Source organism: Calypte anna, chromosome 1, assembly GCF_003957555.1.
Source record: "Calypte anna isolate BGI_N300 chromosome 1, bCalAnn1_v1.p, whole genome shotgun sequence".
Classification (NCBI taxonomy): Eukaryota; Metazoa; Chordata; class Aves; order Apodiformes; family Trochilidae; genus Calypte; species Calypte anna.
This window is the reverse complement of record NC_044244.1, coordinates 4205451-4264105: the sequence shown is the minus strand read 5'-3', so window position 1 is coordinate 4264105 and position 58655 is coordinate 4205451. Positions and strand designations below refer to the sequence as shown.

Sequence of the window (58655 nt, the reverse complement as noted above, 5' to 3'; positions counted from 1 at the left end):
CCCATGAGGAACTGGCCATAAAAGATTCAAAAAAGATCCACTCCCTCCCCTTCCCAGCATTAGGATCTTGCAAAAATCTTAAGCACACGAAGGCATTTCAATAATGAAGCAGTTTTAATCCTAATATTTATTGTATTCCTTATAAAACAGTAAAAAGCATCAGATCCACTGAGACCATCTTCCTAATTCAGGACATTTAAATACATATTGGAAACCAACTCCTGTGAGTAGTGTGCATATAAAAGTGTCACAGTTCAGGTAGTACAGGGTAATTTTTTTTTTTAATTTATTGTTTTCTATTTAAAAAAAAAAATGACCAGACAGAAGAGAGTCTTTTGATTTCAGTCTCTAGCCCTGACAAAAAAGTTACATCCAGCTGGCCAGCCAGGGGAAGTACAAATCCATATCCATAGTCCTAACCTCACTGTGCCTGCAAGTGTACAGGTTAGGGGCAGACAGGCAGAGCAGATACTGCTCACACCTGAACAAGGATGCATGGACACCATCCCAAAGAAACTACTGCAGAAGGATAGGTCCAGATGGGGTAGGCAAAAGGATCTCTGCAGACCCATAGGGATCAACTTGCATACCCCCCCCCCTGCCCTTCTTTGGCCAGCTCCAGGATCACAGTGCTGCTTCTCCTCTTCCACACCTCCTTTCCATCAGGGTTGTCAGATGACCACTTGATAGCTGGGCTGCTTCATCTTCTGGTTCATACCCTGGAGTCCTGAAACATCCTGGTCGCTTTCAGACTGATCCAAATCAATGTCTGGAGAAAGTAATACCTGGAAAGGAGAACAGACAGATGCTGAGGGAGTGAAAGGTCTTGGCTCTTGATCACAAAATCATCTGGGCTGGAAAGGACCTCTGAGATCATCAAGTCCAACCCTGGATCCACTGCTACCATGGTTCCCAGACCAGGGCACTGAGTGCCACATTCAGTCTCTTAAAAACCTCCAGGGATAGAGAATCCACCACCTCCCTGGGCAGCCCATTCCAATGCCTGATCACCCTCTCTGTAAAGAATTTTTCCCTAATATCCAACCTAAACCTCCCCTGGCAGAGCTTAAGCCCATGCCCTCTTGTCCTACTGATATCTGCCTGGAAGCAGAGCCTGATCCCCCCTGGCTCCAACCTCCTTTCAGGGAGTTGTAGAGAGTGATGAGGTCTCCCCTGAGCCTCCTCTTCTCCAGCCTGAACACCCCCAGCTCCCTCAGCCCTTTCTCACAGGACTTGTGCTGGGTCCCTTCACAGCCTCCTTGCTCTTCTCTGGACCTGCTCCAGCACCTCAATCTCCTTCCTGAACTGAGGGGCCCAGAACTGGACACAGTGCCAGAACTGGACACTTGGTGCTGCTTGCTGAAGGAGCCAAGAGGGGTCTGGAAGGTCCAGTCCTGTCTGGCAGATGGTAAAGGTCTTGAGGTCTCCTTGACCATCTCTCTAACACCAGTAAGACAGATGCAGGTGCAGACACTGTCACGATCTCTTGTCCTAACCCTTCTTTCCACTCAAAAGCAGAACAGGCTGCTGAAAGCTCTTTTCACCATGGGACAGGACTTGCACACAGACACATGTATTCAGGCCAGGCTGCAGCCTCAGTGGAGATGTACAAAATCTAGGCCATATATTTTGTAAACAGCTGTACCAAATGGAGACCTTTTTACCAGGCTCCCAGCTGCTTGCTGTCTCCAGAGCTCAGCCAGGAGAGCAAGCAGAGCTACAGAGTCAGCTCCAGCCAAGGCCAGTAAGCTCAGGAGTAGTGTCCTAGCCTGGCTGCATCTTATTTCTACCTGGAATAGCAGTTCCTGGCTCAGTCTTAATTGTGAGAGCCAAAAGAGAGCACTGAGACCTCCCACTGGTACCTCTCCAGATAAGAAAATCCACAGATTGCTGCCCATTGCCTCCAGGAATGCTCTCAGTAGCCAGCCTCAGACTTGAAGCTACCCACAGGTGGTTCTGAGCTAAATGGCTGCTTCCAGCCTGGAGTGTTGGCACGACACAGACTGAGCCATGCATCCTCCAGCCTCATTATCTGGAAGAGGAAAAAGGGTGGATTTTACTTGGGCTGTGGAAGAGCTGAAATCCCAAGCCAGCCAGCAGGATGGATGGATGGATGAGCAGTTTGCTCAGGCCCTGACAGATTGTTTGCTGAACCCCATTCTACCCCTTCTTATCTCAAAAGCCCAACTTTGGGCAACACAAGCCCTACAGTCAATACCCCCAACAGCAGCTACCCCCAGGCACAGCTGAAGTGCAGTCAACCCTCACACTACAGCTTGTGTCATGCCCAGCAGGACTTTGCAGCTCAGGCAGTCATGGGATTTCTGCTGAACACTGGTCACCCACACCAGAAGCCTAGCCAGGTCACTGACACCTCAATGTCCTACCCTACAGAGAGGCACAAACCTAAGAGCACAGTCAAGGGCCTCCAGTTTTATTTCCATGCAGCATTTATTTTATGCCAGCACTCCCTTCCTACTCCTCCCCTTGCCAATGGCTGAACTCCAACAGCATCATCCATCCATGGGTGATGCAGGGCCAGGTCCCACAACAACTCTCACAAAAATAACTTCCAGCAGCACGGCAGCACAGACCTCTACCCAGCCCTCATCTCCATCTCACCCCATTTTGCTCCAAAGACAGAACCTGACCCACAGCAGCCTTCCAGCTCAAAGCCATAAATCAAGGGATGGTACCTGGGCTTTCAGACACCCACCCCTAGAATGTCCCCAACAGCTCAGCCAGTCCTGAAGCTTAAGCAAAACCAGGACCACGGTGGAATTAGTCTTATCTGTGGCTCTCTCTGGGCAGAGCTGTGAATTAACATGCCTGCCACTTGTTAGCACCATGGGGCCAATCACCCCAGCAACAGAACAACCAAACAGGAAACCCAAACAGCAATGAGTCAATCACTTCAAAGGAGCAGAAAAGCCCCAGGGGAACATTTCCTCCCCACCCTCACACACACACACCAGCCCCTCCATCTGATGTTATCTTCACAGCAGCACTTCAGATGCCCACAGGATAGCAGCAGATCAGATTAAGCTCTCTTGTGTTCCCCCCACTGGTCTCAAGGAATTTTTTTTTATGGTTCAAGACACACACACTGGAAGGTTTCCATCTCCTCAACGTCAAGACTTCCTCTGTTTATCATATTAGTATTGGGATGCTGCTGAACCTGAAAACATGGGTGGGTGATCAGTCACATGCAGCTTTATAAACTTACTGAGCAGGCTGCAACAGGCTGGCTTTGGGGTCCAATGAACTCATCATTTCAGTGGGTTTCATCTGGAAACTCAAATCCCCTTATAGCTGAGCATGGATGACAGAGCAGGCATGGAGTGTTGCCCATCCACATCCAGTCACGCTGCCACCTGCCCATCACACATCTGGGATGAAGCTGCTCGAGCCAACAGTGCCCCAGGTAACCTTTCCACAGTTCCCCAGGGAATTTCATCAGCAGACAGCACCTCATCACCCTGACACTCACGGGACACACATTCCCTCAGAGATGTTTTTCAAACCCAACTCTAGGTTGGGAGTTCAAGGCACTTCCCCTGCAGATGTATCCAGGTCAGGACCACAGTGGATCAGTAGCACAGCTGGGAATAAGCCACAATTCCTCAGCCCCAGGACAACGTGCTACTGTCTCAGCAGTCATCAAAGACCTCACTGCATCCCTCCCTGAACCAGGAGGCCAGCAGCTTGCAAAACAATGTGGGTCATGCTACCAAAATGGGGCTGGCTGGGTGCTCTGCCAGCTTCTCATGTCTGGAAGAAGCAGCTGCCTGCTGGATTGGTGCTCCAGCCACTTTCAGATAACCAAACCACTGCAGAGGAAGAGATTGAACTGACAGAGGAACTGTGACCCAAGGCTGTAAAATAGAGCAGCTCAGGGGCCATTTCCCCACTAGCCATGGAAACCTGTTCACCTAAAGCTCCACCAGCCTGGTGTAGAGATGGGAACCATTCCAGCATCCTCCTGCATCCTCCTGCCACAACTCAGTAGGACTAAAAGCTGGGACTGTTTCCTTCCAGAGACACCTCTGTGCTCCCCTTCATTTAGCTTTCCCATAGGGTAAAGTCCTCAGGAGCCTGATCCTTGAGCTTGACCTATTTTAAAATAAGCTCAGCTAAGCAACAAGCAAATCAAACTAGCTCTAGGAGTTTTCTTTGATACTTAGCAAGCAGCACAGGTATTGGCATTCACCAGAATCTTCAGTGTAGTGAGCGCCAAAAGTCACAGCTCCTATAAAGGGAATTAGGATAGGTGCTGAACTCCATGCTGACCAAAGGCTGTATCCCCATGCACTGTATTTGCTCTCCTCCCAACCTTAAATTAGTCTTGAGATTCAGCCTAATGATTCTGGGAAGTTCCACTGAATTTAGCTTTAAGGACAGGACGGGAGCAGAAGCTCATCCACCCACATCTCTTTGTGGGGGGGAAGGAGAACCAAAAACAACAGAAAGAAAAACAAGCTTAAAAAATATCAAAACATTATTAAAACTGACTTGTTTTCCTGAGTGGAGGAAACAAAGAAATCACTGATAAGATCTAAAGTTTATATGCACTTGGGCAAGGGAAAGGAGACTCAGGTCAAGGGCAGAACACATACAAAGCAGAAGTTAGGGCCATGCAGATGAACAAACTTCCCCAGCCTGAACAGCACTGGATTGACACTGGCAATGTTGAGAGATCTCTTTCCACCCCATGAAGAAGAGAAAAAAACCCAAACCTTTACATTTACCTAGGCAGAGCACAAGCCTGGAACAACAAAAAGCTTTAGGGCTGACTTGGGGCAAGTGGTGAAATTCTTCCAGCTGTAACAGGGAGTTTGCCCAGAGCCCACCACTACATCTGTGGCTCACCAGAAGAGCCTTCAAGCCCAAAAAAAGACCACCAGTTCCTGCAGCCATGCAGTCAGTGACACCAGTGGCAGGATTACTGGGTTTCCTCTTGCTTCCCAACTGTTCTAACAAGCCAAAGCCAAAGCTGTATTTTCCTGCTATCCCTACAGAAAATATTGATTGTGGATTTTGATAACAGGTTAACCTTGGCCTCCTCCCTTCATTCTCCTTCCTCTCCCCCCGTCCCTTACCAAGCAGAAGCTGCTAGTTCAAGTGAAAATAATGACACTTCTCTGCTGGCAAGATAGGCAGAGGGTTGAAATTCCAGAAGGCAGCACGATGGGGAAATGTTGGCGCCTGCTGCTAGACAGCCCTGATGGACCCTGATAAACTGCAGGACCCATTAACCTCAGCCAGCTCTGCCTGCTTCTCAGCTCCTCTTCTCCTTCCTCCTCTCTTGGGCAGCAGGGAAGAAAGAAATTCCCCCACTTGCACAGGTTTTTAACAGCAGCAAGCCCAGCAAACCCTAATTTTCTGCTTTTGAGCCTAAATTCCAGCCAGTGGACAGGATCTTTAATTTATAGCCTAAAAAGCTGACTTATGAAGCAGAAGCCTATGGCTGTACCTTAAGGCCCTGTGCCAATAAAATCTGGAGAAGCAGGTCACCCAATTCTGTATTTCTTCATTATCTTCTCTGCCCAAATTATTTGTTGGCCAAAGGCAAAGGAACATGTCTGAGAAGAAAGGAGGAAGCAGTCCCCATAGGATGTTCCAGGTACAAATCAGTCCCCTTGGTAGCTCCACTGCAGTGATGGATCAGAGGGTTTCAAGAGGGACAGATGACCTGCAGGTTGAAGGTCTCATCAGAAAAAAAGAATTGGCAGAGAGTCAAGTACCTGAAAGATGGAAGGAGGCTTTGACAACACGAGACAGACTGTGGGAATCCAGTTTACACCATGTGAAACAACCTGTCCAGTTGAGCTACCAGAAACACCTTCCCTATCTTCTGGAGATTATTTTCCCTTCAGATTACCCAAAACTGAGCTAGAGGCCAGAAAACACTTGGCCCATCCTAAGTGGAATAAGGCAGAGGGGACCAGCTCCATTTCCATGGAAAACCATTAGCTGCAAAACCATCTGTGTGTTCACAGCAACAAACCATCTTGGCTGAGATGCTCCAAGTTTAGGTTTGAAAGGCTAGACAGGAGACTAGAGACTACTAGAGACTACTAGTTGTAGAGACTACAACTAGAGACATCACCTCCTTACTTTTGTTTCTGAGCTGGTATAATAATTTTAAAAATAATTTTATAATAACCTTCAGGAACACACTAGCATATCCAGTCAGCAAGACAAATCTTGACCACCACTTTTACATTTGGAGCAGACCTCCACAAGGAAAGTAACACTCTTGAATATCAGTCAGTGCCTATAAAATAGGACTGTGCCATAACCAAGAAGATGTTCACATCCAGCGTTAATCCACCTCCACATCCTAGGAATGAGTTCTTGCCTTCAAGGCACAACCATCCAGGCACACTGACACTGCCCAGCTCAGGCCTCTCTTCCCTTCTCCCTCCAAACCAAGCCAAAATGTCTTGAGGATGCCCTCACCACCCACACCACTGAGGAAATTCCCTGGGGCACAGTACACATTTCTAGTAACCTCACCATGCTACAAGTGTTTATCTGGAGGCAGAGCCAGGAGGACTCACTTGTCCTGTGACTCACTTGTCTCCACAGCTGCTCACAGCTGCCTGCCCTTGCTGCCAGAGGAAGGATGCCTCCAACACCACATCCCCACTGCACTCTTGAGCCATGGAAGCCACCACTGCTATGAAAACTGCCAAGAGCTGTCACCAGTAGATGGACAACACCCTTCCACCAAAGAGCAGAGTTACTCTTTCTAAAAGTGCTCTCAGAAAGCAAGGGCTATTTCTGTTCCTCCTAAAGCCCTCAGCAGAAGCCACTCCAGAAGCCAAGCCTGCAACTGTCAGAAGCTTTCTTATCTCAGCAAGCTGAGCTGTAGGATGTCAGCAGCCACACACAGAACACTTTGAAATGGGGTCTGGGAGCCAAGGGAGAGGAAGGGAATTCAACCCAGTGATTCAGGTTGGGTTCTCTGCCCAAAAGCTGATGAGAAGCACTGACCCCACCTGCTCAGCAAACCCTGAGTCATAAACAAGAATCAAGTCAGCTGGGACTGCAGCTCTTCTACCCCCCATAAATCTGAAGTGTCAAGCTCAGACTGCACAAAATACAGCTTCCTGCACCTAAGGAACCATCATCTGGCTGAAAAAATACCCAACACTGGCAAAAATAGGATTCCCAGCATCCTCTAACAAGGATGCTGTCAATTACAGTAAGGAAAGAAAGTTCTTTTCAAGGCAAGATTATCATGATTTTAAAATGGAAAGTTGAAAGAGACAGTGCAGAGGTACCCACCAGCTTCAGCCTGCCACTCCAACAAGCCCACCCAGGTTGGTGCAAAAGCCATCTCATCCCTCACAAGATCCTGTCATCATTGAGGGTGGTATTTCAGCAACACTTTGTGGCTGTAATGTTCCCCTTTGTTAGACAGGGCCAAATCATCCCAGAAAACATCCCTCTGTTGTCCTCAGCTACAAGTACAGAAAGTCAGTTTGACTTAGGAGGGTCATGGCATGTCCTTAGGGTATGTCCTGGTGTGCTCCATGGCTGTGGTGAAGCACAGAGACCATGTCACAAACTTGCAGTTTGGTCTCAAACAGAGGAAATCCTTGCTCTTACCTGAGATTCCTCTGTCCTCCGAGCCCAAGGAGATTCTATGGATCCACTGATGTCCAGGGAATCCTTCTGCTTATATTTCTTCATTATCAAGCTGTCCACAACCCAGAACATAATGGCCTCAAGGGAGAAAGAAGTTGTATGAATAGATTGCAAAGACCAAAATACAGAGTCATCCAACCACAGCTATTTCTTCTCCTTCTGGTTTCTTCAGATGTCCAGCCTTGATCAACCTAATTTAATGTTTAAATTAACCCTGTATCAAACGTGGTTGAATAACTCAGACTCCTGAGATCCCTTCTTACATACATCTTCCTGGTTCCATAGTTCCTGAAGAACCAGGGAAGAAAGTCTCCACCATGAAGTAACAGCTGAACCAGGTTCCACCCAGACTGATGCTCTGCCTGCATCAGTCACTGGTCAGTTCTTTAGGAACCAGAGTTTGCTTTAAAATCTGGATGTGCAGTGTGAGGTTGGGTGAGATGCTGGTACCAGGGGCAGGTAAACCCAACCCTGCCAATGCTGCATTCATTGCACTGCTCATGGTATGAAGTGGAAAGAGTTCTACTCACTCCTTGCCCAGGGGGGTGTGAATATTAACCCTTTGTTCTCATTTCTCATCTTTGCAGGAAGGTCAAGGTTACCCAGAATTAGAGGAACCAGGATGAAGCTGAGCTTTCAAGAGCTTTTACCAAGCCAGTTTTGTGGAGATCACTGGTTCTGAGTAGCCTGGCCTTGCTGTAACACAATATGAAATCAAGCCAAAGGTCCAGATCTGCAGGCTGCCAAAAGTCACCACTGATGGGCCTTCCCATAAGAATGGGAAGTGCTTTGGGGCATTCCCATGACTGCTGAGCCCTGGCTTTCTTCAAGGAGTCAGACACCCAGCAGCTTGGGCAAGGGAGCAGGAATCAGAAACAGAAACCAGGGCAGTTCTGACATATCTGTGTACCCATGACAACAAATATATTTGTTTCCACCCTCTCCCAGCCACTTCAATTACTCAAGATTGCCCCAAGCCAGTTCCTGCACATGCTCCCATTAAGGGGGGGGACCCCATAACACCCAAACCACCCTACCCAGTGTTTGCAGAGGCATCACTTACATTGACTATAAAAGGCACAACAAGCATGACCAGGATGAGCTCCAGCTGGGGGCTTGGGATGTAACCCAGGAGGATCTGCTGAAGCTGCAGAGGAGAAAACATTTAGAAAAATTATTTGAACAGTTTGTTGTGAGATCTTTACTGCAAACTTGGTTGCCTTCTTAGAGCAGCAGCCTCCTAGCTAGGTCTCTTAGGTGTCATGGGCTGTTCCTTTAGCCAAGCTGCCAAACACAGGATTTTGTACAGATCTAGAAAAGTTCTGATGGTCTTCCAGTTTTAACTACCCATGATAACTGGTGGGACTTCCCTTGGCTTCTGGGAGCCTAGCTGCAAAATGAGGACAGCAGCCACGTGTGGGGAGGAATCCAGCAGCATCTCTGGCTCTGGCAATGTGTGTGACTGAGTGTGTTCATGTCCAAGTCAGAACTGTGGGTTCTGGGTTAGAAGGACAGGCTCTTAACAAGAGCAGATAAGTGCTCTCAGACTGCTGTAATAACTCCTCATCCAAATCAAGCTTGTGAAGCACTGGGCACTGAATGTAAATGCACTCAGTACTAGAGGTACCCATCAACACCCAGAGTGGGGTTTTATATCCATCACACCTACCTGCCACCAAGTGTGTGGCTACAGCTGCCACAGGATTATTAATTTTATATTTTAAAAGAGAAAATCACAACACAATTACCACTGCACAAGCTACCATACAGAAGCAGCTGGGGGGGAGGACAGCATCCTACTGGGATAGTGCTTTCCAAATTAACTCTGAAAGTCCACCTAGTTCAGGCACAGGATCATGAAACACCAACATGAAGTGACTTAAGATAATTCAGGAGTTCTCTGGCAGAACTGAAGCAGCTCAGCTGCCAGCCCAGCCCATTTTATCCTTCCAAGGATGAAAAAAAAAATAAATTACAGCAGGATCTTATTTCACTAGCTTTTGACTAGCAAGAGAATGTACCAAAAGCCAAACTATTATGAAAGCCATGTTTCCCCAAACTTAAGTAAGAGTTTATGGTTACAGAGAGATGTCAGCAAGCTGTAAGGATTGAAGACCTATGATGATGGGAACCACTAATAAAGAAAAACTTCCCACAGCCACAGCAGTGGCTTAAAAAATACAGCTTGGGAACTTACCTTTGTCCAACCAGGGATAAGCAGGACAAGGCTAATCACAGTCTTCTCAAAAACCATTATCAGCAAATAGAGGATACATTGGCCAATCCAAGCAGCAGCTTGTGGAGGGTCACCTGGGAAAACAGCATATTAAATCTGAGACAGGACAGGAGGAGGAAGCCTTGCAGAAAAATTGCCTCATGGTTGATATCTGAGCTGATCAGGGAGACAGGGAAGTGTTTCCATATTGCAAGTTTTGCAATGAGTCAAATACTCAATATGAAACAAAATTAGTGGAGATATTGTCTGCCTGTAGTAGTAGGTAGTAGTAGTAGTCTGGAGTAGTAGGGTGTGGTGTCCCTGCTGGGTCTACAGTCTGTTGAAGATTAACACATAAGATCTAAGCTTAACTCTTTTAGGTTTTTTTTTGTTTGCTTGGGTTTTTTGTTTTGTTTTGTTTTTTAGTTTTTTTTTTAAGTATGACTTGTATGGCATTAGAGAAAATTTAGCAGACTTGCATCCCTTCATAGTTGGAGCTCACTTTACAAACTGGTGGATATAAATTATCATCAAAAGGCAAAACTCCACCACCCCCCCCCTTCCATTTGTGCTTCCCATGCATCAGGGCAGCTCTTTGTCCTTCATGCTGCACTTGTGCTTTTGAATTAAGCTTGGCTATAAAGGAAGAGATCTCTCCCTCATGAAACACCACATACACCACTACCACCCCTGGCCTTTTGTTCTAGAACTGATTTTCTTTTTCTATCCCTTAGGGCTGATTCTGAAGTGGAAATGGCAATCAACCAGAGCTTTGGTTAATCTGAAGGACAAACAAGTAACAAAGGAATTTCAGACATGACTCAAAAAGCCCTCCCTGCCTCACAGATGCTCACACTACCTCTGTTTATCTACCTCCTGTTGTCCTCTCCATCACGCCAACCTTCCTCTCAGATCCACCAAGAGGAGAAAACCATCACCAAAACCCTCTCACCTTATATCTTCCCCTTTGCCTGTCCTTCCTAGATCAACTGGTTGGTTGGAGCCAAAGCCCTACAAGTGTCCTACAGGGCAGGCAGACACATTCTACAAAAAGGGAGAGACACAGCCCTGGCTCTGCCTGGAGATCTGCTATTCCCTATGTTTATCCAGCAAATCCTGCACTTGCAGACACTCTGGGGCTCCCAAGTGCCACAGCTCAGCAATGGAAATGCTGTTCCTGGAAACTCAAAGGAGACTGGATCAACTTTTATGAATCTTGCTTTGGGTAACAATTATGTTTTTCTTTACCTTAAGGAAGTAAAGGATGCACAGAGCCTTGGAGATTAATTTTTTCCTCTCCTTTAGCCACTGAAAGCATTGCCAGGATCTCCCCCATGGTGCTGAGCTACTTTGAGCTGGGTGCATGCAGGGGCTTGAGAAGGGGAAGCCCCACTTGTAAAAGAAGAAGGTGCCAGTATCCCCTCTCCTCAAAATCACAGGCCAGGAAAACCCTATACGTAGGGCAAGCCTGAAAGCTCAGGAATCTCAGCATCCTGCTCAAACAGTTCCTTACTTTGTAATCATCAGTTGATTTGTTCAGCCCTTGTCTGGTGGCCTTTAGTCACGATACCAGAGATTTCATTTTCCTTCATCTAAGCACACCCAGAAAAGCCCAGAGGGACAGATTTCCCCTGCTTCCAGTGGGTAAAAGTCTCATAGAAGCAGCTCACAAAATCTTGCCCTTTTTTGACCAGAATGTCAGGCTGATAATCCTTCTGGAATTTAAACAAATCCCAAGAGCAATCCCCAAGACCAAACACTGCTGGACTGACCCTCCTCCACACAAGCACCAGTTACTATCCTGCACATTCCTCTATTAAAAAATAAATCACCTGCCATTTGCTCTCTGCCAAGCCTCACCCACCCCGTTGCCAGCAGCAGTCTGAAACTTTTCAGGTCACTGTTTCCAGTACAAGCAGCATTAAATTTGCAGTCCTAAACAGAATTAATTTTCTTGCTGATGAAGTGAGGGGCTGGTTACATGATACTCAGTGTCTGAGCAAGAGACAGGGGCTCCACTCCTCCAGGCTCACTCCAAAAGAATCAATGCTAATTAAATATGAATGTTTCCAGTGGGGTACTTACCAAGTAATAAGTAAAAGCATATTTGTACTGTTAACAATGATAATGGAGCTGTATCTATTACATGTGCTTGCTTCAGGCCCCTGTAAGCACTGCCTGCTGGTTATCACCTTCCCAGCCTCATCAGAAAATCTCAGCTCTGCAAAACTGAGCAACAGTATCTGGTTTAAGAAAAGCTGCAGCATTTCCTCTTATCACTCCAATATAAAGATAACCCCCTGGCAACACTTGTTTCCAGTATAATCTGGCCAGAATTTGGGATTGTATCCGTGTAAAAGAAGCCAACCCAGGGTGAGATGCTGAGGCTGGATGTGCTGTCAGATGGCAGCAGCCTGGGAGCTCTGCATCACTTTTCTCAGCCCAGCACTGCTGGGATGTGGCATGGAAAGACAAAGACCAGCAGTCTGCAAAAGCACTTTTATCCAGAGCACTCTGCAAAACCTCCAGCCAAAGACCAGCAGCACATACCAGGATTTAGTGAGCACTGGTATCCAACTGAGACCAGCTCCAAGGGGGATCCTGCTTCCCAGCAAGGGCAAAACAGGTTTGCGTGTGTTATTTGTCCTTATTCTGTCATTTGGTAGCAACATAGCAAAACATTTGCCTCGTTACTTCTTAACTGTGGCTTTGCAGAGGCATCCAGCAAGTGTCTCCATGCCAGAAACCTCAGAGCAATCACCTCAAAGCATCCCAGCTTTTTAATTGCTTGAGCCTGGAGGGAGAAAGGAGAAGAGGGGAGGAAGGAGGACCAGGAGGGCAGAGAGGCTGCTGAGCTGGGAGGAAACAAGCAGAAAGCATCAGTCCAACTGCACAGAGAGGGGGAAGGAAGAAGGAGCTGGAGAGGTTACATGTGAGTGCAACCAGAACCCCCAGAGGATTGGGGAAAGCACAGGGCTCTGCTCCCTGGCAGGCAACAGCTTCATGGGTGGGCTGAGATGCTGGAAGCAGCTGGGAATTAAACATGGTGTGAGAGAAGCTTTGATCCTCCCCCAGCAGGGACAGCCCCTCCTGATAGGGTTGGGTGCTGAGCTGTCTTTGGCACAGGTTAGGTACAGCTTTTTTTTGCCCCATAGCCCAAAACTGACCACTCCTCCTCTAAAGCCCGAGGTTACCATCACCCATCAGAGCTCAAAGTACAAACAAACTGGGAAAACAAACACATTCATCATTTCCTTCCTGCACTTGAACTCTTTCCCTTTTGCTCTGTGTTGTCAGCTGTGTTCCATCCCCTGGGGGGGTGACAGGACCAGCAGCCACAGCACCCTTTGCAAGTCAGTTTTGTGATGGCACTCGAGGAACACTCCCAGCTCAGCATGGCCCAGAAGCAGCAGCACCTTGGAGATGTCACCCAAATACCTGCCCCTTCACACCATCTTCGGGATAGGAGGTGACTACCACTCATCATCACAAACAGCTTGGATTCCTGGTTTTGTACACCATGCACCTGACAGCATTAACCCTCAAACAAACCATTTTTACAGACAGGGTTTGGCTAACCAGGCTGGGACACAGTCACCAGAAGAGACAACTTGCTTTATAACCCATCCTGGGCATGGGTTTGCCCATGTGTCCAAGGTTAACAGCTCCTCATCCACTAATCTTTCCATTTACTTTCAATTAGCCAGAAAGCCAAATTTCTCTTGAGTTTTGACAACTTTTGGAGAATGAAAACCTTTTCTCCCTTCCTTAGAGAACAATTTTTACTGTCCAAGAGCAAAATTCCATGTAGGGAATCCCAATTTTCCAAGGCCAGCACATGCAAAGTGGTACACCCCTTGTAAAGGTGTCTCCATCACAACGTGGAGCTTCAAATATCTGTATTTCTCACTCTGGTCTTTTCTACATCACCCACAGAATATGTTGAGGATCTCCTCCACACTTAGAGGAAGATCTGCACTTCTTACATGTCCAGGGTAGACAGTGGAAAGGTTTGGAAAGAGACCCACAGAGCTCTGAGACCCAAAGGCCAGATCTGACCATCTCCCCCATTAGCTTAAGCAGCTCAAAAATTGGTGCTGTTTTGCAACCTCTTCCCTCTTCTTCATTCTGAGCTTTGTTTCCAGACTATGGGATGATATGTTTCTGCACAGAAATCCATCCTGGAGCAGAGAATTTGACAGGACTTCATTTCCATCCCCTGACAGAAGGATCGGAGAGTTTCTCTACAATTCCTTTTGACTGCACCTTTGTCTCTGAGTGACAAGAGGCTGCTCAGGACCAAAACAACTTGGGACAAAGCTGAAAATGAAACAGCAGCAGAGCCCACAGGGCTGCAAGGATTGCCTTCAGCTATCAATACAGTGGCTTGTTTCTTCTTCAGCAAGAAGTTCAGCTGGCTGCTCTATACCTCAGTAGGTTTGAAGTCACCCCCAGGACACCCATCTACCTCAGAGTGGCCATTAGCCAACTCTAATCACCTCTAATTCATCCAACCCTATCACCAGTAACACACTGGTCACCATCAACCTGCATCTTTAGGGAAGAGGAAGCCTTGGAGTGGTCCCTGGGCAAGCCCTTGGCCATATCATCTCTTCCTTCCAGAGTTGGGAAGCAAGGCTGGAAACCTTGATCCCAGCAAACCATAGACCTTATCTAGGGGATGGTTTTCTACAGCAAGGTTGTTAGAGGCATCCTCAGATGGAGCAGAAAGTTTTTAATGCACGAAGTGCTGTCCAGAGGGGCCCTGTCCATGGATGCAAAGGGATTCTTTTTATATTAAGTGTTTCCATGTAGGCAAATGCCTACAAGAGACTATTTTTTGTTGGCTGCCAATTTACTCCCTGGAAGCTAAACCCAAGTAGGTGCCCTCATCTTTGCTGTATCCAATGCTTCACTTTCCTTTTAAAAGGAGGGAAAAAAAATAAATAAATCACATCTGTTAGGTGACAACACGTATCATGCTCCCTTTGAACACTGCCATTTTCTTGTCCCCATGACTACTGAGAAGGTGACACAGAGCATCAGCCTCTTCTTTTAGCTTAATGAGCCACCTTTCCTCAAAAAATCCCATAGCCATCTCCCACCCTGACAGCAGTAAATCTCCTCCATCACCTCAAAGGATGCACACTCTGAATTTAGATCCTTCTCCAGCAGCACTGCTGGTGCTTCCCACCCCCCCATCAGCAGAACTTCCTTGGATCAGACCCAGGACCACTGCTTCCTGCAGCATCCTCACCTCTCACATATTCCACTTGTGCATGCATCCACATTTTGCTGGCAGAGCAAAAGCAGCACTGCTTGAGGTATTTGAGTTGTTACCACACAACAGGATTAGTTTTAATCCAGGCTGTCAAATGTACCAAGCTGTCAGCAGAGCCCCCATGTTAATGCCAGGCAGCTTTATTTATGGTCTTCTGTGTGCACTGAGCAGGTAGGAAAAAGCTTAACCACAGCCAAAGTGGAGAATTCAGGAAATTCAGAAATTAGGAGGAATTCAGGAATTTGAGGAAGAGCAAATATTTGAAGGCACTGAAAGTTGTACTGGGTGACATGGAGGAGATAGAAATAAAAGAATCAAATAAAAAAATAAAATAAAAACCTCTTAAGATATCCTTAACTACCCCTCCAAATCCAAGGGATCTAATTAGCAGTGCCAATTAGAGAGGAGGGTAAGAAATAGCAGGAAAGCATCTGAACAGGACAGAAGTGGGCACTTTGTGGGTAAGAAGAGGATTTCAGAAACTGAGACCTGAACAGCAATTGCACCAGTTATGGGCAGGACAGGTTGGCATCAGAGCAGCCTTCAAGTACCTGGATTGGCTATAAAAAAGCTGGAGAGGGACTTTTTTTCAAGGGCATGGAGTGATAGGAGAGAAGGTAATGGCTTTAAACTGGAAGAGGGTAGGTTAAAGATTAGGGAAAAAATCTTCACTGTGAGGGGGGTGAGACACTGGAAGAGGTTGCCCAGAGGACCTGTGGATGCCCCGTTTCTGGAAGCATTCAAGGCCAGGTTGGATGGGGCTTGGAGCAATCTGAGCTGGTGGTGGGAGGTGTCCCTGCCCATGCAGAGGGGTTGGAACTGGATGAGCTTTAAGGTCCCTTCCAACCCAACCCATTCTGTTACTCTATGAAGGCACCCCAGACCCTCTCTGGCATGCTCTCCATCTGAACTACAACTGTGCAGCTGGACTCAATCCTCAGTTTGCAGTGTTATGTCACTGCTCTGGGTCTGTGGTTGCTGGAGATTCTGCTGCTATCAGCCCAACCCAGGAGGGTTCAAAGGCTCAGAGATGGGGATATGACCCCATACTTCATTATTTGAGGATGCTCCTTGATCCTCTCCTCGCTTTCCATCCCCTGGTCCTAGTGTGGAAAGGCCAGCCATGCTGAGGAGAGGACAGCCCCTCAGGTTAAAGCTATTTTCAGCAGTATTTCCCCAAGCATCAGCAGCCCCAGCTCCCTTGGCTGCTTCAGGACGTGGGAATATCCGTTATGGAAATTTTGGACAACATCACAACCACTGGGCCAAACACAGCCTACACAGATCCTCAGTTCAACTCAGCAGCTGGCACAGAGAATATTCTTCTACAACTAGATCTGAGCAACAGAGTTCAACAGACCACTGAACAGACTTTAGAGGCCTCCAAGCAACATCCTTCCCATTTCCAGGGAATGAGCACAAGGCATCAAGCTTAGAGCAGTCAGTGACTGCATCCAGATGGGCACCCAGAGGCATTCCCAAGCAATAAAGCCCTCTTTCTCCCCATCATTTCCTGATGTTTCCCTTCAGCATTTTAGTTGCACATTGCAGAAACCATCTCGTGATGCAGGTTCAGGGCATTTGCTTACTCGAAAGAAAAAAATACTCCAGTATTTCTCAAGTGATACTTCAGAATTATTAGACACATCTCCAATGCCAAGCACACTGCAGCCAGCCAGAGAGATTCCCTCTAGGGAGCTGCTTATTGGGAATGAGGGTGGGAGAGAGGGCTGGAAAAGTTTGGAGGTGGAGCACAAAGCTGCTCTGACTCCAGTCAGCATCTCCCCTGCTCAGCCTGTACAGACCCAGCAGCAACTCCAAGACCTTGAGTATGCACATCCTGAGTCCTCTGCAGCTTAAACTTGGTTTTGTTTTCCTCCCTGAAGAAGTCCCCTGTAGGGAAAGCACCTACAGCCATGGATAGAACATTCATGGATTTTGTTGGCTTTGAGCATTTGTAAGACTGACAGTCTCAAACTCTGCCTCTGAAACACAACCAGTGCAGTAAAAAGCAAACCATTACACCTTGGGGGAAAACTCTGGCTACTACAGTGCTAGGAGGTACCAACAGCAAAGTAGGATGTGCAAGGTCCTATTTAAGGATTTGCTCATGGTTTTCCCCAAATCTTGCTGCTCACACTCACAGCATGGGACAATACTGGAAAACCATCCCCATGACCCAAGAGTGAGTCAGCACACTCAAAAATTATCATGGAAATAGCCAACAAGCCTCAATCACCATGAATTCACTACACATCCTTGTAAAAAGCGCAAGAAAAAAAAAAGTTAACAAAAAAAATATTACAAGAAAGATGGAGAGGGACTTTTCACAAGGGAACATAGTGGTAGGGCAAGGGAAAATAGCTTTAAACTAGAAAAATTGAGATTTAGATTAGATATGAGGAAGAAATTCTTTACTGTGAGGGTGGTGAGAAACTGGGACAGGTTGCCCAGAGAAGTTGTGGCTGCCCCATCCCTGGCAGTGTCTCAGGCCAGGTTGGATGGGGCTTGGAGCAGCCTGGGCTGGTGGGAGGTGTCCCTGCCCATGCAGGGGTGTTAGAGCTTGAGGATCTCCAAGGTCCCTTCCAACCCAAACCATCCTATGATTCTATGAACCAAGATGAAGAATAAACCTCTCCTACCTCTCACCTTAGGAGCCAAGCACCTTCAGAAGAGACAGCAGCATTTTGAAATGCAGTTCCCTGTGGTTAGGTGCTGTCCAAAGAGTAATAAAGAGCTGATGGGCAAAGATGAAGGAACCCAAGCATACAGGAGCCTCTACCAGCCAAACCCCAGGGCATTCCTGGCTGCAGCACCCTTTAGCTAAGAGCTCAGGTACAAAAGGTTGATCTTCCTTCTCACCATTCCTTGGTGTTTTGTTTTTATTTTTTGTTTGTTTGTTTTTGGTTTGTGGTTTTTTTTTTTTTTTGGTTGGTTAGGTTTTTTTGGGGGGTGCTGTTGGTTTTTGTTTGTTTTTTGGCTTTTAAATAGAGAAGTAATTTTTTTTCTACACAGTTCTGGGCATCTGGATGCTTACAACAGCAGCCCAGACTTAGGTACTTTCCCTTCCTTTTTCTTTGCTTCTCCATGGATGTAGCCACCCATGGGGCTGTGGGGACAGGCACAGCACCAGCAGAGCAGAAGGGACTGACGGAGCCCAAAACAGAGGAAAAATCGCAGCAGTTTGCATCAGTTGCAACCAAGAGTCAGAAGGTCAGAAAGAAAAGCAGCTGGAAGAGATCTAAGGTTTTATTGCCCCTAAAAAAGTCCATGTCCTTCCTCCTCTGCAGGACTGCAAGAGACACTTCTGCTCCTCAGGAGAATTGAGGGAAGCAACACAGAGTCTGGTACAGCAATTAGAGACAAAAATTAATCATCTTTCTGGAGCCTGTTTCAAACTGTATGAAGTTTACAAGCATCTTCCAAACTGTTTTGGAAGCTGCTTAACATCTGACAGGAGGGTTCTGCTTCCCCAGCCCTGCAGCAGGATGCCACTGAGCACACCACTCCATTCCTGGTTTTTCCATCGTGGTCACTCTGCACCTCAGAGGATGAGATATTTAATCCCTGGTTCAAGAGCTAAATTCAAGCAACAGCATAATATTTTTTTTTTTTTTTTAATTAATGAAAGCAACATTTCCTTGGAGGAGTGAACAGATTCTGGAAACTAAGCCAACCTTGATGAAGGGACAGCTTCAGCTCAACAGACCTTCATTATTGCTCTGCAAGGTTAAAGCCAGCTGCCAAAACACTCCAACATTTCCTTGCTGCTGCTCAACTGCAAACGTGGCACTGAAGCTGTGCCCTGGGATGCCTCTGGTCTGGTTTCAAGTCCTTGTTGCTCAAGAGGGGGAAAAATGCCAGTCCCTGAACCAAGAATAACTGGAGTCCTCTGCTGCCTCATCTGAATTACTTTAGCACTCTGTACTTGGCTCCTCAGCCATTAGGAGGGGAAAAAAAAAAAAAAAAAAGGTAGTCCCTACCACCAAAGTCAGGATGCTGAACCTGCTCTGGAAACCACTGCAGCCTTTAAAGTCCCTCTCAGGTGTGACAAGAGATTGCTGCTCATCATTTCAACTCATTTGTGGTCACCTCATTCCCAGTCTGTAGCTGCTTCTCCTGTCCCAAAAAAACCAACCAGCCCTTCCAGCCTGGGCCAGGACCCATCTACAGGTGCTGAATGCAAACCTGAGGAAGAGCACAAAATTCAGGGAGGTCTCCACACTGATCCCACTTTGGTCCAACTTTCACCAGCTCATTTATCAGACCAGCAACTAAATATACAAAGGAAGGAGATGGCCTTCACAATAAATTTAATGATTAAGGTCTTAAAGATGGAGCTGTGATTGCTATGAATAGGGTGTATTTGCTAAAGTAAGACTTAATTTGTCTCTATATTTATTTTTCAATTTTTTTTTTATATTTATATTCAATAGAATGTAAAACAGGCAAAGGGTTAATTAATATTTCCCTTCCCTGCAGCCAGGAGCAAGCACAGCTCTCTGGAAGCTGTTTCTGCTCTTTCTGAAGAGAGGTGCTACCCTCTAGTGGGACTGGCTCAGAAAGGCTCCTCTGAAACCTTATTCCTCATCTCAAGGCAGGAATGGAAAAGCAAGAATGGAAGCAGAGAGAGGCCAAACTCGGGAATAATTGAAACTTTTTTTTTTTTAAATATCAGCTGGCCAAAAAAACCCAAGCAAGCAAACCCACAAGTCATTTGAGAACTCAGTTTTGGGGTGAGGCTGCATCCTGCTGATGCCTACTGTAGCTCAAGGCAAATGCAAGAACATCTCTGTGCTCTGAACTGAGAGATTCAGAAAAAAACTTCAAAAGAACTCAAAAAAAAAAAAAAAAAAATCACCAATACCAGACCCAAACACTGCAATTTATCATGTGTATGTCCTGGGGTATGTTACCCACCCAAGAAAATGTCACAGAGCTTGAACTGTGAGCTCCCTGGAGAAGGGATAATAAAAGCAGGCTGGTTGCATGTTTTATATCCAAACTACAGTTTGTGTCATTTTCTTCTCTCCATTCATATCTGGGAGCAACCAAGCCACCTTCATGCAGAGGAGTTGCCACCTACCATATTCTCCAAAGACCAGGTACGTGTACTTCTTATGCTGTACAATCCAGGAGACAACTCTCACACCAAGCCAGATCAGCAGCATTCCCAGTGTGGCATCAAGGATGAAATTGATAAGGTACCTAAAGGACAAAATTCAGGTTTCAGGGCTGTTCTTGACCCTTATTTTAAAAAAATCATTTTATTCCAGTATAGGAATCCATAAAAACTACTCAAGATTTATAAAAAAAAACCCACTTCACATTCCAAGTTCACTTCCTTTCTTTTTTAATGGATTTTCCTGTAGTAATTTCTTATTTTTAAATCCTGTTCTGCAGAGAACAGAACAGTCTCCACCTGGCATTGCTCATTTATTCAGATAGCATCACATACTTCCTGGGGTAGCCTTGCTTAAGGGTTACCCCAAAAGAGAAGGCTTTCCATTTGCAGTACCTTGTGTTCTTAGCAGGATGAAATATTGAGCTCTGGGGAAACAGAAGCCAACATTCCTTTAATTTCATACAAGAAAATGGAAGTTTCTTGGACACCACAGCTGCTCTGCAAATCGTGCAGCAGATGAGGTAAAAAAAAAAAAAAATCCACTTTACTGAGCAGCTGGAAAAGGCTCCCAGGAGCAGAGACACAAAGAGGTTTTGGGAGAGGGGACCCTGGCTCGACACCAGGCATCCTGGAGTCCCTAAAACTCTCCAGTGCAGGGTCTCCACTCCAGATCCAGGAGCTGAACCCATCCCTCCCAGGAGATGTGGGCTCACACCAGGTTTGCTTGGCAGGTTTGGATGTTCAACCTCCACGGACAAAGCACCAGAGGCTTTGCTGGGATCTCCTGGGGATCCCAAGTTCCAATCCAGGGTTTGGTATTTTAATCAACTCCAGAGGAAAAAAAAAAATAAAAAAAAATCACTCAGACTGATGTTTTCTGGACAGCTTTCCATTACTGGAATTTTTTCTGTGAGATCAGCCCAGATTTCTACAGCATGAAGAAAATGCCAAGCACAGATCTGCAGGAATGAACATTTCTTTGACACTGCCTTTACTCACAGACACTGAAAACAACAATCTGCTTTTGGAATCTACTTTGAAAACATGACACAAAGTTTTTCTACATCCTAAGGCTCAGACCAACTCAGTTTCCAGCTGCTGAAATCAAAGGACTCCAACATGAACATTGGTTTATACTGGGTTTATACTGGGCAGGACACACAGCACCCAGGGGCAGGGCTGTAGAAGTTGAAGCTGCCTGGTTCAGGATGAAAAAACTCAGGCAACACAGGGAAATATTAAGAAAAAAAGAAACAACCCATAAACCTGCAGGACACAGCATGAAAGGGTTTATTTTAAACCAGTGTCTGTTTAAAAAAAAAAAAAGAGGAATCATCTTAGGGGTTGTATCCCCAAACTCGTGGCTGTTTAAAGAACCACATCAAGGTGCAGCACTTCAGATATAAAAAAGGAGATGGGCCAGATGTTTCTAAGCAGCATTCTGAAGCCCAGATGAGGTTTTTGAGACAACTTAACATTGACAGTAAACTTTTGGTTGTGAAATGGCTGGTCTGATATAAAGGCAGCACTTGTACAGGAAGCCCAAAGCCTTAGAAAGGTCTCAAATGGAACTACATGAATACATCTGGGAGGAGCAACTGGAGTTCTAAAAACATCCTCATGTTAGAGAAAAGCCTTTCCCCACACAGTTAGGAAACCATTCTCAACACTCTTCTGAGCCCAGACAAGTTGCAAAGTCTGGTGTGCAAACAAACAGCTGTGATTGCACAGGGCAGCATTGCACAATGTGCTTTTTGCCAGGAAACTCCAGGGTACTTAAAAGGAAAAAAAGACAAAGAAAGGAAAAAAAAAAGACAAAGAAAGGAAAAAAAAAAAAGACAAAGAAAGGAAAAAAAAAAAGACAAAGAAAGGAAAAAAAAAAAGACAAAGAAAGGAAAAAAAAAAGAAAGGAAAAAAAAAAAAGATAAAGAAAGGAAAAAAAAAAGACAAAGAAAGGAAAAAAAAAAAGACAAAGAAAGGAAAAAAAAAAGACAAAGAAAGGAAAAAAAAAAGACAAAGAAAGGAAAAAAAAAAAGACAAGAAAGGAAAAAAAAAAAGACAAAGAAAGGAAAAAAAAAAGACAAAGAAAGGAAAAAAAAAAGACAAAGAAGGAAAAAAAAAAGACAAAGAAAGGAAAAAAAAAAGACAAAGAAAGGAAAAAAAAAAGACAAAGAAAGGAAAAAAAAAGACAAAGAAAGGAAAAAAAAGACAAAGAAAGGAAAAAAAGACAAAGAAAGGAAAAAAAAGACAAAGAAAGGAAAAAAAAAAGACAAAGAAAGGAAAAAAAAAGACAAAGAAAGGAAAAAAAAGACAAAGAAAGGAAAAAAAAGACAAAGAAAGGAAAAAAAGACAAAGAAAGGAAAAAAAAGACAAAGAAAGGAAAAAAAAGACAAAGAAAGGAAAAAAAAAGGCAAAGAAAGAAAAAAAAAGGAGAAAGGGAAAAAAAAAGGAGAAAGGGAAAAAAAAAGGAGAAAGGGAAAAAAAAGGAGAAAGGGAAAAAAAAAGGAGAAAGGGAAAAAAAAAGGAGAAAGGGAAAAAAAAAAAGCAAGAATGGTTGCACTGCCTCATCTCTTCCATCAGGAAGGAGACAACTCAGACCCTGAAACTCAGCTCAGCATGGTTTATCTCCACCTGGTGTTTTAAATGGATCAGTTTCTACCATAGTATGATGCCTCCTCCTCTTCCAGGTGTAGGACAGGAGTGCAAACACCTTGTGTACTTACAGAGAGCAAGGGTCCTCTTCAGTGAGGTCTGACAGAAAAACATTGGCAAAGTGGATGAAAAGGGCACCTATTGCTTGCTTGGAGGTATCATAAAACCTGGGGAGAAAGAAGGCAAAAAAAGGATCTGTGCCCTGGAGCACCAGCAGCAAAGCAGCCACCCAAGGGAAGGCTCCGCATGGATCTGCTGTCCTCCAAGATGCATTCCTCAGGCTCAAGAATTTGTACATGGTGAAAAGGGGCTGTTTGGCAAACTCCAAGTATTGTTAAAAAGTTACTGCTTCAGCACATGGCAGATTTGCTTCCAGCCTGCAGCAGAGGGGAGGTCACTCTCAAGTGCTCAGCCTCAGTTTCCCCAACCAGCAGTAGGTGCAAGGAAGGTGTTCAGCTATTTATGATTTTTGCACCCAAATTATTGCAGCTGAAGAACCCAACTGACAGGCTTTCCATCCCTAACCTTGGCTGGTAGCTCCAAGCCAGCCCAGCCATATGCTGGGTCCACCCATACACCCACCTCTCAGCAGCCCATAAATCCTACAATACAGGAGATTTTGGGAGTGATGTCCAGAGCTGACAGCAATACCCAGCTACCTGATATCAACACACAGCCAAAGGTGTTGCCTGGTCAAAGTGATTGCCTGGGGACACCAAAGTGATTAATTGATTTTAACAGCAAAACTTGACCCATGTGCAGGTCTGCCAGCAGGCTGGAGGAGAGCATAACCTCTTGTCCTGGTTTGGGCCAGGATAAAGGGGATTTTCTGTCTTGTACTTCTGCTTTCAGCTCAGTCTCTTGTCAGGAGCTGCACTTGCTGAAATTCACAGCAAGTTTCTCAGGCAGTGTCTGCTGCTGGGACTGATCCCACTCCATGGTTAGAGTTACTGCTGGAGAATGGGCTGCAGAGCCAAGGACACTGCTCAGCTCTGAGGAACATTTTACACTCTGGAAGGAGTAAAGGGGTCCCACCTGCAGCCCTCCTTTGGGGAGGAACGGACAAAATAGATGCCAGAATTGACCAAACAGAGTATTCCATCCCATACACCTCATACTCAGCATAAATTTGAGGGATCACGAGGGTCAAGCCAGCTTCCATTTTCCAGCTTCCTGCCTTTCTTGCTTCCCTTCCTTCACCCATTCCCTGTTTGCATCAGCATCCTGGGAGGATTCCATCCCTTCCTCTGCCTCTGCTCCTGATCGATCCCAGTCTGAATCTGTGTTCCTGCCTCCAGCTCCCAACTGCTCCTGACCCCAGGATTCCAGCCTGGACTTTCCCAGGGCTGCCCTGCAGCCTCAGTGGGGATGTGAGAGTTATTGGGGGAAAGGGGAAGGAACGTGGTATCAATTTTCCTGTACATTTGTATATATTTAGTCATTTTTTTCCTATTTATCATTACTGTTTCATTAAAGCTGTGTTGTTTAGTTTCCAACCCATCAGTCTCTCCCTTATTCTCTCTCCTTCCTTTATCAGGGAGGATTAATAGAGAGATTAATAGAGAGCATCTGGTACTCAGTTTAATTGCCCCACCAGTGCTAAACCCTGACACCTCTCAATTCAGTCACTAACAGTGAAAACAAACTTTTTCTGAAGGAGCCAGGCAGGGAATTTTACTTCTAGGAAGCACCAGCTTCTTTATGGAGGTTTCTTTAGGAAGCAGCAGCAGGGTATTTAATTTAATGTCTAACTAACATGCAGATTATCCAGAGGGTCTAGAAGACTGGTAGTGGGAGAAAAAAAAAAAAAAAAAAAAAAAATCACACATATGCAGACTTTTCTAGCTCCATATTAAAGAAAAACCTCACCATATCCTCCAGGGACGCCTCTCTTCCTTTGGCTCCTTAAATCGTTTTACTGCAAAGAAAATGAGAGAAGTCATGTGAACCCCCAGAGATGAACATGTGTGCAGATCTTCAACCCAAAAGCAGGTGAAAAAAATTTGTAGGACATTTCTCAGTCTAAACCAGAGGCAACACCTGCACCCATGGGACAGAAAGATGAACAGCAGGGATAGCAGATGTAGGTGTGTGCTTCTGGCATCCTTCAGTAGCAGCATTTTCATGCCATGGGAAGTGAGCTACAGGAAGGCCAGGAGGGTTCATCACTACCTACCAGCCCTAGTAATTCTTCCAGGGAAAAGAAAATTATGGTGGAGACAGTGAGATGCTATGGCTCAAGTCATTAAAGCCATCTCCTCCTTGCTGCTCACACAAGCTCTGAGGAAGCAGAACCTTGCACACATCTCCAGCATAAAAGTACCAAGAACCCAAACCCTGCAGGCTAGCATGGCTCCAGCCTTGTGCCAGCTGGTATTGAAATCTTTCATTGCACAATATTCTGCATGCCCACTGGCTAGCACTGAGGAGCAGCAGTCCAAGACATGAGGCTTCAGTCCCACCAACATTATGGCCTGAAAAAGAGACCTGAAGCAGCTCTTCCTCCCTTGAAAACATCCAAGATCAGGTTGGCTCTAAACCTGTCTGCATGTTGCAGGAGGGTTTTATTAGATGTCCTTGTAACCCCTAGCATTCTGTGATCCTTTAAATGAAGTCCCTCTGGCCATGGAGAAGCTTTTTCCTTACAGCCCTTCACATCTGTCCTACTCTGAGGACTCCTCCTGTGCTCTGATCTGTCCCCAGTTGTTACCTGGGGATAACAGCAAGTTGGATTTTCACCCAGCTTGGCTGAGACTGGGGTCTAAGCACTGCAGAAGCATCTCAAAAGGTCTCAATTAATTATTCCACAGAGATTTAATGCTCTCCTTGGGTCAACCAACTTTCATGTACCCAAGAAGGAGCTGCTATTGGAAAAGTACCAGGTAGCACACATCAAGAAGTCATTTGGGACTGTTTTTCTGTCATTCCAGCTACAAACCCATTGTAGGAACCACCAGCCAGGAGCTTCCTAACCAGGCCAAAATTTTCCTCCTTTAAACCAATGGGTACCACTGCTCTGGCACAAGCAGCCCTAGAAGAGATTTTCCCACTGCATTAGAATCATTAATTAGAAGAAAAAAAAAAAACCCAACCAAAAAGCATCCAGTGGCACTGCCTGACTTTGTGGTCAGGTTGCTAACAGCCCCAGATAGAGCCAGAGACCTCATTACAGCTGCTGCCCTACTCACTGCCTCCAAACCTCAGGCAGGCAGAGTTCCACCATCAGTTCCCAAACAGTTTCAACAGGATTCAGAGTTTAAAAACAATGACCTGCAAGAGGGTTGGGTTTTTTTGTTGTTGTTTGGGTTTAGGTGGGGTTTTTTGAGGGGGAAAAATAAAAAAAATCAGTGCATCCTCTCAACTCCTGACAGTGTAGCTGGGGATGTGAGCAGAGCAGCTGCTTGGTGGTGCCACCTGGTGAAACTGAAAGCACCAGGTCCCATGAGTATGAACCCATGTGCAATATCCACATCCTTGCTGGAGAAACCACCCCAAGAGTACACATTGCAAACATTCATCACTGACTCCTCCTCCAGATCCCAGCTGTGCCCCATGCCGGAGATCTCTGGGATCAGCACTGACTGCAGAAGCCCAACCAGAGCATCAGTTCATCTGTTTTATCAGCACTTAAGTTTTCACTCTTGGGAAGCCTGTAACCTACTGTGCTTCTTTTAAAAAGCAAATAAATTTAAATGTGTGACCCCCAAAGGGACTTCTCTCACTGCTGAGAGCTCTTGGCATGTGAGGATACTCCTCAGGGGCATCTTGGGGCTATGAAGAAAGGGACCCAGAGTGGCACAGATAAAAGCAGGGACTCAGAGCCACATGCTCTCCTGTGAAATAAGGAGATGCACTTTTACAGACAGGATTTTCCTTACATGTGCCTGTGGGAGGAACAGGGCACAAGCAGCCCCTCTGCGCCATCTCAGATCACTGACACTTCCAATAAAGCCAGCAAAATTTTAAACACAACTTGGTATCCAGCTCTCTTTCCAAATTTACACTCCAGCCACTGGTTCATCTTCCAGTTAATGAAACTGCAGAGACACTAAAAGCTTCTGTCCAAGTAAAAACTGCCCTTTTGGAGCATAGAACTGATCTAACCCAGGCAGGCTGCAGCAGCTGTTCCCATGGGCATCCCAGAAAACACCCACAGGGAAGATGAACAGCTCAGGTGATGACCTCAGACCAGGCTTCCTCCTCCCCTGCTCTCTGGGGAATTGCACAGCTTTGACAGCACAACCCTCACTGGCTCCAAGTACCAGAAGGCAAAACCCATTGCCAAAAGCAGAGTCAGCAGCAGGCTCTGGGACCATCAGAACATTAGCCAGATACTATTGGTTTCTAAATAAAAGGATCTTGGCTGTTCTGCATCTAGATGGTAATTAACTGTACCTGAGCATCCAGCCCTCCCACCTGCCCCAAGGGGACAGCCTGGGCTCATTCCCTCGGGGAATGCCTTCCTGGTCCTCCCTGGAAGGATGAAAGAACTTCCCTGCCAGAAGGCTCAGTATTTGTACTTCCTTTACTGGCATGGTGACAAGGTGAAATATAAACAGATGATCCCCCTAACCTCAAGACTTGGGTCAGGCACAAGCAAGGTTTTCAGTGCCATTCAAATCCCCAGAAAACCACCCCTGCAATGACCCGATCCATCACCACCATTAATGACCAATAAAGCAGCAGTCGTGTCCAGTTACACCAGGCATTTCTGCAGCACTTTGTGTCCTACCCATATCCAGAAAAAAAAACAAAAAACCCTGCTTTCCCTCATCCAGCTGAATCCCACCACGAGATACCCCTGCAGCAACAACTCCCATCCCCATAACCAAGGTCAGTCATCACTGCTGTCCTTCAAAGTGCCCTTTGTATTTCACCCCCTCTCACAAGCAAGATGCCCATGGACCAACCAAGATGTCTGAAGGACCAGAAATACTTAACCCAAACCCAGCAAGCTTGCTCAACTCATGAGGCAAAGAGCACAATCCTTCAGGGAAGCTGTTGGAGGGCTCTGCAGGGCCAGCCAGCTGACCACCAGTCCTCACCATGAGAGCACCAGGGATGTTTTTCATCATGGTCTTAATGAGAAGTGACATGTTCTGTACCCACAGCCACTCAGGCTGGAAATAGAGTAATTTTGTGTGATATGATGACAAGTAAGAGGTAAGAAGTTAATGGTGTGGTGCCTTGTTTAACACAGCTTGTCATGGCTCATTAGATTTAAAAGAGTTATCTGAGCCTGTGTAATTATCAGAGACAGTAAAACTGTTGTATTAAAGATAAAAGCTGGTATTATAGAGAAATAATTAACTGCTTAATAGGGCATCTACTGTGCTGAGCTGCAGCAGACTGTCTCCAAATTAAACCAGAAATCCAGCCAAGATTACCAGAGCTTAAAGAAACAGGAGAATTGCTTGGTAGCACCGACCCAGAGGTTAGGGGTGATGCTAAATCCACAGAAAAGTAGCACCAGGTCTCTGAAAGCTCAAAGAGCTGATGGAAGTCCTCAGTTGTGATCAGTGGCTCAGTGGCAAAATGGAGCTGTGTGATGAAGGATGTTCCTCAGGGGTTGGTACTTGGACCAGTGCTGTTTAACAATTTTGTTGGTGAGATGAACAGTGGAACCAAATGGACCCTCAGTAAGTTTGCTGACAACACCAAGCTGTGTTGAAGTCAACATTCTGGAGGGAAGGGATGGCATCCAGAGGGACCCTGACAGGCTCAAGAAGTGGGCTCCTGCAAACTGCATGAAGTTCTACAAGGCCGAATGCAAGGTTCTGCACCTGGGTCAAGGCAATCCCATGCACAAATACACATTGGGAGGAGAAAAGATTGAGGGGAAGGACTTGGGGCGGGCCAGAAAGCTCATAATGAGCTGTCAGTGTGTGCTGGCAGCCCAGAAACCAACTGGGACCTGGGCTGCAGCAAAAGAAGCAGAGACGGCAGAGCAGAAGGGGAGAATCCCCTCCCTTGACTTTCTGAGACCCCACCTGGAGCCCTGTGTCCAGTTGTGGAGTCCCCAACATCAGAAGGACACAGAGCTCCTGGAAGGTGTCCAGAGCAGAGCCACTCAAACGCTCAGAGGGCTGAGCACCTCCCTGGGAAGCCAGGCTGAGGGATTGGGGTTGTTCATCCTGGAGAAGAGGAGGCTCCCAGGTGAGCTTAGAGCAACCTTCCAATATCTGAAGGGGCTCCAAGAAAGCTGGGAGAGGGCTTTGGACATGGGGGGTAGGGAGAGGACAAGGGAAATGGGTTAAAACTTGAAAAGGGAATATTTAGGTTGGACATTAGGAAGAAATTCTTCCCTGTGAGGGTGGTGAGATCCTGGCACAGGTTGCCCAAGGAAGCTGTGGCTGCCCCATCCCTGGCAGTGTCTCAGGTCAGGTTGGATGGGGCTTGGAGCAACCCAGGCTGGTGGGAGGGGTCCCTGCCCATGCAGGGGGTTTGGAACTGGGTGAGATTTAAGGTCCCTTCCAGCCCACATCATTCTATGATTCTATGACTACAACAGTAGAAAACCACCCAGCAACACTGCAGGTTGATAGGAGATGGTGGGTGAAATGGAGCTGAGCACACCATGCTCATGGCTGAGGGCAGGGTGTCAGCAAGCACTGTGAAAAAACCACAAACTACTAAACAGAGTAAGATGGAGAATCCTTTTCCAGATTATTTCTGCAGGATCCAAGCCTGCACTGCACCTACTGCAACCTGATCCTGAATAATTCCATTTAAATATCAATCAGCAGCACAGTGGGTGGATGTCAACAGTAAACCAGTTCACACTGTAGGAATTAAGCCTTTCTGAAGCAAATGCAATGACAGACCTCAAGAACAACAAAAAGAAGCATCCTAAGTCCCAGCCTGAGGCACACAAGCTGCTCCAAGACACAGAGTTGTCTATTTTAGACTTGCCACATGGTCCAAAGAATCTCAGGAAAAGGCTGGGCAGATGGGAAGATGCTCCTAGAAGAATCAGAAGGGGACCCCAGGTTTATCCCATTTAGCAGGGAGCAAAGTATCACTGAGATGTCAAGGCTGTCTTGAGTTGGTGTCCTCATAAGTTACCACTCTTTCCCTACTTGGCTCCAGTTACTGCAGACAAAAAGCCATCAAGTTAAACAAAAAGGAAGGAAGATGGGTGACAATTTGAGAGACATAACCCTGCCCATGGCTGAGAAAGGGCAGGGCAGGAAACAAAACACTCCTGGGCCCTTCCTCTTCAGTCAAGGACAATAAAGATTAAATACACTTAAAACTCACTGAGGGCCACCAAGCTGGGTGGGTGTTGGACATCTGCATAAGAATCTGTAAAATGTAAATATAAAATAAATGTTTTGGAGGAGAGTCTTTCATTAGAGATATATAAGACAAAAGCTCACACCTCCTGTGTGCAACATCCTCCCAGCGCATCCCCACTGACCCCACACTGCATTCAGACAACTCAGCACAGTGGCATTTTACCCCTCTTGGAAAGAAAAAGCTTAATTAAGGCAGAATGAGCTGAAATAGCAACTACTCACTGCTTAGCAAAACAGAGATCAGGTTTCTCCAAAATTAAAGGGGAAAACACTTCCCCAGGAGAGGTTTAGGTGTGCTTAGCTGAAAAGCAGACTACCTCCTTGATACATCTTGCTGTAATCAGCCAGAATTTGAGGTTTGGAAGGGAGATGTTGACTCAACAGACAAAGCTTTTAGAACCTGATTTATTGGAGACAGAAGCTTGAGCTCAGGGCCAGAGGATGAATTCTGAAAATGAACCACCACCAGAAGCACTGCAGTGTTAACACACCAGGATTGCCAATGGTCCACCAAAAATCAAGGCTGCAACATCCAACTCCATACATTGGCACCTGCTTTTAAAAGAAGGGATAGCTAAAATCACTTAGGTAAAAACCTTCTACTGAGAAGGTGAGGACTTTATTTCTGGCCTTTGCAGAAGAGGACTCTGAGCTACTGTACCAGGGAAGAAACAGAAGCTCTTCCCTTGCCCCACTTCCATGTTATTTATAGGCCCTACAGTCACCAATAACACATTTCAACCTATTTTGAAGGACACACCCTTTCCCAGGCTTTTTCCCAAGCCCCAGGCAGGAAAGGATACAGGGCCAAACACACAGGATACAGAGGCCAAAACCTTGGGGTCTGCACTATTCTTAGCCTGAGCCTGCAGCAACCCAGCCAGCTCGACCTGAGACACAATGGGAGGAAGCAGCAGCCCCTGTTTCCAGAGAGAAGCCAGCAACCAAGATGGGAAGGATAAAAAAAAAAGTAAAATAAAATACACCTTCCATCAGGTCAGGGAGCAGCAAAAGTCCTGCCAGTGGTGTAAGGAGGCAGACTGCCACTGCCTTACACCCTTTAGTTTGCACTGGATGTATTTATCTGTGCTGTCCCAAATTCACTCTCTTCAAGAACAAAAGCAAAAATTCCAAGAGGAGAGATTTTAAGGAAGGAATGGGAATGGAGGATATAGTCTAGCTTATCTCTGGGTCAGAAAAGATGTGAGGCAGAGGAGAAGGATAGAGATGGAACTAGCTCCCACTGGAGATAACCAGCTATTGCTGGGCTACCCTATAGCATCTTTCAGATAAATAAAAGTTATGCTGGGTTAGAGTGCTCCAACTTCCAGCCCTTGGGTACCTACTATAAAGATGGGGTCAAACTTTTTAGTAGAGCCTGTTGCAATAGGGCAAGGGGTGATATTTGAATCAAAATAGAAGCGACTTACACTAGACACAAGGAAGAAACTCTTTATAATGAGGGTGGTGAAGCATCCCTCATTATATAAGGGAACAGGTTCATTGAGATGTGGTAGATGCTGCATCTCTGGAAGCACTCAAGGTCAGGTTGGAAAGGGCTCTGAGCAAACTGATCTAGTTGAAGGCATCCCTGCTCACTGACCTTTAAACATTCCTTTCAACTGTAAGTATTCTATGGTCCTATGACTTGCAAGAGGAGAAGGCACAGACAGAAGGCACTCCAGATGCTGCTGGAGCAATTGTTCTCTGCAAAGTCCTCCAGGCTAGAGATCCCAGACTAATGCAGGCAGACCACAAGAAAAAGAAAGAGTTCTGCTTTTTCTAACAACAGCAAAAGGTTTGGGCATCTTCCCTCCTCACCTAACAGTTGCTCCTCTTCCGTTTCTTATGGAGTTCCTGATGTTGTTCAGCCCAGATCCATTCCTATTCCCCATACATCACCTGCAGGTCCAGTTCAGACGGAGCTCTGGAACCCACAAACCAGCATCCCATGTGCAGACACAGACCATGTGGGAGCATTCATCCATCTGGAGACCCTCACTACCTAAACAAAGGCCATGAAGTACTTGGCTATGGTTCTCAGCTCTACCCTGTTATGTCTTATTCCTACATGGAGTTTTACAGCTGTCATTGTAACCAAGTGGCCATAAACCAAAGCCTTGAGATAACAAGCTCTAGGTCATACTTTGCACACTGAGAACAGGGTACATTATTTGATAACACTGTAGATTTTATAGCAGACCTGGACTGGGGCTGGGCTTTAGCCCAAACTCAGTCTGTTATTTAGTTCTGTCCTGGGGGAGCAGGATTGAAGCTCTCCACAGAAATCATTGCTACATTTCAGGTCAGTCCCTTGAAAAAGGGGATTTTAAACAGGGGATGGTGTACCTTAAAACCCTAAGATTTGAAATCAGCATGAAAACATCACCTGAAAAACAAAGTGATGCAACTGAGCTGGTAGTTATTGTTCAAGTCTTTCTGCCACACAGTTTTCTCACAAACGGTGTTAAAAAAAAAGAAATGATAACTGGAAATGTAACAGGTTCTTCCCAGAAACTTCACGTGCTCCCGCCCTTAATTATAGAAAACTAATTTCCTCTCAAGTCTCTTGTTTGGAGTTAAAAGTCACCTATAGCACCAGCTGTTCACCTCCTGTTGCAGAACCAATTCATTAAGGTGTAAGGTTGTTTACAGACAACTTTTCATGCAATTCAAGTTTACCAGCTCATTTCTCTGCTCACCCATCCCATTTGTTCCTCCAGACACCAGGAACCTCACAATCTCCACTTACCAGGCAGCATTCCCTGCTTGGTTTAGCTCTTCAAATGGTGACTTCCAAGAAGAGGTCAACATAATCAAATTCAAAAGCTTTGTAGAAAGCTGCATTTAGCTTAATGAAACTCATCAAGTCCTGCACAGACCTTCCAGCTTACAAAACATGATGTGTGTTTTTAAGATCAGTTTTTGGATGTACTGGAACAGAAGAAAAACACCTTGAGAGTCCTGCCTTACCTAGGCTTTCTTTGCTTAACCCATAAACCTACATGCGAGTTGCCACCTTCACTCCTCCAGACACACAGTGAACCTCTGTGGGTTGGGTTTTCCCTAGAGGGAAAAGCACCTGCAGTGGTGAAGTTCCCCTTTAGATACATGTGCCTGTGAATAACTGAGATCAAACACAGTTCTGCATTTCTGTTAGAGGAGCAAAGTCAGTGGAACCTGGCTTGGGCACCATCAGCCTGTATGCCCTCGTGTCCTGGGCAGATTTATTTCAAAACAGAATGGAATTCTGGACAGCTCAAGTGGTCTACCATTTATTTCTTCTTTCCTTCCACTTTCATCCATGTTTAGGAGAGATTTTCACTCTAGAAGTGAAAACTTGACCCAGAAAGCACTGGGGATAATTTGAAAGCACAGGAGTTCAAAGTACATATAGCAAAAAGCCTGAACTTAGCACTGGGATATGATCATGGAATGGTTGGGGTTGGAAGGGACAATTAAAGGTCATCTAAACCCTCTGCATAGAGCAAGGACATCTTCCACTGCTGCTCAGAGTCCTGTCCAGACTGATGTTCAATACTCCAGGGACGAGGCACTTAACCACCTCTCTGGGCAACCTGTACCAGTATCTCATCCTAACAAATTTCTTCTTTATATCTAATCTGAAAGAGGGGAGATTCAGACTAGAGCCCTATTACTACAGACCATACTATAAAGTCACAAAAGGTTGCTTAACTTTGATGTACCTGCTGAAGATTTTGACCAATCCATCTCAAAGTTCAGAAGTGTGCATAAACTAGGATGCTGTTTCCCATTTTCACTCACCAATTGCCCAGCATCCCAGAGAAAAATGCTCTGTAAGATCAGCTGGGATGTCCACAGGGAACCCAGAAAACACCAGCAATGGGGGTGAGGGGTGATACTTCTGATCTTCACCAGCATTTTTCCACTTTAGCAGTCAGTCTGGAGAACTCCTGTTCTGCAGCTCTGCCTTTGATTTGGGCCAGATGCTAAAACATCACCCTGCTTGCTAAGAGCACAGCTCCAACACCAAGCTCTGCCTGGGGATTCAGCACCAGGCTCCCCACAACAAGCAGTTCTGCTTTCCCAGGCTAAGCTCAAAGCTAGAGAAAGGTACCCAGATGTGCAAGGGGAAAGAAAAGGACACTGCTGTCTCATTAGACAGGACCAAGAAACTTTGATAAGTTAAGCTCAAGGAGGTAAAGAGGAGGTTTCAGTCCGGTCCAGCTCTCCCTGCCTGGCAGTAAGAACTCTCTCTCCAAGAGTTTTGTCTGTTTTGACACCTGTAGCACAAGTGTCACTAAATCTCACTCAGGAGCCCAGAGGGCTGATAGGACAGTACCAGGAAGAAAAGAAAGTTGGAAGAGAAACACATACTGGTAAATGTTCTCCAGGCTTCAAGGAAAGCTTTTGCCCTTCACAGTAGAGAAAAAGATCCTTTTAACTCCCAAAATCTGTTTCTTTTGCACTCTGGTTAGCCTACAAAGCAAATTATGGCTAAAATTTCTACACAAAAATCTCAGTTTCAGAGGGGTTTGCTGCCCAGGCTGTGAATTTGGGCAGGTTTTGCTTTTCCACAGCCCCTTCCCTTAAGAGTTTAAACAAAGAGCAGCAACTGCAAGGACTGAAGCTCCAAGTCACACCCAGCATCTGCAGCTGAGATAACTGCAATCTGCTTCCTCCACTCAGATGAGTGCCAGTCAAGGCAGAACACAAAAAATTACTTCAGATGGGATTGCACAATTATCCATGCTCCTCCATGTCATGACCTCCCTAAGGGGGAGTTTTTGCACAGGAAACTCGATTGCCACACACACACACAGCTGCTGGGCTTTGCTGCCTCTGCTTTCAAGTCTTAGCTCTTGGAGCAAGTGTCCTTACAGCCAAAGTGCCTCCAAAGCCACCAAAGGCAGGTGAGAAGCAGAACAAACCCTTTTAATTTGATTACCAAATGGAGGAGAGTTGCAACCCTGAACCATGCTGGAATTAGGCTTGACTATAACCTCAGAGACCTTCTTGCTCAAAAAGCAAGAGACTGTTTGTAGGCTCAAGGGAACCTCATCATCACTATTGCTCATGGTACTTGGCCAGACTAAACAGCTTTCCTGATTCCCAGGCAAGGTTGGGCACCTTTTACTTCTGGGTCCTGTTTTCACCATGGGAGGAACCCATTTCATGTCACCCACAGCAATGGGAAGCAACCACCCCACTCATCCCATTACAGGGAAACAAGCATTCACTTTCCTGCCCAGGAACTTTTGCTCCAAACTCACTGTTATTTGTAACTTTTGCAACTGACCTCAAGAAGCCCAGCAGGATGTTGTAATAGGATTCAAAACATCTTTTGCCACTACATTATCTTCCAGGACTGAGCAGGATCTGTGCCCCTACAGCCCAGGCTCACACTAGACCAAGCATCAACTCAGACAATCATGCAAGACTGACTTCTTCCTCCACTGGGTTGTCTGCCCTGGTTTGGGCCAGGATAAAGGTAATTTTCTGTCTTGTACTTTTGCTTTCAGCTACTAGGAGACAATCTTTTCAGAGCCCCAAGAGACAGAAATTAAAGTACACAAATTCTTCTGATAACAACACATTAATTTATCCTCCCTGCAATGGGCCATGCTCTGTGAGCACATCACATATACACACACCTGCAAGATTTTTTAGACCATCCCAAGTTTCTCTAGATGTTTTCAAGTGTTCTGAACAGTAGCTGCACAATTTGGAAACCTCATCTATTCTAATCCAGGCTGTCCTGGAGCTAATCTGAACTGGTGCTTTAGAAGGAATGGAAAAGGTATTGGCTTGGGTTCACTCACTGACCTGGACCAAGCTGGTCTGCAACATCCCCTTACAGCAGAAATCACAGACATACAAATGACAAATACACACCCAGGAATGTCACACTCCAGTGACATCAGTGTCAAGATCTAGATGAGATGTCATAACATGGTTTAGCTTGGAAGGGACCATTAAATGGCATCTAGACCAACCCTCCTGCAACAAGTGGGGACACCTTTACTTTGCTCAGAGCCCCATCCAGGGATGAGGTATCTACCAACCTCTCTGGGCAATCTGTTCCAGTGTTTTTTCCATGCTCATAATAAAAATTCTCTTCCTTATATCTGGTCTAAATCCACTCTCTTTCAATTTAAAGCCACTACCCATCACACTGCTGGGACCGTGGGCTGGATGGAGCAAAGATAGAATTAAAGTTCTCAGGAATGTTTTTGACTCTGGAGACACAGCACCACCTGCTCAAGGTGCTCCCATCCCTCCCAGCTGCTGGAGGAGGAGTCTGCCAGCTGAACTGGCCACACAAATAGCCTAAAAGCTGCTTCAAAACAAAGTTATTGCCCAAGGTAAAGTTGTTAAGCCCATTACCACCTTAGCTGGTTAGGAGTCCACACACCAGGAGCAGATCTGAGAAAGCCTCCCACTGGGAGTGTGTGAATGGGGCAAAGATAAGGAACAGCTGAGGTGAATTCAGGACCCCCCCCCCCCCCAGCCCAGCTGCAGCAAGAGGAGGGGCTGTGATTGAGCTCCCAAGGGCCGTAAATACATCTGCTTTGGGGGTCCCAGCCAGAGGTTCTTCCACAACTTTAGTCACCAGGCAGATTCACAAGGAAACCACACAGAGGTTTGGGTTTCTCCTTGTTAACCAAGAGGATTGGTGATGTTCAAAGAAATAGAGACCTTGCACTGGGAGGGATGCAACAGTTAGCCCAGGGTTGATGATTTGCTAGCAGAGGTTTTGTAGCCTTCACCCATAGAAGTATTTTGCTAGGACTAACTCTTGTCCTGGACTTTTTTGGGACACCCCATAGAGCTTAAGGGACAATTGATGCACATGTGCACATCACTAAGGGGAAGGGAAACACAAGTCCTACTGTCAGAATTTGGTGAAACACAAGGAGGGAATTATTGCAACTGGGTTACTCCAGCTAGAAAAAGCTATCAGTGAGGGCAGGAAGAACTTGTTTCAAGTTTTTCCCTGGCACCTTGGTGTTAACCACAGGGCTGGGGCCTTTGAAAGTGCTTTCCAGAAGGCAGAGAGGGGCAAGCGAGCCTCAGAACCTGCAGCTACTTGGCCAGAGAACTTGAAAGTTTCACTTCACCGTCACCGCAGGCTTTTAAACAGGGAAAACAGATCGAGTTCTGGCACGTTGTTCAACTGGTGTTAAAGCACTCAACCCTAAAGAGAAGGAACGCGCAGGGTGCTCTGAGCAAAACGCAGCTGCAGCACGAAACAACAGTAAATTTTCTCTGCTCTTTCAGCATTTCCCCACCTTTTGTTACCCCTCAGCTGCCTTCTCTCCCCCCTTACCCCCCCCCCAGCCCTTCACAGCAACCAGCAAACCCCGTTCTCTCAGCGATCTCCTGTCCTGGGCTTCTCCAAATCCCTGAAACTTGGCACTTTTTAGACAAAGTTAAAACATCACCGCAACAAAACCCAAGGCATTACTACTCCCCTGGAGCAGCATCACATCTGCCACCCCGGCCTGCTTCTGTTAGCTGCTTCTTCCTCCTAAAGCACGGGGGGAGCACCATTAATCTCGCCCCCTTCATTAAAATTTTCTAAGTGACCGAGTAATCGCTCACACAAGCGGAGCCAACCTTGCCGGATCAGAGCTGCGAGATGTCTGTCCCCTGCTTCATTACCAGCAGATTAAGGTTTGAAACAGGAGGTCTGTGCTGTGGGTTTTTTTTTTTTTTCCTTTTTATTTTTTTTTTTCCTAAGCAGCAGCATCTGGTGCTTTAACTGCCGGCTCGGGGCAGCTGCAGCCCCCAAACCCCTCAAGCAATTCTTCCCCCCGCATCAAACCCACCAGGTAGAGAACGCCCAAACTTGGTGTTAGTGATAACTAAATAGGAACATAACCCCTCCCCAAAAGCAGCGCTGGTGGCCACAGCCCGGAGAAGGTGAAACCGGTCCCCCAAGGCCACCCCCGCGGTCAGGGGGTGCCCCCCACCCACCCCCCAGTACTCACGCATGAGGGTGCTGAAGGCGCAGAGAGCCAGCAGCGCCTGCAGCAAAACCCCGAAGCGACCCAGCAGCGCGCCGCTAGCGCAGCCGTGTGCGGAGCTACGGGCGGCCATGGGGTGCGGAAGGGTGCGGAGAGGTGCGGAGCGAAACGGCCCCTCCGCGCACAAAGGCGGCTCCGAGCAGCCACCGCCCCCAGCCCGGCCCCCGCAGGCAGTGGGAACACCCGGGGGCGGGGGAGGGCGGGGAGGGGGCGGGTCCGGCCCCGGTGGGATGGAGATGGGGATGAGGATGAGGATGGGGATGAGCATGGGGATGAGGATGACGATGGGGATGAGGATGAGGATGGGGATGGGAATGGGGATGGGGATGGGGTTGGGGTTGGGATGGGGATGGGGATGCGGATGCGGATGAGGATGGGGATGCGTATGAGGATGGGGATGAGGATGAGGATGGGGTTGGGGTTGGGATGGGGATGGGAATGGGGATATGAATGGAAATGAAGATGGGGATGGAGATGGGGTTGGGGATGCGGATATGGATGGAGATGATGAGGATGAGGATGCAGGTGTGGATGTGGTTGGAGAGGGAGATGTGTTTGGAAATGAGATGGGTGTGGGGTTGGAGAAGGGGATGGGAGTTGGGATGGAGATGTGGATGGGGATGAGGTAGAGCTGGGGATGGAGTGGGAATGGGAGCAGAGGTGGAGCTGGGGATGGGGACAGTGGTGAGAATGGCAGTGGGGATGGAGATGGGTGTGTGGGGGGTGTGGAGATAAGGATGGAAATGGGGATATAGATGGGCATGGGGACAGAGATGGAGCTGGGGATGAAGATAAACATGCAGAAAGGGATGGAGTAAAGGAAGCTGAGGAGAACCATTATTGCTCTCTACAGCTATGTGAAAGGAAGCTCTGGCAAGGGGGATGTTGATTTCTTCTCCCAAGTAACAAGCAGTAAGAGGAGAAGAAATGGCCCCAAGTTGTGCCAGGAGAGGTTTAGGTTGGATATTAGGAAAAAACGTTTTAACTGAAAGGGTTGTTAGGCACTGGAACAGGCTGCCCATGGAAGTATTGGAGTCTCCATCCCTGGAGATGTTTAAAAGCTTGTTTAGGTGTGGTGCTGAGGGACATGGTTTAGTGATGGACTTGGCAGTGCTGGGTTAACAGTTGTACCTGGTGATCTTAAAAGTTTTTTTCTAAATAAAACAGTTCTGTGACTTTACAGAGACAGGGAAGAGGATGGGGATAGGGTGGGGATGGAGGGTCCTAGGTGATGGGGTGATTGGGGTGATGGATTGGGGGAGTTCTGATGAGGATAATGGTGAGTGAGGATTCTGTCAGGGCTTGAGATGTTAGGCTGGGAGAGTTCTAGAGGTATTTGGGGTGACAGACTGGGGGTGGGGATGCCCAGCAGTGTTTGAGATGCCAGGCTGGAGAGGTTCCTGGCAGGATTAGGGGTGGTGAGTTGGAAAAAGTCCTGGAGGGGTTTTGGGTACCAGTCTGGGGTGGGTAGGCAGGTTCTCAGGGGGCCTGGGGGTGCCAGGCTGGGGAAGGTGGTGAGACCCAGCAGGGCTTTTGAGAAGTGGGAGAGTGGGGAGAGGGCATGAAATCACCACAGCAGGTTTGGGGGTTACAGGTCTGGGTACATGGGGGTGGGCAGCATGGGGTGAAGATGCATCTTGTTCCATCAAGGCTTTGGGTGTGCTGGGCTGGGAGAGGAGGAGGGATGGTGCTTGTCAGGGATCTGGTGGTGCTGGGCTGGGAAAGCGTGGAGTCAGCCCTGGGAGGGTTGGAAGTGTTGGGCTGGGGGTTTCCAGGGTGCTCAGGGCTGGAGACGTTGCCCTGGTTAGAGAGGTTGAAGGAGCTGAAGATGGGACAGCTTTGGGGACAGCCCATAACAGCACAATTATCCCTATGAAGAGGACAACAGGAAGACAGAGCCAGGTGCTTCCCAGCAGGTGTGGTGGGAGGACAAGGAACAATGGACATCAATGGAAACAAGGGAAGATCTGAATGGATTTGAGGAAGATTTTTTTCTCCAGGACAGCAGTGACAAAGGCTGCAAACAGGCTCTGTCCTTGGAGGTTTTGAAGGCTGAATTAAACCCCAGTCATCCTGGTCTCATCTCATAGCTGACCCTGCTTTAAGCAGGAGGTTGGACATCTACCCCAGTCTTTTCCAACCCAAATTACCCTATGCTCCCATTCCTGAGATCTATGGCACAAAGTTCTGAGGGCAAGAGGTGGTGGCTTTAAACTGGAATAGGGTGGCTTTAAGTTAGACATAAGGAATAAATGCTCCACTATGAGGGTGACAAGACCCTGGCCAAGGTTGCCCAGAGAAGTTTTGGCTCCCCCATCCCTGGCAGTGTCTCAGGTCAGGTTGGATGGGGCTTGGAGCAGCCTGGTCTGGTGGGAGGTGTCCCTGCCCATGGCAGGGGAGTTGGAACTGGATGTTCTTTAAGGTCCTTTCCAACCCAGACCATTCTATGATGTAATTCTCTGATTGCAAAGTCTACTGATGGGGTCAGGATCTCAAACTGCAGCCTCAAACCTGGGGTTTTTTTGTTTGGGTTTTTTTGCTTTTTTTGTTACTCTGTGTAATATTGGTCCTACCTCCTTTCACAACCTCCTTCCCAGAGGGCAGGTTTCATTTGCTCTCTTTCCAGTAGGGTTGAGGCCATCTCTAGGGAGCACTCAGATCACACACCTGAATTTTCCTCCTTGCCTTTGAGAGGGAGGAGCTTGCATTCAGTTACAAAGCCAAAGAGGCTGCAAATCTCATCATATCAGATGACTCTGAGCAATGGCCTTGAAAACAGCCTTAAATGCATGAGAAACTTCAGAAAATCATGGGAGCTGGCTCACTTCCTCAGCGGGTCCTGTTTCCAACACAGGAGGGCATTGTGTTAGATAGATGGGCTTGGGAATCCCCTGACTGCTTCCAGGCAGAGGTCAGTCCTGGCCAAAGGCTTCTCCCTCCTCCTGTTGCTGCCTGCAAGGAATTTCCCTAGCACCCTCCACTGGATCAGCACATCCTCTGGTACCAACCTGCTGGCTCCACATCACTAAAAAAAATAACCCCTGTCAGAAACAGCCCCTTCTTTTTCTGAGGATGACTTAGATTGTGGTATGAATTAGATGTGGTGGTTAGGGATGTGGTTGGTGGTGGACTAAGCAGTGCTGGGTTAACCATTGGACCTGATGATCTGAAAATTCTTTCCCACACAAAATAGTTCTTTGAGTCTGTGATTCAGCTCGTTGACTTTAATCACGGTTTAATCATGTGCTCAGTCAGCAAGCTGGAAGTCTGATCTTGCTAATTCTTTTTCAGGTGATTTTATGTGTGTTCCTGTTGTTAGGTTCCTGAAAAAGTTCATTCCCCTGGGTTGGTAAATCTGTGTTCTGCAAGCAGTTGTCTTTATGTTAAAATCTAACCTAAATATTAAAGTTGATACAAGCCAGCTCAACAGACTGTATGTGGAAGCATCTATTAAGCAAATAAATATCTTATCACAGACTTACCAAGGTTTTAACAGTTCACAGTTTCTCAGATTTATCAGGCTGCTGCCAAAGAACCATATTCCAGAATTGGTATGATGATTTTGCCCTTAGGAATTGCCTTGGACTCTATTTGCTCAAGTTCAGCACAACAATTGGTAAACACACAGGGAAAAAAAGAAAAAGAAAACAAAAATGACATTTTAAGTAGATTGGTATTTCTTAAATAAAATTTTATTTCCTACAACTAACCTGAAAATTATCTGTGAGAGATGGGGGTACCTGTGATGCAGCAGTGGTTGTGCATAAGGACAAGGTTTTCCACAGGTTTTCTCCAAACAAATTTGTCTGAGGACTTGTTTTCAGGTGCTGGTGGGTTTAGAAGAGAACACAGAACCTCAGGTGTGAAAACACTCAGGCTGTAAGGAGGCAATAAAGAAAAATGCCCCTGGATCCCTCCCCTCCTTGCAGGAGGAGGCAGAGATGCTCCTGCTCAGGACTCCACCTTGAAAATAAAGCTTTGCTTTATCACCAAAATGATTTGCACTTCAAAATAGTTGGGTTTCCCAAGCCCTTTAAGGCTCAGCTGCAACCAGGGTAGAGGCTACTAAATTCTGCTACATTATTTTGGCAAACAAGATGTAGCAAGACTCAGGTAAGGGCAGAAAAGAGAAGGTAAGTGCTGTGATCCTTCCCTTTTTCCTTCAGCTCAACTAGATAAATGTCTGGGTGCTGATTTACTTCGTTCTATCCATTGATCCTTGTGAGCTTACAGAAATAATGATGAGAAATATTGACATTTGCCAAAACAGCAAAGTAAGAAAAAGCAAACCAAGTGAGCAGTTATGTGAGAATTTTCCTAAGAAATAGAAATTAATAAATTAAAGAAAAAATAGCGAGGAAAGCAAACTGAGTTTAAATATTAAGCCATATGCATAAGCCTGGGATCTGGAAAGCCAAGGTCCCAGAGTGGTTTTAAGTAATAAGGGATGCAAAAGGTAAATCAGGCAGTTCTGTACCTGCATGAAAGCAAGATGAAAATGAAGGCTGAAGTGAATCTGTGAATTCTTAAAGAGCAGAAAACCAAATAATGGAAACCCCAGAAAACACCTCCTTTCCCTCTCCTTTCAAAACAAGCCATGCCCAGCTAGCAAGTGAAATCAAATTAGAATAATGGGAGCAGAGATGGAGCAGGACAAGGATGGGTTAAAGGACAGGAGGAGGCAGGAATGATGTATTCAGGGGAAGAAACCTCCAGAGGAGCTGTGAAGGCAGAAAAGTAAAACCTGGGTCCTCCAGGGGTTGTCCCAGGGGAGATGTCCAGGAGATTTTGGAAGGGTGTGGAAGGGAACTGCTGTGCCTGAGTCTTTGAGATGAAGTGGGGGGGAAACAAGAGTTTGGGGAATCAGAGAGCAGCCAGCTTTCTACCAATATCCAGGAAACTAAAAATTATCAAAGAATCAGTTTGTGTGAGCACCTAGAGGATAACAAGGCAATGAAAAGCAGTTGATGTGGATTTGACAAGAATAAAATGCATCCAGCCAGTTTTACTTTCTGCTCTGAGAGGACAACAGGATGTCTCTTGACTTGGGGAAGGCTTTTCTTGCCACCTCAGTGGCTTTCCCATAAGTAAGCAGGGAATATAGAGTTTCTGGGAGCTCTGCAGGAGCATCACCTCCTGACAAAGCCCCACCAGCTGCTCAGAAAGCTTTCTGCTGCTGCATCATAGGAGGGGCAATGGCTCTGAGGTAGGCAGCTGAAGTTAGGTAAATTCCCCCCCTTAGGCAATGAGTAGGGATGCCAAGCTAGAAGAGCCTGTAAACATTTGTGAGGTTGGCATGAGAATGAGAAATTATTTCATTAAATGGGAGGGCTGGTCCAAAGTCAGCAGAATAAAAAGCAATGAGTGATGGGGAGGGAAGGAAGGAGTGGTGTACCTGGAAAGAGGATCAGGAAATGTAAATGTAGAAGATGTACATATTGGATTCTGCATAAGGGCAAGAGGAGTGAAAAGCATGTGAGAGAAGAGGAAAGAAGGAAAGGAAATAAGACTTTTTCCCCTGGGAAAAACCTGTGGACATATTAGGTATTCCTGGAGCAGCTGGGTTTGTGGCAGAACTGCTACAGAAGAGAGAAAATTAGGAAAAGTTATTAGAGAAGGTTGTTTTGAGTTGTTCTTCACATCTCTCTGTTTGTTTCTCAGAAGGACAGCACCACCATGAGCTGTTTATGCAGCTTTTCTGACTGAGAAGAGAGTGATTGAGAAAATCAGACTTTGGTTTTAGGCTCCAAGAGAACTTTTTCACTCCTTTGAGTTGCAGCAGCAGTTGATCCCATCACCACCAGAGTCAGGGAAGGGAAGGGCATCTGGATACTCATTAAATCCCAACCTTGCTTGAGGCCAGGGACACCAGGGCATCTTCTGTGCCATTATCCTGTTGTGTGAGTGGAGCAGGAGGGCTCTAGACAGCAGTGGCAGTGAGTGTGGCACTGAGCAGCATGGATCTGATTAGAGGAATCAGCTGTGGAAGTTACTAGAAAACACATAAAAAATAAAATAAATGCATGGTGCTGAGCTAGATTAAAACCTTTTTTTTTTTTTTTTTTTTTTTTTCCCAGTAGTCCTCCTCTGTTTTACCCCATGACTGCTGAGACCTCATTCATTTTCTTCCTGACCTTCAGTACTTATCTTCCCTTGCAAAGGGCTGTCCATTATTCCTTGTATGCTTTTTTCCTTGTCCTCGTTTAACAGTGCAAATCAGCTTTTTTTTTTTTTTTTTTTTTTTTTTTTGGTGACAAAAAAGGATCTCCAAGGTCTTGGAGCACTGGGAATCATCCATCCCACTGCACTGGCTAATGAAGGCCATCTGCATCTCACCCCTTCCCATGTGCATCTGGTTGGGATGTCTGACATGCAGGGCAGGTACCAACTTAGATGCAGAGCTCTTGGTGTGGTTGGGCTCCGATTTCAAAACAGTTCTGGGAGCAGAACACTTTTTTCCAAGGCTTCCTGACTTCAAGGGCACTTAGCTGTGAAAAGCTGCTGGCTTGGGATCAGGCAGGAAACTCGGCATGGGGCCAGGGGCTCCAACTTATTTGCATTTTCAGTTCTTTGCACCAAGTTGAGAAGGAAATAAGAGTGGAGGAAACAGTATTCCCCTCCCTGTCCAAAGATCTGTGGGTTTTGGGGGGTTTTTTTGTTTGTTTGGTTGGGGTTTTTAAGGTCTATTACTTTTTTGTAGCACTGCCATGGCCTTGGATGCCCTTACAGGAGTCCTATTACAGTCAAAGAATGCAAAAGTCAGTCCCTGCTCTGTAGAACCCTGAGGTGCCCCCTCTTGAGATGTCTCTTGGCTCCTTTCATTGCTGCTGGAGTGAAATATCTTATTGAAGGACAGCTTAATTAAATAAGAGAAGAAGAAATTTAGATTGGATGTTGGAAGGAGTTCTTTACCATGAGGGTAGTGGAAAAATGGAACAGGTTGCCCAGGGAGGTGGTTGTGGAGATATTATCTGTGGTGGAGATAATATCCCTGGAGATATTCAAGGTGAGGTTTGACGAGGCTCTGAGCATCCTGATCTGGTTGTCCTTGCTTGCTGCAGGGGGCTGGACTAGATGACCTTTAGATGTCCCTTCCAACCCAAACCATTCCATGATTCCATCTTCCTCTGCCCCATGCTGCTCAGATGAAGTAATTCTGCTCCATCTGCAGGCAGCTCAGCAATAGCCCCACATGTCAGAAAAGAGCCACAAAAACATTAGAGCTGATTTTTTTACAAAAACACAACATTGTTTCCCTAAACTCTGTTGCTCCATAAGCAAGTTTTGTACCCCCAAGGTCCCTGGGGTGATGGCAGGGATGAGGAGGGGGCAGTGGTTGGTCTGCAGATGTTATTGTGGTAAACTGGAGAAGGGCACAGGAAATTATGTAAAATCATGTAAATTATTGATCTGATTTTATTTCTCTGATGGAGAAATTTCTCTTTATTTCTATCTGATGGAGAAATTGCATCTGAAAACAAAGTCTCTGGAGAAAACTTCCCTTAACTGATACTTGGAATAGATTTTACTCATGCTGCCAACAGCAGTGATCCCTGCTGATTAAGTAGTAGCTAGACCTTATTCTTGTTGAATTACCCATTTTTACAAGGCTTGGCACATTTAACAGTCAGTCCTGGGTTATATTCATAAGCAAGAGGCCAACACCAATTTTTATATCAGCCAAGCCTTTTATTGCAGGATAGTCCAAGGAGTAATTGTCAAGATAATTCTTTTGTATTTTCAGCAAGTGCTTTGGCTGCATTATTATGAGATGCTCAGTGTCCTGCTCTGAATTGATGGGAACAATTTCACAGCTTCCAGGGCCTGTGGTGTTGGCATGATGGGTCTGGTGTGGAGCTGAGCCTCTCAAACATTGTTTGCCCAGCTCCTCGCCCAGCCATGTAAAACAGAGGTGAAAGTGATGGTGGCTTCCAGGTCTGTGTGAAGCTGGGTTGATATGCAGAAAGGGGTAGGTCTCAGCCTTCATTTCTCCCTGCCCTTCTTCTAAACACCTCAGCTGTGCAAATCAGCCCTTTGAACACACTCCATTTGCCCTGTGTGGTCCTCCCTATGGAAGGAGGCAAAAATTCATCCCAGTAACATGTAAGATGAATTTATTTGAACCAGCAGAGCAGAGGGTTCAGATGGCCTTGGTTTATTCTGTAAAGCAGTCTCTTCCTGGAGCCCAGAAGGGGCAGCAGCCCTGAGGGTAACTACCATGGTTTGGTGCCCCTTTAACTTAGATTACTTTCACAGAATCATAGAATGGTTTGGGATGGAAGGGACCTGAAAAATCATCCAGTTCCAACACCCTGCATGGGCAGGGACACCTCCCACCAGCCCAGTGTGCTCCAAGCCCCATCCAACCTGGACTTGAATACTTCCAGGGATGGGGCAGCCACAATTTCCTTGGGCAACCTGGGCCAGGGTCTCACCACCCTCAGAAGAAAGACTTTGGTCACCTAGTATGTAGAAAAAACCCTAAAAAACTTTAACCTGCCACAACCAATGAAGTGGATGAGGTGGGGCAAGAAGCAAGGATTTCTTAAATCAACTTTGCCATGGAAATGGAGGTACCTGAAATACCTGTACCCTAAGAGATGATAGCAGAAAGCCAAGCAAGGAGCATCCCCCTGGAGTGTGAGCACCCACCTGAGCATACACAGAGGCAGCTCTAGATTTCCTGAGTAGGTTGGTAGAACATTTCACAATTATCTGTACTATGGCAATGCCAAGAAACTCCACCTGGGATCAGAGTTCCCTTGTGGATGCTGTGCAATTGCATGCCAGATGGTCATCAAGCCAGAATTTGAGACCAGAAACATGTTGTTGTTTTTTGTTTTGGTTGAGTTTGGTTTTTTTTTGTTGGTGATAATCTAGCTCCCAAACTTTTTGACTATTCAGATAGGAATAGAATTGGTTGAAAGGCTCAAAATTTGCTTTTCAGATCTGTTTCATTCTTGAAAATTAAACTTTCTCCTCAAAACATAAAAAAAAAATTACAAATCAGTTTCAGCTTGTCCTTTCTAACCCCTGACATGGGTCTGAACTTTGAGAGCATGGGGCATTCAGTTTGGTGGCTTGGCCCCATATTTTCTAAGAATGGGATGGGCCAGATAGAAATTTCTTCAAGCTTGAGATGATGTTTGAATTTGTGGCCACTGTGGCTTGAGCAGAACAGCCTAGGTCTGAATTGCAACAGAATTTAGCACCTTTTTCAGGAATGAGGCTACTTGAGAGATGCTGTGATGTATTGGGAGAAATTCTGCCACTGGAGGGTTTCTAGAACATCCATCTTTTTAGGTAGCTCCTCTCACAGGGGCAGCTTAGGTAATTTCTACTTGAGGTGGGAGGATGGATGAGTTGATTTCCTACATCCCAAGATGGATATGTTGATCTCCTAAGTTCTCTATGAACTGCATTTTCTGGGCTGCCATGCTTTTCTTTTGGTCAGCCTGTATCTCCTTGTGATGCATCATTATTTATCAGACAGATAGGGAGTTTCCTAATCCTCTGTTTTTGGGGATCTGACTCCTGATCTTGCTTAGAAGTGTTGCTCCTTGTCAAGCAATCTCTGCTGGTGATCAAGAGGTGTGGTTACACCATTGCCCTTATTTCAGACAAGGATAACACTGAAGGGATCAGTGTTTGCCTATCCACCCATCTCACACCTTTTCAGGGGGATCAGATTCTTCCTCAGACAGAAAAAAAAAAAAGATAAAGAGAAAAAAAAATCAAATCAAATACAGTTTTGTATTTTACAGCTCTTCTGTCTCTCTGGCAGACCTGAGATTCCCCCAAGGAAAAGGAAACTTTTTTCTCTGCATGGTCGTGGGTTTGGATGAGTCCTCTCAGATCTCTTGCTGGGTGTGGGGAGCTGAGTGCCTGGGTCACTATTTATGCAAAAAGATCAGCTGGGAAACAAAGACTTCCCCAGCTGCTGAAATGTTAGATATTCACAAAATTCATGTAGCATGAACCAGAGAGGACCTTGATTATTTTCCCCTGAGTTCTATAGCTCATTGAGAGTCTGGAAATAAAATGCTAATTTGCTGAAACCTGGTGAATATTCACTGATCCTCAGCCTTTCTTCCATGGCACTTGAAACCCACAGGTTCTCTCACAAACCATCCTTTATGTTTTATAAATGTTACAGCTAAGGAATAATTTCTGCTGCCTTTAATGCATTTTTTACAGCTGCAGTACAGATATTATTTCAATTCGGGCTACAGACATTCACCCTGAAAGAGACCTCAGTTACCTCTCCTGGGATGTTTCCAAACCAGCAAATTCCCCCTAACTTGAAGCCAATAACCTGCTCAAGGACTTGGTTTCCCATTTGTGGTGCAATCTCAGCTGCAGAGCTCTGGATTAGGAGCAGGGTGTAACCTCCCAGGTATGGAAAAGCTTTCAGAAGAGGGCTTGGTCCTCTGTCAAATCCACTTTTTGGATTAATGGGGGGATTTTCAACCAGAAAAACACTTGTGTGTGCAGGAAAAGGGATGTTAATGGTGTTGGGATTAGAAATGATGCAACAAATATTGCAGTAAATAAACCTTCTTAGTACTCAGGAAGATCTCTGACTTCAGACTGGAAACCTCAGTAAAATCTGTGCTTACCTGAAGTGTTTCTTCCTAGGGACTGCTAAAAAAGCCCATCAGTGATCTTAGAAATTTTTGGTTACTCTCCTAGCTGGTCTGTGATGAGAAACATCTACACCCTTTCTTTCAGGATGAAATTAAGTGCAGAGACTGCCAAGTTCTTGGTAGGTGTATGACAAACACAAGAGAGTTCCAAATTATCAAAAATTAAATTATTATGTCATTAATAAAATTATAGAAAATATAAAAATTAAAATTATCCAAAATTAAATAGGAGGGAGGGATAAAAAACTGAGGCTGGTGTTGGTTTTGTTAGGATCCTACCCAGGAAACCAAACAGTGTAAGTCCCAGCCTGGTGCATCACCCAACATTCAAACCTTGGGTTTGTCTTGCAGAAGGTAAATGTCACAAAAGGCAGAAGAACTTATTAAACTCAGGCAGTTCTTTCCAGAGGACTGAGTGCAGGATCTCGATTTTGGGGCCATTCTCTGCTTTGTGACTTCCTTTGTTGAAGCAAGAAACAGAAGTGACAACAAGAACATCAATTTCTCCTGTGACAGGTAATTTGAAATCTGATGGTGGTCAGTAAAGCAAGTTGCTCTAAAACTTTTATTTTATTTAAATTCAGATCTTCATTGTTATTATTCTCCTTTCCTTACAGTATCCAGTGATTTGTCAAAGCAATGATGAGGTGACTTAGGTTAGCCCACATTTTTATAACAGGAATCTTTATCCTGGCTCTGGTTGGCATCAGATCTGTAAATCACAGCCTTAGAGGAGCTGTGATGCAAAAGGACCTTGGTTGCATGAATCCCTTTACTGGAGATGTGTTTGCACATTCTAGTTCCCAAACACTGGACCCATGCCACAAAAAGCTAACATACAAGTTCTCTCAGTGCAGAAATATGACAGCATAAATATTTTTGCATGTTGAGCCTGCTTCTCCTTCAGTTTTGGAGAGGTGGCTGTGACTGCAGGGTTTTGGCTATGTTGCTTTTAACAACTTAAGGTCTTTGGCAGGGAGTCCTGCAGCCAAAGAGGGCTTTCTAGGCTTTCCCAAGTGGTGTCTCCTCACTCCATGTCTGAATTCAGCATCTGGAGTGGATGGAAGGATCCTTGGAGTTGTTTCCATGGGAGTCCCAGGGCTGAGCACGGCTTGCAGACCAGGCTGGATTTCTTATGCAAAGCCAACTGAGATGCCTGACAGCTCTCTGCAGAAGCTGTATCCCAGAGGACTCAGGGATTTTTTTTTTTTATGGCAGCAGTTATTTGTTAGCAGAATTTATTTGGAGGAGCAGGACAGTGGTTGCTACAGGTGGTGGTTCAAATCATAGAATCATAGAATTGGCTGGGTTGGAAGGGACCTCAGAGATCATCGAGTCCAACCCTTGAACCACCGTTGCGGTTGCTAGACCATGGCACTGAGTGCCACATCCAGTCTCTTTTGAAATATCTCCAGGGACAGAGAATCCACTACTTCCCTGGGCAGCCCATTCCAATGTCTGATCACCCTCTCAGTAAAGAAATTCTTTCTAATATCCAACCTAAACTTCCCCTGGCACAACTTAAGACCCTGCCCTCTTGTCTTGTTGAAAGTCGTCTGGCAAAAGAAACCAACCCCCCCCTGGCTCCAACCTCCTTTCAGGGAGTTGTAGAGAGTGATGAGGTCTCCCCTGAGCCGCCTCTTCTTTAGGCTGAACAGCCCCAGCTCCCTCAGCCTCTCTTCATAGGGTCTGTGCTGGATCCCTTCACCAGCCCAGTTGCCTCCTTTGGACCTGCTCCAGCACCTCAATCTCCTTCCTTAACTGGGGGCCCAGAACTGGACACAGTACTCGAGGTGTGGCCTCACCAGGGCTGAGTACAGGGGCAGAATCACTTCCTTGGACCTGCTGGCGACGCTGTTCCTGATCCAGGCCAGGATGCCATTGGCCTTCTTGGCTACCTGGGCACACTGCTGGCTCATGTTCAGCTTCCTGTCAATCCAAACTCCAAGGTCCCTTTCTGCCACTCTGTGCCCAGCCTGTAGCGCTGCATGGGGTTGTTGTGGCCAAAGTGCAGGACCCAGCACTTGGCCGTGTTAAACCTCATCCCATTGGAATCAGCCCAACTCTCCAGTCTGTCCAGGTCCCTCTGCAGAGCCCTCCTGCCTTCCAGCTGATTGACACTCCCCCCCAGCTTAGTGTCGTCTGTGAATTTGCTGATGATCTGCGAATTTGCTGATGATCCACCCCATCCTACATCCTTCCCATAACCTCCTGAGATACTTCCTGGAATTGATGGCAGATTTAATTTTATTTTAAGTCTTCAGCTTCTTTTAGTGTGTATGATGATTTTTTTCAACAGTGTCTGTGAGGACCTTTCCTGCCAAGGTTTCCCAGGACAAATAGCACCAAGCTTGTTCCTTCATTGGCAAGGCAAGGGCAGAAGTTACACCTGGCAGTGTCCCCAACCTCAGTCAATGGTTTAGGCTGTTTAAGTTGTAAAAATAAAGAGTGTTGTAATTACAGCCTGGGCTGGGTTTACTTCTGAGCACTGGCCCACAGCAACAGGCAAGATATTCACGGTGACCCATCTTATCACTAGAATACATCATGATAAAACAAGTTGATTCTGATAAAAAGTTTGATGGCAATGCCAAGCTTCAAAAATGCAGTCAAGAAAGGGAGAGCTGTTTTGGTGGCAGTTGTGGTATAGAAGGATGATGGTCACGAGCTCAACACATTCACTTGTTGCCTCTAAGGAGGCTGCAGCACCTTCAGGCTGGTTGGTTGGTTGTTTCTTTTTGGTTGGTTGGTTGGTTTTTATGTCCAAAACCATCCAGTACTGTTCTCTCACCCAGACCCCAGTGGGGTGGGATTTGTCTCAGTCGATTTTAGCTGACCAAAGTTAGAGCATTAGCACAGGGCAGCTCCCTCCAGAGCCAGAAGAAGGAAACAGAGCTCTCTGAAGGAGATTCATCTCTTTTTAATACTGCTGTCTCAGCCACTGAGATTAATTGCACCCCATGTCCCTCCACTGGATCCAGGCACCTTACTCCTAAGCAGCTCCATTTGAGTTGAGGAGAACCACAGCCTGTGCTTTGCTTTGTCTTTTTCTAGAAATCCCAATCTCTCCTCTTGCAGCAGCCTTTCTGGTTGTGTTGCAGACCCCCTGGATGCATCTGGACAGGTTGGACCCTCTGGAAAAAAAAGAACTTCAAGCCTTTTGCAACTTCAACTCTTGTATTGTTGCTTCAGCAGATGCATCTGGACACCTCATCTGCTTCCTCTGCCTTCAGAAGCTTTTTATTCTCTGCTACACTGAAAAGCCTAATTTTGGATGGCCATGACCTCTCACAGTGTGGGAAGTAGAAATGCTTTCAGAGTAAGGGTGGTGACCTCCTTTAGGCTTTGGAGGGAGCCTTGGTCAGACACTACCTGGAGCTGTACCTGGCTTCCAGGGCTAGAAGGGATGGGTAGAAGCCTGAGATAGGGAGTGTCCTTCCCTTCATTGGGAAAGAAGGGCAAACCCAAGCCCTCAGGGAACTAATAAGCTTGTTTTCCAATATAACAAGGTGTTTCTAATGGGATTTTTCTAATTGCTTTTTATTTGAGCAATATTTACTGCTTTTTTAATGTCCTATCTAAGCCATCAGGGTCCTTTGCTTGGAGACAGCCATGAAACAGATAAGAGGTTCTGTCCCCACTTTCACACCTCTCCAAGCAAAAACTCCTGGGCTCTGCCAATTGATGATAAATAGACATTGATTTTCATCCAGCATTTGCTCCCTGGAGAAGCTGAGCAGAGGTTGCTCTATTTAGGGTCTGATTTGATGTATGGCTCTGGGAAGCTGGAAAGTGTCTGTAGGTAAATCAGGGTTTATTACAAATCAGGGTGGTTCATTCAGGAGCAAAACCAGATGGGCATGCACATGCCCACCCATGGAAAGCTGCCTGCAAGCTTTTTGTAAACTCTACAAGAAGCATTCTCCAGATGATTTTCCCCACAGCTGGTTAAGAAAGAAAAACCTAAATATGTTTTTCATAGCATAACATAGTAAAAAGGTTTTTTTATAACAAAAAGGGGTAGCAAATTGATGGTTGTCAGAGTGATTTACACATTCCCAGTCACTGTGTGTGTTTGAGACCAGCTCTATGCTTTATAAGTTTTTCTGGTCATATTGCATCAGAGAAGGGGTCAGGTTTTACCATCATCTCCCTGTGGTACATGAAGTTGAAAATGAGGCTTTAACTGACCTAAATTTTACTCATCATACCCACCTAGTAACTCTACAGGCCTGAAATTTCGTATTTTGCAAGGAAATCTTTGCATGGCTTTTGTACCTACATCACTTCTGCTGAGATCTTAGCTTTTGGCATAGCTCAGGGTGGGATCCCAAAACTGAGATTTTTCCTCTTCACTTGGAAAGAGTAGGCCTGATATTATATACCATTCAATAAGGATCTATTCCTGAATTCCATGCTTATTTCAGATCCTAAATAATGTTTCTACTTTCTTCTACATCTACCATTTTCTTCTACTTTTGCCCTTGCCCTAATAAGAGGTTGCTGCTGTAGCAGGGGTCCTGTTAGCTTCATGCTGGTGTAGAACATTTGTTCTTGTCCTCCCAAGTCTTCACTCCCGGTGTCACAACTGAAGCACAAACACCTGAATGCCCAGACATTTCCTAAGGCCAGAAGACACCTGTTTGCCACCAGAAATGTCTGCAAGATGACACAGGGGAGAAATAATATTGGCACTGAGATTCAGAACTGTCTCAAATTCCTGGAGTCAGAAGTAAAATTGTGCTTTGTTGAAGAGTTAAATAGGGATGAAAGAACTGGGACATAGTAAACAGTAAAGAGAGGAACTTGTTCATCATGGTAGGACCAAAATTGCTTTAGTTTTCTTCTCCTGACCCATCTCCTTGGCAACCTTGGGCTTGCAGATCCACCACAAAGGTTTAGAGCATGGGGATGGTGAGCTTGAGTCCACCCCAAGACCAAACCCAAACCTACAGGCACAGAGAACACCAGGAGACTCTCACAGAGAGTTTGTCAGGAGAAGCTGACAGTCTAGAGCTTCCAGGCAAAGCACCTCCATCATGTAATTAATTCTTCCTGTGTGGAACAAATACCTACACATGCTTGAAGTTACTCTCTGGAGGTGCCTGTTTATCCCTTATGGCCATCTGGGCTGCCTAGGTCAGGCAATTGAATACTAGTGGAGGGCTGTAGTGGTGAATTTAGGATGCAAACTTGTGTATGAAATGGTCCTAAATAATCAGGGGGTCTTCACATCCCAGAGTGTCATTTCAGAAGGTGATGATTGCCAAATATTTCCACCATTCAGCCTAAAGTGAAGACCCCCAAGTTCCTTACCTACAGGACTCAGTCTTGCTGTAGTAGGAAGAAATTCCCTTGTGGGCTCATTTTACTCTGTTTTCACCAGGGAACATCTTAACAGAAGCTTCATGGCTCATGGGTAGGTGTGTTTGGGGTGCAGCACAGGTGCAAACATAAATTGGGAACCTGTACCAAAGAGATGAAATGGGGAGTGGTGGTGGCTCAGGATGTTGTGAAAAAGGGAGATGTGGTAGAGATGAGTTCCAGAGGGAGATCAGAGTGGCACAAGTGTGACCTCTCCTGGGGAAGTCAACACTGCCACCTTCAAGATGCAAGGTGCAAAGTGAGTTTGTCACTCCAATAAAACCAATGTTTTCTCTCCCTGGAAATAAAGAACATCCTGTTCACTTGATGAGTCTGTACTGAACTCCACAAGAAAACATCCTGGTTTATTTTTCAGCAGGATCCTATCGGCTAAGGCAAAAATCACTCTAAAATAATTTATTTCTCAGAAGAAAGTGTGGGAGTGCTTGTCCTTGCTGCTGTCAGTTCCTGTCCATCCCTTTTTTTGGGCAGCATCAACACACAAACTTCCAGTGAGGGCTGCTCAGTAGCACACACCAGAATTTATTCATTACTCATTTTCTTCTTATCTTTCCATTACTCCAGCTCTTGACACTAAAGTGGACATAAGGTCTTTGTAACCAGTGGGTGTCACTGGTGCAATAACAGTTGTAGGAGGAGAATGCTTTCCCCCTAGAATTTTGTTACATATATTTTATTTTTTTTAGCCTCATCACACTTGTGTCTTTCTCATTAACTTCTTAGAATGCCTTTGTACAAATTTGCTTGACCTGGAGGTAGATATCATGGTCAAGGGTGAGAACACTAATACATTTCTTGGAAAAGATGGCCCAGGTGCTCTGAGGGGGTAAATTTGAAGCATTTAGTGCTGGAAAGTGGTTTGATTGACAGCAGCTTTTTCTTGAGCTCTCTGGAAAGGAAAAGAAGCTGAAACCACGAAGAGTGAAACTCAACTTCTGTGCTCCCTTTTGTTGCAAAAGCAAAACTCCAGGACAAGCCAAACTTGCTGTTTACAATCAGCCATGGAAAATGGAGGTGGGAGTTGATAACTTTATTTTGGAGTGGGAGAGAGGATGATTTGGACATTGGAAAGGATTACAGTGGTGTGATTTCAAGGTAGCTTTGCAGACTCCAGTTTGTCTTCTGGGAAAATCCTCCCAGTTCTGGCACTCATTTAGGGTTTAATCCAAGGGGGTTCAAAGGAGGGTGGATCCAGGGCAGCAAAACTCATAGGCATAACTGTTGGATGAGTAGGGACCCTATGGGGAACCTGCTCCATGCTGGAGGAGTCTGTGAGACCAGGGTATCTTTTCACCTTCAGGTCAGATTTGGATCTGCCTTCACCTTTTTAGCCAGAACAAGGGGCCCCACAGACTCCTTTGATGCTGGGACTCAGTTTTCCTTGCACAAAGACAGAACATGACTTGAAAAACTCAAACCTGGGCATCAGGAAGCCACAAACCCTGATACAATTTGTTATTTACACTGGAGTGATGCACATTTCCCATCCAGGTCCCTACAGTGATTTTCTCCACTAATTATAAGAGGGATTAAAGCTTCAGGGACAAATATCTAAATATATCCTAGTTCAGACAGATGAATAAAACCTTGAGCATTCTGTGGGGTCAGAGTCCTTTTTAATTACAGGAGCCCCGTGTTTCATAGTAACTTTAGAAATCTTATTTATCATTATGTTCTTTAGGAGGCTCTTAGGAAAATAATTTCATTCTACCCTTTTGACTCAGTCTTTGGCTCTCCTGTTTCTTGTCACCTGTACCAAAGAGGTGTAGGAAGGAGGCTGCTGGCTCACTTTCAGGTTCTCCATCAGCTCTGATAGGGATGGTTGTTACACAGCTTCATACATAATAAATGCCATGTCTTAAAGCAGCCCTGTAAGTGACTGGGCAACCTTAAAGGTTTCTTAACTCAACTTAGCCTCCAGCTACCAGCTATAAAAAGGCATTTAAGCAGATTAGCATTAGAACTACCTGGTGAGATGAAAAATGGGGAGGCAGAGCAGTCTGTAATGGATCATTGGGCTGTGACCAGCCATGTGGGAAAGTCAGATTTCTGTGCAAGTGCTGGTGGTGCTAAACTTCAATTTTAGGAAACTGTTCTCTCATTGCATGGTTTGCCCTCCCCAGGGCCACTTTTCTGAGCACAAGCAGCAGTGAGGATTTTCCAAGCAGTCCAAAGTAAATGTTGCCTCTCTCCCATTGGGCCTGGATTTACTCTGGCTCCTTGGAAAATTCTGCTTTTGCTTTGCAAATGCCTTTGAATGCCTTTGCATGCTGTGTTTTCTGCCATTTTTGACGGAGCAGAGTGCTCTGAAATTGCTGGAGAAATGCCTCTGGACCCTGATCTGCCACGAGGGGGGGGGGGGGGTTTCCCATCCATACCTGAAAAGAGATTTCTAGTGGCTCATTTCTTTTAAAATATGAGCTGAAAATCAAGTCCATTTTAAAGCTTGCCATGAGGAAAATCAAATTCCTTCCCTACCTTGGCTCCTGTTGTCACTCAGCAGAGGAGGAACACAAATTCTCTGCCCTATCACACTGGGATCTGTTTCCATAGACAGAGATCACCAGTCCCCACCTACCACTGGGCTGGACACAAGTCATTTTATAGGAATAGAAGAACCCAAGAAGAGTCACACCAAAGTCCTCAGATACTTTGGTTTCCAGATTTTCCAAAATGCTCATAAAAACCTAACAGCAATTAGACAGTGACATTTCCACAGAATAGAATTCCATTTCCTCCTTCTAGCCTGTGGTCCTGGGTACACCAGGAGCTCTCAAAGGTTTTATTGAAGTATCTAAGGTGTAAGAGTAATATAAAGAATCATCATAACATTATATGACCTGGATACCTGAGGTCCTATGGTGCTTGGTCAGTGCAGCCAATGAAGTCTGTAAAGTGGCTCAGCTCAGCCCTAAGTTTGGTACCTGAATTTTCTCAGCTCTTTTGCTCTCCAGATCCCACTGACCAACTCGATGCTGGATCTTCATTGAATTTGAGCTTGGACACCTGGGGTGGGCTTTGCTGGAATTCCTAACAAAGGTGTCAGAATGTCCAGGAGAGATCCAACACAGAGCAAGTAGCTGGGGACCAGGCTGGACAAAGGGCACTGGACATCTCCTTTGGGACATCTGAAACCATCTCCTGACCCATTTGGAGATGCCTGCCTTGGGGACACCTAAATTAGGATGTGCTAATCTGGAACTGCATCCCAGAAACCTTGTCAGACTCATTTTCCAGCCTCTGTGGCCAGTCAGTGGAGGCAGACAGGCAATCCAGAACTACCCCCAGCCAGGATCATCCCCTTGATGATCATCCCCAGGATCATCCTCCTCCCTCCCTCACCACCTCCTCTGCCTTGCTCTCCAGAAGGTTTTCCTAGGCCCATTAAATCTGGTCATGCAAAGAGAAAAAACAAAAACAAAACAAAAAAACAAAAACAAAACTTCTCCCCTGTTTACAAATATGTGAAGCTTGTTTGCTGCTTCTCACAAAATTATGCTTGGAGAAACCTTGTTAAAAGGCATAATTACAAAACACTGGCAGGGTTTGATGGTTTGCTGCTTGTAAAGCCAAACAGGAGTCAAGAGCACTGGCTGTGAAGTGATGCACATCATTGCCCTGATGGCAGGAGGTGCAACCCATCCAAATAAACCCTTCAAGCACATCTCTTGACACACTCCAATTATGCAACAGTGACATTACACTTGCCAGTTGAAGAAGGCATTGTCACATCAGCTTTCATCCATGACATTTCCAACAGCTTGCTTTTCAAACAGAAAATATTTGCCCTGGCCCTGTCTTGTTGGCTTCTCTTCCAAAGTTCCCCTTTTCCATGGCTTTTCACTTTTTTTTCTTTTTTTTTTTTTTCCTTATGTAATGAAAAAAAAATGTGGATCCTGGATAAATAGGATAATTCACAGGCAGCAACACAATCAATTAATACCAGACTGTGACTGTGATTTGTTTACCTAAGCACTACTTTAAACACAATTCTTTTCAGCAAACTGTTCCTCTTGACAGGACTGGGCAACATCCTTTCGTTTGTAAGGAGGAAAATTAAAGAATATTGAGAAAAGGATTAAGAAGTTTTGTCAGGGTAAAGCTTTCTTTCATTTTGCAATATGAAATGGTAGATGTGAACAAGACAATAGAAGTTGTTTGAATCAAGAAAAGAAAAATGCTACTCCCCCTGTGTAAAATGACATATTCCTTTAGACAAAAACTTCTTTCAGAGCACTAAAACCTATTCTTGTCTTGAAACCTCATGCCAAGAAGGTTTTGCATTTATACTTCACATTTATAATCCAAGGAGGGTGGGAAGGAGGGGAAATTCTTCCTGTTCAGCTGTCACAGCTGTTGGTAGCACCCCTTCCTCAGGGAAGATC

At 45.8% G+C, this 58655-nt stretch overlaps 1 protein-coding gene across 1 annotated transcript; it reads right to left on the bottom strand.

Annotated features, from left to right (window-relative positions):
• Window positions 1-663: 663 nt before the first annotated feature.
• Window positions 664-38349, bottom strand: LOC103527885 (store-operated calcium entry regulator STIMATE). The gene is made up of 8 exons (XM_030459598.1): window positions 38204-38349; window positions 24799-24847; window positions 23001-23096; window positions 20239-20360; window positions 9854-9966; window positions 8720-8803; window positions 7618-7734; window positions 664-785 (listed from the first exon to the last, which is right to left on the bottom strand). The coding sequence occupies exons 1-8, from the start codon at window positions 38310-38312 to the stop codon at window positions 672-674; spliced, it is 804 nt and encodes a 267-aa protein (XP_030315458.1). The 5' UTR covers window positions 38313-38349; the 3' UTR covers window positions 664-671.
• Window positions 38350-58655: the final 20306 nt, after the last annotated feature.

What these genes read in the sequence shown, in the direction of transcription:
- LOC103527885 (XM_030459598.1), bottom strand. Translation starts at nt 38,312, where the DNA reads ATGGCCGCCCGTAGCTCCGCACACGGCTGCGCTAGCGGCGCGCTGCTG. An exon ending in AGGCGTCCCTGGAGGATATG is followed by an intron (nt 23,097 to 24,798) that starts GTGAGGTTTTTC and finishes CTTTCTCCCCAG; the next exon opens with GTTTTATGATACCTCCAAGC. An exon ending in GGAGGACAGAGGAATCTCAG is followed by an intron (nt 786 to 7,617) that starts GTAAGAGCAAGG and finishes TCTCCTTTCCAG; the next exon opens with GTATTACTTTCTCCAGACAT.